Raw genomic sequence first — 72,089 nt, 5'->3', positions numbered from 1 at the left:
CTATAACAAGCCGCCCACTATTAGACCCAAAACCCTTCACACAAAGTCCTCGTCATCTCACTTTCCTGGCGTTTCACAATTCTCCTCTTTTTCTCCGGCGATCCCTCGCCGGCCCTCGTCGTCGAGAGCTAAATCCCTTCTCTTTTCCGTTAACCCCCTTTTTGAAAAACAACCCTTATTTCGACACAGTTCTTCCAAATAGCCATTCAATTTTTCCCTAATACCGTTGACCCAACTTTTCAATTCACCAATTTCTTCACCGATCCACTGATTTCTTCAATCCCGATGGCATTTCTTCGCTTCTGTTAGGTTTTTTACAACTCTCCCCGTTAATTACCGAACCTACAATTCTCTACATCTTTCTCGGTTTATTACAATTTATACTTATGGCGATTCGATTCACCGTCACTTACTCCGGCTACTTAGCCCAAAACCTAGCTTCCTCGGCTTCTTCAAAAGTTGTGGGTTGCCGGTTCTTTCACGAATGTAGTACTACTGTCCGATCTCGAATTTTTCATCCACCATCTAAAAAACCCGAATCAAATTACTCCGATTTTCGCCGGCCCAAAACGAAACCCCGGCCGTTGAGTAACACGTACTCGGCCCGGTCATTTTCGTCCGGTTCAGTTTGTTCATCGCTTGCTGCCGAATTCCTCAGTGAAAGTTGTTCAAAATCACCTTTGGTTGTTGGATTAATTTCGCTGATGAAGACTTCTTGTGGTTCCTCTGCTACGATGAGTGTTTTGGGGATTTCGCCTTTGAAAGCATCTTCGATACTACCATTTTTTCAGGGCTCGAAATGGCTTCCTTGTAATGTGCCCAGTACTATTGGGTCCTCGGCTGCTCGAGCCGAGGTGGATAAGGGTGGAACTGAAAAAACTGAATGTAGTAATAAAAAGTTTGTTTGTTCGGAGCCTTTGGTTTCGAATGAATTGAAGGCTGTTTCGAATTCGAAGAGCTGTTGGTTGTCAAAGGTGTTGAACGTTTGTTCTGATGATGCAAAAGCTGCATTTACAGCATTGAGTGTGAGCATAATGTTTAAGTCATCTTTGGCTGAGCCAAGATCAATTCCGTCTGCTTCCATGTCACCTACTCTCGATGCGGGTGACCGTATAATGGCTGAAAAGGTATATTTGTTGTTCTTTCATTTAGATCATCTTTTTGGATGTTTTTGAATTGTATTATCTGTGGTTAAAATCATTTTTTTGCACCTGGGTTACTATGATGAATTTGAAGTTTGTTACTGTTTGATTTCTTTTTCATTTGTAAATAGCTGGACTAAATATGTGATGGGTGGTTATCATGATCATTTGTGCCTGGAAAATGAAGTCATTTTTTGGGTGTTGTATTCTCGGGTTGTTTGGTTCGATCGTGGGATAGACCGATTGACAAGCCCATGTGCTGGCTTATCCCATGGGATTAGCTATCCCACCTTCTATATTGGATAGCTAATACAACCATTTTGGTATAAAATATATATTGGTATTAGCTAATACCCATAACCACACAACAACAACAACAACAACCCAGTAAAATCCCACAAGTGGGTTCTGGGGAGGGTAGAGCGTAGGCATACCTTACCTCTACCCGAGGGAGTAGAGAAGCTGTTTTCGGAAGACCCTTGACTCGAGAAGACGACAACAGAATATATAAATACTATCAACAAAAAACAATAAAAATAATGACAACATAAGAACCAAAGAATAGATACAAAGCACTAACATTCATCAGTAGATAAGGTCCGGCACAAAGAAAAGCTATAGAATAGTGTGAACACAACATGAACCACTAACAATCTAAGACAAAACCCAATCACTGTATCACACTAGCCTCACACCTCTACAAAGTAGATCAATGCTCAACCACCTCTTAACCCACAACTCTAATGCTCGACCTCCACACCATCTTATCAAGGGTCATGTCCTCGGAAATCTGAAGCCACGCCACGTCTTGTCTGATCACCTCTCCCCAATGCTTCTTAGGCCGTCCTCTACCTCTTCTTGTACCCGCCAAAACCAACTGCTCACACCTCCTTACCGGGGCATCTTGGCTTCTCCTCTGAACGCGCATGAACCATTTGAGCCTCGTTTCCCACATCTTGTCATCCATAGGAGTTGCGCCCACCTTCTCCCGAATATCTTCATTCCTAATCTTATCCATCCTAGTATGCCCGCACATCCACCTTAACATCCTCATTTCTGCTACTTTCATCTTCTGGGTATGTGAGTGTTTAACTGGCCAACATTCAGCCCAATACAACATGGCCGGTCTAACAACCGTTCTATGAGTGACATAGGCACCTTCTTGTCACACAGTACTCCAGATGTTAGCCTTCATTTCATCCACCCCACCCCTATACAGTTTGTTACATCCTCATCTATCTCCCCATCCCCTGAATAATCGACCCGGGGTACTTGAAACTGCCTTGCTTGGGGATGACCTGTGATTCAAGCCTCGCTTTCGTGCCCGCTTCCCTCGGCTCCGTGTCGAACTTGCACTCCAGGTATTCCGTCTTAGTCTTGTTCAACTTGAAACTCTCAGATTCAAGGGTCTGTCTCCAAACCTCCAATCTCTCGTTAACGCCGCCTCGCGTCTCATTGATCTGAACTATGTCATCAGCGAATAACATACACCATGACACCTCCCCTTGAATGTGGCGTGTCAGTGCGTCCATAACCAAGGCAAATAAAAACGGGCTGCGCGCAGATCCTTGATGTAACCCCATAACAAACGGAAAATGCTTTGAGTCGCCTCCCACTGTCCTAACACGAGTCTTAGCTCCATCATACATGTCCTTAATCGCCCTAAATGTATGCAATCGACACACCTTTAGCCTCCAAGCATCTCCAAAGAACCTCTCTAGGGACCTTGTACATATACTTTCTCCAGGTCAATAAACACCATGTGCAAATCCTTCTTCCTATCCCTGTACTGCTCCACCAACCTCCTAATAAGGAAATAGCCTCCGTAGTCGATCGACCCGGCATGAACCCGAACTAGTTGTCGGATATAGACACCGTCCACCCTCAATTCTACCACCCTCTTCCAGGCTTTCATGGTATGACTTAGTAACTTGATACCCCTATAGTAGTTACAACGCTAACGCTGGATATCACCTTTGTTCTTGTACAACGGAACCACCGTGCCCCACCTCCACTCATCTGGCATCCTCTTCATCCTGAAAATAACATACTAATACCCATAACCAAACATGGGATAAATACAATCCCAGTTTTATCCTAGGATTAGTATCATTATCCTGGTTACCAAACGACCCCTCAGAGTCTTACTAGTATTATTTTATCTTTACCGATAGAAAAAACTAGTATTATTTGTACTGATAGTACTTTCCAACTGGCATGCCAGGCGTTGTCTATTGATTGATTGATTGGATATATTGGCAGAAAAATGTTGAGCCTTACCACCTGCTAGGTTATGTTGGTCATTCAAGGTTTTGGAAAAGATCTGTTTTAGTTTCCTTACACCGTGGTAATTTTGTTAATCGAGTGATGATAACGTTTTCCTTTTTAGTTATCAATGATTTTGTTTAGACCTCAAAGATGGTGAGTGAATGCCATTATGTTCGAATTCAACACTTTTGTGAGCTGATTTCTTTAACAAAAAGTCTCTCGTGGATCTAACTTTTGTGTGAGGGTTGTCCTAGTAGTGCCAAATAACCAATCCTCATTCAGGAACATGCTCGTTACGTCCATGAAAGATCAAATGCTCATTATGTTTATGATTAGTTTGGTCTTTATAACTGGTGCCTTTCATGCAACAGACGTGTATCTCCTACTATCACTATCTATGTCTGAGCAAATCTGACATGCTGGGGTTCTGAACAAAACATGTATATTCTGTCCTGATTGTTTACCAACCTTGTAAACGCTTAGCATGTGTAATGCTAGCTCTTCACTAATCATTATGCTATATGCCGCATTTCGTTTCAGGTTTCATATATCTTCCGGAAGCCTGAGGTTTCAGATATAGTGATATTTAGAGCCCCTCCGATCCTTCAGGTATGTTAGAGTTGTCTGGACTGTTTGTAGTGTGAGATTTTTATTCTGCACATGCATTCAGCAAGTTGCAATTTTCTGTATCTTGCAGCATATTGGATATAGTGCTGGAGACGTCTTTATTAAAAGAATTGTTGCAACGGCTGGGGACTATGTTGAAGTATGTTCTTCTTCTCTACCACGTTTTATGGAGTAACTCTGTCAAGTCTGATGTCTTATTCAAGGATAATGTTTTATGCAGGTGCGCGAGGGTAAACTGTTTGTGAATGGTGTTGCTCAAGATGAAGAATTCATTTTAGAGCCCCTTGCATATGAAATGGAACCAGTGGTAATGCATTTATTCTGTTTATCTTTGATGATGTCTACAATTTAATTTCATCAAAGACCTAATTTTTTACTTGGTCATTTTATAGCTTGTTCCTGATGGCTATGTGTTCGTGATGGGGGACAATCGCAATAACAGCTTTGATTCTCATAACTGGTGAGCATAGAACGATTTAATTTATTCAAAAGAAAAGCAACAGTGCACTGCTAAAGAAGAGCTGCATTAGTATTCAACCTTGTCTTCTGGCTCTGCCTCCCTCCCGCCGCCCCCTTAAAACCAAACCTTCCATTTTTCTTTAATTAGGTATATAAAAAGAGCCACTTGTGCATTTTGGGTAGGGATGGCGGTGTGGTGCGGGTTTTGTCTTAACCGTCAAAATTTCAACCCGCCCCGCCCCACATAGCATTTCCACCCGCATCTACCCGCCCCGCCCCGCCTAGATTCCTTTTTTTGGCTGGAATTTTTTATGTCTAACCTAGGTGGTCTTACTTAATATTTGCAGCTGTTTATGGGCTGAAAAAGATTGCTTAATCCATAGTGAGCCACTGCCATCACACATTATAAACAAAATAATTTTTTTATTTCACGGGTAGTGTCGAAGTCAAAAGAAAATGTTTATTACAAATTTAATGCTTTGTATTATAATTAAAATAAAATACAAGAAGAATGATAGTTGTTGAATTTTCATGGTAGACATTTTTGTTTGTCTAATATACTTTAATTATTTTGAGAACGAGAAAAGCAATTCGAAAGGATAAAGAAGGAAAAAGCTTATAATATACGGGTAGTTGTTTACTTTTGCCATCTCATATTATGAAGAAGCAATTACTCCATATCTTTATGTCAATTGTAGTGATCATGTGTCCGAGAGAATACATTACAGCTATTATTAAATCAATGTTTGAGAGTGAAGACCCGCAACCGCCCCGCAACCCGCAAGAATATTTTTTTTAAAAAATAATCAAACCGCCCCGCCCAGCACCCGCATAAGCACAAACCCGCCCCGCCCTGCATAGGTTCAAACCTGCTCCGAACCCGCACCGCCACATTGCCATCCCTAATTTTGGGCTAGGAAAGCGAAACAATTAGAATCAAGCGGAAAGCACTGGTGTATTTTTTTCATTTTTCTGTATGCAAAATTTGGATCTCATTTATCTGTATGCAAAATTTGGATCTCATTTATCTGTATGCAATTTGGATCTCATCTCATTTATACTGTCTAATTTTTTCAGGGGTCCACTTCCCATTGAAAACATTGTTGGTAGGTCAGTATTCAGATATTGGCCACCATCGAAAGTGTCGGACACTCTGCATGGATCAGTATTGGAGAAGAAAGTAGTTACAGTTTCTTAACCCTTGGCCCCTTTGTTCTAAGTGGGGAGTTCAACTGACTTCTTTCGTCTCTTTATTCTTTTACTGGTCATTTTCTGCCTTTTGGCTCATTGGATCAGCTGTATAATCTTTTCCTATTCCATCTAGTGTCGTTCGATACACAACTTGAACCACTTTGAGGATGGATTATCTTAATCCCTCGTGTTGGCTATTTTTTCTCAAGGGCCCTATCTTGGGCGGTATCTGCAATTTTATGTAGTGGGAGGTCTCAGAGATAAAGCGGTCGGTTCACTGGAATTTTGCAACTCAGTTGTGATGATCTGAAGAACGGTTGATTGGTGGTGTTCTTGGAACTGAAACATTGTTCTTCTCTTAACTTTAGAGTGGAGAACCGGACCGGGGAGACGCCTTGGTGCCTACGTCGATCCAGCAAAGTTCCAGCAGCAAATTGTGACAATTTTTTTGAGGCTGAATGTGTTTAATATTTGCTTGTATTCGTGCTGAATGTAGTGAATTTTTGAAGTATGGTTTCCATGTAACAATTTTCTCTGCTGTGTTTTAGGGCGGCTCCACCCCTAGGCCAATAAACCTCTTGCTTTATAGCCTGTTTGGCAAAGTTATCCAATCTCAAAAGTACCTTTTTTTTTTTGTTGAAAAAAGTGCTTTTTCCCAAAGTTTAAGTGTTTGGTCAAATTTTAAAAAAGAAAAAAAAGTATTTTTGAGTAGAAGTAGTTTTGGAGAAACAGAAAAAAATAGCTTCTTTCCAGAAGCACTTTTTGAGAAGTAGTTTTGAGAAAAATATATTTACAAGCACTTTTTAAAAGTTTGGCCAAATACTTATTGCTACTTAGAAATGCTTTTTAAAATAATTAGTCAAAAATAAATTGCTTTTCATCAAAAGTACTTAAAAAAAAAAAGTATTTCTCAAAATAAGCTGATTTTTTTCAGCTCGGTCAAACGGGCTATTAGGCCCCAAAATTCCAAAGCCCCTAAAAAATTTTCTATTAGCTATAAAATATGTAATTCAAATAATACTATTACAGTTCTTATTAGTGATAAGTAAATCGTTTTAACCATTTGTTGTTAGCTAATAGCTTGTTATCAATAATTAATCGCATCAATTTTACTTTACACTATTTTTAGGGATTTGGTTGAGATCATTATAAATGGAAGTGGTAGATAATTTAAACTTTAGTCACTTTATGTTTCTTTCTTCGTATTCATTGAAGCTTAATGAATCAAATTTCTTTACAACTTTTGCTTTGTGAAGTTTCTTCTTTTAATGTCATAGCAGACTCGTTTCAAACTAATTGTATTTCGGCAAAGGGTCAAATATATCCATTTACTTTCAAAAATGGTATAAGAATACCCTTCGTTATGCTATTGGGTTATCTATACCCCTGCAGTCATACTTTGAGTTCAAATATACCACTCATTTAAATGGAGGGATACGTATCATCGTCCTGTTGGTCAATTCTAAATATCTCCTAATTAATTAAAAAGACCCATTACCCATACCCGAAAAGCAATTTTTTAAAGCAATTTTTTTTTTGTAAAACTGGAAAAAACTGAAATTATTTTTACTAAAAACTGAAAAAACCGAAAATATTTTTTTTTCCAGTTTTTACAAAAAAACTACTTTAAAAAACTGAAAAATATTATTTAAAATAATATTTTTGTAAAAACTGAAAAAGAAAAAGCTGAAAAGCAATTTTTTTTGTAAAAGCTGGAAAATACTAGAATTTGTTTTACTAAAAACTGAAAAAAAAAATGAAAATATTTTTTTTTTAAGTTTTTACAAAAAAACTGCTTTAAAAAAAGTTTAAAAATATTTTCTAAAACAATGTTTTTGTAAAAACTGAATGATATATAATGTGTGATCTAATGAAAAGTAAGAAAGATATATAAGTGATATCAATAAGTTGAGATAAAAAAATCTGGGATTAAATTTTTGTCACGTAGTAAGTTCACATTATGTCCAATATTTATTAACAGTCTTTTAGTTGAGTCAAAAATTTATATATCGATAAAAAATACAGACAACTTCTCACTCTCTTTTTAATCTTTAGTTAATATAATATTGGTTGAAAGGAGTTTAAATAGAGCAAAATAAATATTATTCATATAAACGATTCAAACTTATTTGAATGGATTGATAAGGAATTATGTTGTACAATGTACAATCCTATAATGCGGTGTCCCAAATAGTCAATTTTCATGTCCCTCTGCAGATCTGTGTTGTCTCTGCAGAAAGCATAGCAAAGCAAAGCCTTTTAATCCCATTGCCATTTCATAGCAAAATCTAAAGCCAACAATGATCTATACCCATTCTTCTACTTTTCTCATAATCTTTGTCCTTCTCTCTCCAATTTCAATTGCCACTTCATCATCCCCTATACCTTTCAACATCTCTCACTTCATTTATCCCAGAATCAACTACTTCGAACATCCCCAATCTTCACCTCACCCTTTTCTTCAGGTTTGTTCAATTGCCCAACTGGGTTTTTCTTAATTACTGTTTATTTTTCTAATTCTGGGTTTTATGGTTCTCTTTTGTATATGTTTTCAGGAGGTGTTAAAAGGGATTGCTGAGAAAGAGAAATGGGATTTCGAGGACTTGAGAGTTTCCAAATTGGATGTGAAGAAATTAAAGTTTGGAACTTTAAGGAAGTATGAGTTTCGGGTTCGAATTGGGAAGATGGAATTTGTATTCTTGATGTCAGATGAAGTGTCTCAGTGGAAAGACTTTAACTTTCTTAACAAGAATGAATCTGACTTTGAGTCATTGGTTAAAGAGATTGGTTCTAAGGCTACTCTTGATGTCTTGAAAATTCATGGGCCATTTGAATTGTATGCTACTGGAGATGATGATTACCTCTCTTTGAACTTACCCGTATGTCTATCTTTCTTTATTGTTTTAACTTTATTTTTTGGGTTAAAATTTTATATGTATGGTTGAAAATTTTAAATTTATGCACGCACTAAGGCTGCACCTATTGTCACAAAGGAGTAGTCGATAGCACCCTGTTTAGCTCGAGCTCTATATATATAGTTTAATTTTTTTAACTTGTACCTACTGTTACAGAGGAGTAGTGAGTGTAGCACTTGCTGACTTGAACTTGTAGATCCACCTCAGATTGATTGCAAATTTAGATTGTGTTATAATTGAAGTGGAAGTATCTTAAAGATGTAGTATTTGGGTTTTGATTCAAATGTTGGAGTGCATAGTGAAGTAGTTTTCCATAGTCCTTGTGTCTCAAGTTATCACAGTGCAAAACTTTTGAAGTCCTTACATTCAGCATATTTATAAGTGCTAACCTCCTTGAAGTTTCAGTGGACTTATCATACGGAAGGGAAGCTGTGATTATATCAGCAAAGTTGTTATAGGCTTATCTAGGTTTCATTTAAAATAGAACTGCTACATTTATACATGTAGCTTCTTCAGATGCAAAATATTTTAGAACTTTTAATCTGTCACAGGGGGAGTGAACATCAAAATTGTGAATGGATGATATACTTTTGTTCAATGTATTTGACTGACTTGATGCTGTAATGGTGAGAGAATGTCAAACTAGCCTATGTGCACCATGATTGATTTTCTAGCTGTTAAGTTCGATTACATAATGCGATGATTATTATCTTATTATATCACGGAGAATTGTGCTCAGACGTGATGCAACATTGCCTGTTTGGATATTGATGTCTGACATATTCCTTTAATCATTCAGATTATTCTCTTGAAGGGGATGGATATAGATTTGTGCTTTGATCTCTTCTTGCTAGCCTTGCAACTACTGTTGCTACGATGTGATTTGTGATCACTTGATGCCTTCATTATGTGTTCTATTCGAACAGTGAGAGTAAGATTTATTACAATCATTACGTTTTCATGTTGGGCTAATAACGTTTTGTTGTTTATCTTTTTAACAGCTGAACTCTTCCTATACGGGGTTGAAAAAGATCCTTGTTGGTGAGGGCATCACTGTAGAAGTTAAAGGTGCGGATAAAATATCAATTTTCAACATTTCTGCGTTGCTTAAATTGGTAAATGGAAGCATTTTGACCAAGTCGGGAGGTTGTGAATTTGGATGTGTTTGGCAATCATCCTGCATACCGTTACTTCCAGTACATGCTAGTGGATCTGCATCAGTACTTGCGTATTGGACCAGAAACCCTGGTTTAAGAATTGACACTGCCTTTGTATCGAGAAGAATCATCAAGTTGCTAGCTGAAAAATGTTACGCAAGGCATATTTACAGAAAGCGGAGCTTGTATAGTGATTTTCTGACTCAGAAGATAACATTACTAGGAAAGGTTCTAAGGAGTTTTCTAGGTGGCAGGACCAGTCAGATTGCAAGATTAGATCTTTTAAAAGTGAAAGTTGAAGACTTGACCCTTTTTCGCTTCCAGTTGGAGTTGGAAAGAGGTATTCCGAGCAACGACACATACTGGACTACTTTGGGGCAGTGGAGAACAAAGCCAGCTGTTGAACGTTCGTGGTTTGAAGTAACAGCAAGGTTTGAGGAAGAGGTCTTGAAGCCGCGCTTCATTAAGAAGATCAGACCTTTTATTGAAGTAGATTCATCGTCATGGAGTAATTTGATGTCGAATATGTCCTTTACCAAAATTTCATCTTTTCTTGTCCCGCCAGAGCCTTTAACATTGGATGTTAGATGGTAGGGGAATTACATGTTTTATTTACTTATTAACCAGTCTCAGCGTGCTGTAATGTAGATTCTCAATCTTCCTCACTGTGGTGATTGAAAATTGTTGCCGTATTTGTACATCATATCACTTGTAAATTCAAAGTGAATGGAAAGGAATGAGTAACTCTATTTTGTAAATCTGAAGTGACAATTAATCGAGATTGAAAAAGTCCTTGTATGACGTAAGTTTTTGATAATAACTGAACACTTGCTCTCGAGATTGCTCTAAATGAAAGCTTGTTTTAAGAGGTTTATGTGAATTGCTCTAATTACGTAAACTTGCTAAAGGAATCTCGAAGATGGTCCGTCTCGTATTAGCCTATGCCCAAGTTCACATCAAATGATGCTTGCTTTCCTAGCCCTTCTAGTTTGTTGCCTCTTAACCTATCTTTTGTGGAGTCATATTAGAGAGATATACAGTCTCTTAGGGTTGATCAGATGAGTTGTTAGGATTCTGCAATTGGCATGTGGGCCAGAAATAGGATCTGACATCATAGCCTCCTGTTTCCTCAGTTCATCCTGCGGTTACAAGAGGACGAATATGAGATGCTGCTCATGTAATATATGAGACCTTAAATTCTTTCAGTAGAAAACTGCAGATTTTAAACTACGTGGTTCCAGGATGTTAATTTTCTGGGTACCCTTGGGTTCTAACACGTTTGCTTTGTCTATGGGATTGTCGACTCAATCCATTTCGGCAGAATTCATGTATACTTTCAATCAGTTAGTTGTTTTTTTTCTACTTTATCCAAGCTCTGGTATTGAAAGAAGAAAAAAAGAAGAAGAAATGCAGTGTAAGGCCAAATGCTTTCATTGCCAATGGAAATGCATTTGCCTTTTTCCTAATAACTAGACATTCAACATTAAATTAAGCGAGGAATAGTTTAGCAATGAAGAACTTAGAGTGAAGGTGTAATGTATTGCATTATGTTGTCACGGTTTACTTGGATCTAACAACTCAAGTCTCAAATTTCATGCCCATGTTAATACCTTCTGTTATCACATTTTACTTCTCCTTCCTCCTCACCCTCTCCCTTACCAAAAAGTAAAGGGAAAGATTATTTTACAGTGTGATTTATTGTTAAGTTCTTCTGCTCCAATAAATTGTGTTAAGCGTACTTCATATTTGGAAAGTGCCAGACTGTAGCTAAGTCTAAAACCACACTGTCAGGATTTTTCTCCTGATATACTTTGGGTGTGGTATATACTATGATCATTTGCATCTCTGAACACGTGATCAACTAAAAATACTGAGTGCAGGATTACATGGAGACTAGGGAAATAAGTACATTGTTATTATATTATATAATTTAGGTCAAACACGATAAGGAAGAATATTTCTTAAACGATACATGTTTCCATTTTCCCCTTGGCCTTCTTGTCAGAGGTAGCATCTTCTGGATTCAGTTCTAGCTTCTTATACTTATACCAAGATGCACACAGTAAATAAAACCCAAAGTTCAGCACACTGACTCCTGCTAGCAACCAATAGAAGTAGTCGAGCTTGTCTCTGTTCAAGTTGTTATTAGCTAACCAGCCACCACTCACCTTGTTAATTACACTCACCACCAATGAGCTTGTGAAGTACCCAAATGCCAGAGAAGACCAAGAAATGGCCATACTCAGTGATTTCATGCCTGATGTGCTCTCTGCATAAAAGAAATCAAGCAACCCCACCAATGTAAATATTTCAGCTGTTGCAAATATTACATATTGGTATCCGAGCCAGAACACACTCATAGGTAATGGACTGGCTGAATCAACCATGTTTTGCTCAATGGCAACTGATTTCCTGTGACTTTCTACAACTGCAGCTACTACCATAGAAACCGCTGTAAGTACTAGTCCAACACCTATACGTTGGAGTTGTCGAATCCCAGAAGGGATCCCTGTAAATTTTCTTGCTATTGGAATGAAAATTCGATCATAGACTGGGATCAGGAAGAGTTGGAACAATTGTGGAATTATAGGTATTGAAGGCCCTGGGATTTCAAAGTTTCGGATTTTTCTGTTCATTGTTAGACTTTGTTGAATAGTGAAGGTCTGGAGTTGAGCCATACAAGTGTTCATGAAGACAGTGCTCAATATTATTGGGAGCATTCGGACTACAATCTTTGTTTCTTCAACTTGTGAGATGGTACAGAGGCTCCATTGTCCATGTGCACTTGATGTAGATGCTTCTTGTTTGGTCCTCAGTATGGCTGCCCTGTCCAAAAATCTGTACATATTGTGGGAATTTGGTTAGCTGAAGTAATATGTCAACCAAAAGATCAGAAAAAGAGATGTTAAGTACTTGAATTGATCAGTCCTTTGAAGAATCTCAGTTTCATTTTCAGGTTCTCTACTCTTGATCTGATATAAATCTTCTTTGTTTTGTGGTAGTGGGAGATTTCTGTTTGTAAAAGCTGCAACAAAAACCTGCGCGATACGCATAAGAGGGCTTCCTTTAGGAATGTTGTTTCTATAAAATGGTTTTCCCATGGTTAAGAGCAGGATTGCTAAACCAACTGCTACACAGCAGACACCAAAAGACCAATCCCATCCTTGGCTATCACTTATCCAGACAAAAAATGTAACACCAAGCATTGCTCCAACGGTGATGCAGAACAGTAGCCAATTGAAGTAACTTGATAATTTTGCAACCCCTTTGGGATCCTTTTCATCAAATTGATCAGCACCCAAAGATGGCAAAGCTGCTTTAACTCCACTGTTTCCGAGTGCTATTAGATAAATGCCTCCATACAAGATTGCCAATTGGCCTGTATCTGCAGATTCACATTGATTGCTTAGGCTTAAGGGTACATTCTTGCAGGGAAATGGTCTCAGTTGGCTGAAATGTGCTTGAACAGCTAGAAGTGCATATCCCTAACAAATGAAAGAATGATCAAAAGTCAAATCTTGTTTCTGCATAGACATTTGAATAATCTGTTTTTGTTTTCTTGCTTAGTCAAGATGTTAGAAATGAAAGTACCAAGACTTGAATGCTGCCAAAGAGAACACAAGTCTTGAATCTGGAGAAGTAAGTATCTGAGAGAAAGGCTCCAAATAGTGAGAGCAAGAATGCAGTTCCCATGAAGTTTGTGACAGTAGTGGCAGATTTTATCAAGCTGAAGTTCATATAACCATAGAAGTAAGTCACCAGGCTCACACCATTTGAAATAAAAGCCATGGTATCAATCCCTGCCACAGCTGCATGATATGAAGCCAAAATATCAAAACCCAGAAATTCGGATATAATTGTTTTGTAAAAGAAAGATGTGCGGCCATCCCCATGCACGCCCAAGACCGGACATCTGGAGCATGGACAATACTCTAATACCATATTAAGAAAATGGACTTTGGGTTTAATTCAACATAAGAAACTAGCTCATCAGGTGAGGTGAGAATTAGCCAAAACCATATTAGGAGACGGACACCTTATCTTAGATCCTGTGAAGGTATGACTTTGTTCTCCCTCCTACATGTATTTGCCTGCCACTATGAGGAGGGATTATACTTTTCCTTAAAAGAATACTGGTCATTGCTAAAGGTATCACAAATTTCCAAGACCTGTCACAATTAGATACTTGAAAGATATGCTTACCATACACAAAAAGAGTTGCTCTAGTTCCCCCCTTGCTTGGTAGTTGCTTTGGTTCAGTCTGGGTATCTCTGCAAATTCCCTGCAACATGCAACAAATAACAAATGAAACTATTTAGCCAAAGATGCAGTTCAAAAGGAGAAGCATTCTATTCGTAAGACACAATTGCAAAGGCAACTTGCCATTTCGATTGTTGCTTCTGTTTTGCAAGCCAAACGTAAGACTTGCAAGCTCAAATGATATTGCTCCTCTCTTATATAGGGAATGGACGTAAATTATCTTTTCTCACAAAGTAACAAATTATTTCCGTGAGAAGGAATCAGATAATCCTGAGAGTGTTTTTGTTATCTGTCTGTCATAAATAAAGTACTACTGATAATGTTAATATTACATCTTCTGACTTTGATAAGAGTGAGTTGCTCTAGTGGTGAGTACTCTTCACTTCCAACCAAGAGGTTGTGAGTTCAAGTCACCCCAAGAGCAAGGTGGGGAGTTCTTGGCGGGAGGGAGCCGAGGGTCTATCGGAAACAACCTCTCTAACCCAGGGTACTAGTAGTTGTGCGTACACACTATCCTCCCTAGATCCTAAGTTGTTGTTGTACATCTTGTGACTTTATAACTTGACAAGTTGGCCTAAACTCGTACGGAAAATCACATTAATTATTTGGTTGGTTTTATAATGCCATCACTCAAAGCGACGTTCGTAAGAAGTAGTACTAGATACTAATATTTTAAACAAACGTTGGAGTTTAGAGCTTGCCTAAGATAGTCAAGTTCTGAAAATTAGGTAACCTTAACTTTTATTCGTTTATGATCTCAAGATGTAACTTAATTTTTTCATACAAATCATTGTAATATAACTTATTTTTTTAATAACTATGGTATCAAAGATCTGTTTACGCGCATTTCGATTAATTTCATGCGGTATCGACTATGCCGGAAATAAAGGTTGTGTTCTGCAGACTGCAGTAGGAGTATTCATAAAATTTATTGAGTGTAAGAGCAATGATTTTATAACTTATAGTATTGTGGGCAATTAGTGGACAATAATGTGACTAATCTTTTCGGATCATCTTTTTCTTGGGGCCCAAAGCGTGCTTCCAATGTAATTTTTCTATGATAAGCGACATTGACAAAAAGAGAAATCAATAAGAAGGATTTTTATATTATTGTAAGGAGGATTTTGATATTATTGTCCTTAGTTATGGGGTAGGCAGATGATATCATAAGCTTTTGGAGTTTCCACTAATTCCTGGTACATCTGTAGTTCTGTGGTTTTCTAGCAATTTCATGTTCAGAAACTAATAAAATATTAGATTGCTTATTGTGGAGTATCCATAAGCCATTTATGACTTCTCAATTGATTCTGGTTAACAATACCTGTCATTTCTTTGTTTTCTTTTCCCATTTGAGTCTTTTGTATTCAAAGGAGAGTATGATCCAACGACCAGCCTTGCTCAGAAACGGATTCAGAATTTAAATATTTTTACTGTTGAACTGATTGCACTTTTGAAATTATAGATTCAAAATTTAATATTTATTAACAATTTAGTAATTTTCACATATGCTTTAATCTCTGTCGCAAATAACAGGTGGCGAAACTAGAAAATATTTCAAGGGTGTTCAAACTTGTACAAGAAAAATAAAAATTATGGAGAGTGAAGCTCTAACCCGCGCCCATGAGGCCCTCTTGACCACCCTTTGCCACTGAGCTATGAATCTTCATTGTTGCAAGGGTGTTCAATATGTATTACATGCATGTAAATAAATTTTTTTACCTATATACACAGTGTTAATTTTCCGACATTTTCCGACGACCCTTGCTATACTGTAGCTTCGCCCCTGCATATGGAACCTTTGATAAGTAACATAATATAGTACATTATTTTGTAGTAATTCCTAAACTATGCTCATCTCAATCTTCCCCGTGGCCTCCTTACTAAGGACAACATCTTCTGGATTCACATCTACCTTCTTGTATTTATACCAGGAAGCACAAAGTAAATAAAACCCGAAATTGAGCACACTCAATCCTGCTAACAACCAGTAAAAGTAATCAAGCTTGTCTTTGTTCAAGTTGTTATTATCCAACCAGCCACCACTTACTTTGTTCACTATACTTACCACCACTGAACTTGTGTAGTATCCAATTGCCAGTGAAGACCAAGAAATTGCAGTACTTAGCGCTTTCATGCTTGATGAGCTCTCTGAATAGAAGAAATCCATCAATCCCACAAATGTAAACATATCAGCCAAACCAAAGATTGCATATTGATAGCCTAGCCAAAAGACACTCATTGGCAATGGAGTGGCGGTTTCAACCATGCTGTGCTTAATAGCAACTGTTTTCCGGTGTTTTTCTACAATTGCAGCTACTACCATTGACACAGCTGAAAGTACTAGGCCAGCACCTATACGTTGCAGCTGTCGTATCCCTGTTGGAATCCCTGTGAATTTTCTTGCTATTGGAATGAAAACGCGTTCATATATAGGAATCAAGATAATCATAAATAGTAGTGGAATTGCTGGAATTGAAGCCCCTGGAACTTCAAATTTGTGGATTTTTCTGTTCATTGTTGTGCTTTGTTGGATAGTGAAAGTTTGGAGCTGAGCCAAACAAGTGTTCATGAAAACAGTACTCAATATAATTGGGAGCATTCTGACTACAATTTTGGTCTCTTCAACTTGTGTTACTGTACAAAGTTTCCATGGTCCATGTGCACTTGATGTGGATGTGTTCTGGTCAGTCCTCATTATCGTTGCTCGGTCCAAAAACCTGCAAATATTTCAGGGCTTATCATTTATGCTATATATCATATATCAACTATGAACATAATATGAAAGACTATTGTAAAATGTCTTAACATACTTGAATTGGTCAGTTTTTCGAAGAATCTCTGCATCGTTTCTAGCTTCTTTATCATGAATCTCATGTAACTCATGTTCATTCTCTGGCAAAGGGAGATTTCTGTTTCTAAGTGCTACAAAAAACACCTGCATAATACGCGTAAGGGGGCTTCCATTTGAGACATTGTTTCTGTACAATGATTTCCCCATGGTTAGGAACAGAATTGCCAATCCTACTACAATACTGCAGACAGCAAACGACCAATCCCATCCCTGATTCTCACCAATCCAAACTATAAATGTGACACCAAACAGCGCGCCAGTGGTGAGGAAGAACATAAGCCAATTGAAGTAGCTTGATAGTTTAGCAGCCTCTTTAGGGTCCTTCTCATCATATTGATCAGCTCCCAAAGGCGGTGCAGCTGCTTTAACTCCACCGGTCCCAATTGCAACTAGATAAAGTCCCACGTATAAGATTGCCAATTGGCCTTTATTTGCAGACTGACATTGATTCAGTTGGATCAAGAGTACATCTTTACAAGGAAAGGGTCTTAGTTGCCTGAAATGTGCTTGCACTGCTAGAAGTGCATACCCCTGAGAGTTGAAAGCGTGCACTTTAGCATTCGTTTGACTTAGCTCATTAAAAGTAGCTGATAAGCAGCAAGTGCGGAAAAACACTTTTAGGTGCTGAAGTTGCTTGTATATATAAGCAGTTACGTGATTGAATAGAAGTGTTGAAGCTGAAGAGGGGGAGGGGGGGGAGGGGGAACTAGTTATTCTTAAACCAAACATGGAGAAATTATCTTACAACAACTTCAAAACAGCCAAATAGAACACAAGTCTTGAATCTGGACAAGTAAGTGTCTGAAAGGAAGGCTCCAAATAATGCAAGCATGAATGCTGTTCCCATGAAGTTTGTAACAGCAGTGGCTGATTTTGTTATGCTGAAGTTCATAAATCCATAAAAGTAAGTCACCAAGCTCACACCAGTTGCGAAGAAAGCCATGACATCGATCCCCGCCATAGCTGCATGGTTAAAAGAACACAATATTATTAAGAAGAATTAACCAATAACCGCCCACCTAATCTCATAAACTAAAAATAGCCGCAAGATGTATAATATATATATAATTCACGTATAATATATGTATAACTGTGTATAATCTATGTATACTGGCTAAAAAAAGTAAACAATAAATTTGGCCAGCTATTTGTGTAACAATCCCAGAGTAACAAAATATTTACCATATACAAATAAAGTTGCTCTATTTCCCCCTAGCCTTGGTGGTTGTTTGGGTTCAATGTTGACATCTCTGCACATTCTCTGCATATAATTAACACAAAAAAAACTAATTAGCCATAAATGCCATACATGATTTTGAGTCATTGAAACATTTTTCTTTTAGACATATTCTTAGTGGACCTTACCATTTTGATGCTGGAGTTGTCCTTCAACAGCCAAAATGTGAAATGTATATTTTTAGCTTGAAAGGTTCTATGATGTGCTTGAGTATATTGGAATCATAACCCTGCCTTTATATAATGAGTGAATAGACATAACCTTTCACATAGGGACAAGAAAAGATAAAAGGAATCAAATTGCATCTGCACATTTGAATTACATAATCAGAGGATCTTTTTGTTCCATATGATTAAACCCTTCCTATTATGATAAATAAACTAAAAAAAGTAAGTGTTATACTCTGACTTTATTCGTTGACATAAGCATGTGCAGATGACTTGATGCCTAATATTTTGAAAAACTTCGACTGCTGAAAATGAGATTCAATTATTTGGTCTCCAGTTTCTGTATGTCAAGAACCACTCAAAACAAACACCTTAATCACAAAGAGTAATACTCATAATTAGTGAAAACAAGGCAGTACATTCCAATTACTTACAACAACAAAATTTCTTCTTCATCTGCAACATGGAGTTAATTAAGCAGATGGTTGTAATATTTTAGCTCCAAAACAGTGATGTTTTTTGGACATCTCCATTTTATTGTTCTCATTTGGTCAAATGGTATCTTAACCTGAGCAAAGAGACAATAAGTATCAGACTAGTATTTGGTCCAATTTGCTCCAAATTTGTTATTTCTGCCGCTTTCTTGAAGCTGATCAAAATAAACTTGTTAAAACCTTAAGTATGCTTTATCTCCACATTGTTAATCCCTTATAATAATTGATTTGAAATGGAATTCAAGTCAGTGTAAGCAAATTATTAGAATGTCAACTGGGCTCTGATGCTGAATTGCAACTTATATAGTACTAGAATAACTCTTGTACTAATCTCTCAAAAAACTTTCATGGGGGAATTCTGTTAACTTTATAAGAAATGAGCCAAAGAATGTCAAAAATGAAAAAATAAAAAAAGAAATTTGGTGATAGTTAGCAGTATATTTCCGGCTTTGGCTTCTTTTAAAGGCATAAACTCTTGAAGGTCCACTGGAATATCCAAGAAGTTCAACTTGATTACATTTTTATAGTAAACATCAAAAGTTGACCAGCAGCTTATATATACTACTTCCGTTCACTTTTACTTGACACGTTTTGACTTTTCACGCCCCTTAAAAAATAATAAATGAAGTGCATAATTTACCATGATACTCATATTAATTGATGCTTATTTTATTGGATTTGAGAAAATGATTTGAAATGAGTAATAAATTATGTGGGTATAGCATTTAAAAAAAAATTTATTTTTTTATATGCGTAAAGTGACAAGTAAAAGTGAAAATCTATTTTTAGTATACATATGCCAAGTAAAAGTGAACGGATGGAGTACATATTAAGCTAAAGTGTTAGACAGAAACGTCTAAACTAAAAACAGAAGTATCAAATAGTTTGGTAAAACAGATGAATCAAAGTCGTCAGTTATTTTCTGTTTTCCTGATAATGAATGCCGTTTTGGCTCATTATAGTTGTTCCCAATCGCTATTATATTGTTGTCAACTTCGATAAAGAATTATTTATAACTTAATTATGAAGTACTTTTAAGTTTTAACATCAAGTAAAAAACCAGAGGAACATCGATCGGGTCGACCACCTCTAAACAAGTTTGGATAGATGAAAACGAACATCAAAGACTCTCGATGAGTTGGCTCATAACATAATAATATCGAAATGAGAATTGATCAATATGAACTTCGTGGTAGGTCTACCTTGCACTTATTGAAAGCTGGATTAGATTTGAGTAATTGTAGACCGACTTACAAAGTGAGCACACTTCTTATTGGTCATGACGACCAACAAAAAAGCTCAATATGCACGGTTTTAATTTATATGAAGGAAAATAGTTTTGCTGCATGGGATACGTACATGCAACTATATATTATCTCAGACGGAGGTGCTCAATTTACCGCGAATTAACGACTTAACTAGCAAGAGGATTAAGCAAGTTCCCTAGGAACAATTATAATTGAAGCTGTATCTTCCCTCGTATGCAGCGGCGGACCCAGAATTTTGTGCAAGCGGGTTCAATATTAGAAGTATATAAATTTAGTCGTAAAATAGTAGTTGTCAAGTGGGTTCAAATAAAATATTTATGCAAAATTTAAACAGCTTTAATCCTAATTTATACATATACACAGTATTATTTTTTTGTGAAAGGTTCAGTTGAACCCGCTAGCCACCACTTGGGTCCGCCACTGCTTGTAAGGAGTAACATGAATTGCTGATCAGCAACAAAGGCTATCTCGTATATATGCTAGTTGCTACGGTCATTGTTACATTTTTTCCTTTGCTTCATTGTCCTCGAGTATATTTGAATTATCTAATTCAACAACATTCTACACTATCAATAGCAAAGACGACTAATTTTACTCAACACATCAGAGTCCATTTCTCATAAGGTTACTAAACTAATGAAAATTATTTGTGAAAGTCACTTTACTTTGTTTTGTAATTGGAAAGTCGTTATATTTTGTACGTTGTAACTCAAAAGTCACTAAGCGTTTTTAGAACATACTAGTTTTAGAGTACGCGCGTTGCGCGTGCATCTCATATTAATAAATATAAATTTTATAAAAATTATATATATATATTATTCACAAAAGTGTCTGAATTATTAAATAAAAATTACAAAAAAATCCAAACTGCTGAAGAAAAAGAAAAAAATGAATGTTAATCACATTTATATAACTCAATAGAAGAAGATTGATGGTAGGCTATAATCTCATGTTTTAGTCGATTATTACATTCCAATTTACTGCACTTTAGTTGAGTTTGAGCTTTAATCGCTAGTGTTTTGCACTAATTATGTCTTTTATGCCTTGTAGAAGTGATTCCGAGATATTTAGATGTTATGGAGTGAATTAAAGTGATTTGGAGCTTTGAAATCTGAGTAAAAGCCCAAGAAATTAAGCCGGGATCGTGTTCGGGGATCAACGGATGATAGTGGAAGGAAACAAAGAATCGAGCAGGTATATTACGTAGTGTCTAGTAAAATGCACATAACTTTCGCTCAGGACTCCATTTGGGCTCCACAATATATTATTGAAAAGTTAATTCAAAGGGCTACAATTTTTATGTTTTATGTTTTTTCAAATTCCCAACAAAAAAGGGTGAAAAATTGCGCGACAAGTGCACATCCGCATATTTACCGCACATATGGGGCAGAACAGTGTGAAAAGTGCGCGTTCAAGTGCGCGGGCACACTTCCAGGTGCGCGGCTGCGCACGTCCAACTCCGAAAAAGTATCTTTTTTTGCGTAGGAGAAGGTGTACTTGTTTGGACCTGACCCTACTTGGTATATATACATAGAAAAACGGTATTTTGAGGACTTTTGACATAATTTAGACCTAAGGAAGCTAAGGAGAAGAGGGAGAAGCAAGAGCACCAGGATTTCACCATTCATCCCCACTCAAGACAAGTGTTTGGATGTTTTATGTTTTTCTTTGACTTAAACTTAATTGTGATAAATTTCTCCATATCCATGGAGTAATTCTTCCTTAGGGATTGATGGATTTGGTATTTTGAGAATTGTTTGTGGATATTAACTCTAATTTTATGTATTAAATCGTTTTGGGTGTTTTTATTGTTGCATATATATTCACTTATTTATGTAATCGAAAGAGGCATAATTTATGATGTTCTGCATTATCTTACTGGTTGAATTCATTGATTCTTGTTAGTAATCGAAATAGGCTAGTTGAATTAATATTTAGACCTAGTTAGGAGGATAAGCGAAAGAGGTTCTCCTAAGGATCAATCCACTACGAATTCTTGCATATATTCACCAAGCTTAACTTAGTCCATATCGTAAGGTTGAGACTTAATCGAGAGAGGAGTTTCTACTGAATGCTTGAGCATAATAGAGTGAATTCGAGAGACTCACTTGAACCATAGAAGTGAAGTAACTAGAGTTAATTCCCAAACAAGTATCTTACACCTATCCAATCAACCCCTATTTTCTCCCCTTGATATCTTCTTGCTTACTCTTGTTGTAATTGTCATTAGCCAATAGTTAGACTTTTAGTTAATGTTAGTTTTAATTCACACAAATCTAAATTGTTGATCATCTTGAATAGCAATAAAGCTGTAAACTACGAAAATACTGTTTAACTCCAATCCCTGTGGATATGATATTTTCTATACTATATTCGACTAGCGAACATGATTTTGTGTTATGTTTTTAGCTCGTCAAAGATCTTTGGTTTACAAATATCTTATTATTTGGACTTTCTTTAGGGATAGATTTAGGTTCTCACGCCATCTTTTCTACGTAGATTCGATCATTATCATGATAAAGGGATTATATATGCTAATAAATGGTGTTACTTCCTTTAGCACAATAATGATGGATAATATCAGTAGCCACATATCGACACTATGAGAAACTACGAAACTCTATGACAATACTTTTTAAATTTTTTTAATTAATATTTTCTTAAAAAAGAATAGTTTGAAATAGCTAACATCTCTAACATTATCAACTTTAAATCTTTAAAATTTTAGTAATCTGAAAATAATCTTGAGCTCCTGAGTATGATTTTTGTACAATTTGCTCTAAGTTTTCGTCTCTTGGTATCTTAAAGTGGAACACTTCTAATGTCACCTCGAATATTATTTTTCGGGGTGAAATAACAATTCCTAAAATTATGAATTCTTGTGAAAAATTGACTTATTCGACTTATATAAGTAATCTTACTGGGATGACATTCCTAAATATTAGGAGTTCCTATATAGTTCAAATAAGTAAAAAATTTAATAGTCAAAACTTTTGTTAATTTCAACGTCCTAACTATTAAAAATATCAAGTAAACAATAATTTTATCCAACGTAAAATTTATTTTTAAATGATAAAAAAGTCGATCAATTTCGCGTTGAAGTTTCGAGTTTTTATAATAATCTAGATTGAATAAAGTAGACAAAATTAAAAGAAAAAAGTGAACATTATTTTCCCATATATTTAGTAGTTTTCAATTTTAGTCTCACACTATTTACCGCATAATTAAAATAAATTAATGTAATTTATTGCAAATACTAAATGAAGTAAATTCTTTTTCAAAAAACTACTTATTGATGTTAAAAAATTATTTTGTTGACCATGAATACAATTTGAGTACCATTAGGATGTTCACTTTTTAATTGCTGTATATAACCTACTTCAGACGAGCATCTATAAATTTTGTAATAATGTTCCAAATTGACCTTTTTAAATATTTATTTGAGGTAAAAATTTAATCGATTTTAAAGTCCTAAACTTTAGGTACCTAGTTTAAATAAAGAAAGATATAATAACCAAATTTCAATGAATTTCTAGGTCATAAATATTAGGAAAAGAATTAAATGACTATTTTATCTAGTATGAACTCTATTTTTTAAAGGGTAAAAAAGGCAAACGATATTTTACTAAGGGATTTCGTACTTTTAATATAGTACTAGCCTTAGCGTACGCGCGATGCGCGTATCTCTTATATTAATGAGAATAAATATTTAAAAATAACATAAATTATATTAAAAGACGTGCTTGTATTATAAAATAAAAATTAACAAAAATTACAGGTTCCAAAATGATAAATATTGATCATGTTTAGGGGTTTGATCCGGTCTAGTTAATTTTTCTTCAATTTGATTGATAGGTAAAAGCATCATGCAATTTTACATGAGCACTTGGATACATGCATTTTATGTATACCCTATTTTATATTAGTTATTTCAAAACTTGTATAAACCAACAATCGGTGGCGGATCTACAAGGAGCTTTATGGGGCTTAAGCACAATGACCTTTGACCAGACTTAATAGATTTACATATGTAATTATCAAAATATTAAGATAAATAATAAGTGAGCATCCGTTACTAAAATTTATTTTTTCTCTTCTTTCTAAATATTTATCGACGAGCATTCATTACTTTAAAATCTTGTATTCGCTCACTTTACGAGAGTACTAAAACGTGTACCATTATTCCATTCATAAGGCATCCGAACTCGACAATGGTTAACTGTCCTTATAAATTTTTAGCTCGATCATTATCTTATTCTACCTATGATTTATTTCTAAATAATTTTATTTAAACACAACCAAAACATAAATACGTTATTTTGTATTCTTTTTTTTGTACAAAATGTTGATCAACCTTTTCTCTTGTAAGTTGGATTTCACATTAAAAAATTATTTTAATTATTTCCAAATATTTAAGACTTGAATATTAATAATTCGATTAGACAATAACAGTAGAAAAAATATTTTCAGTGTACTTCTAATTCGAAGTCTTCTATTGTTCAACGAAAAAAGAACATCCTAATTGTTGTTTGAAGTTATTCATGCCCACCTCTTACCTCTGTGTTGTTTTTAATGCTTCCATATATAACTTTCATCAAAACATGATCTATTAGTTACTTTAATTTTGTTAAAACACACACACGTTACTTTATTATTATTTTTTCCATAGAATATATATCCACGAAAAACGAAAAAAATTATAATTATGTTACATATAGATTTCAAATAAGGAAAAGATTTATGTATGGTATAATATCAATTGATTTTAAATTCCTAAAATCTAGGATTTTCTACCTATCTCACATAAGGAAAGATTTAATAACTAAAATTTTGGTCAATTTTAAAGTTTAAAATACTAAAAAATTTAATGTCACGACCCAATTTCCCTTATAAGCCGTGATGGCGCCCAACGTCGCCGCTAGGCAAGCCAACGGTGAATTAGCCATGTATTTATACTTTTTAATAATTTCAAAGTAGTTGATTTTTATTTATTAAATGAGAGAGAAGTGAAAAATTTAATAAAGTAAAACAAAAACTAATGAAGGAGCAAATGCAGTGAAATAAATGCTCAAAAGCCAAAAAGTCTACTAGTATATTTTCAAGACCTGGTGTTACAAGTGTATGAGCAACTAGTAGAATATACAAAACACTAAGCTACTGTCTGAAATAGAGTAGACAGAAATAGAGCTGCGGGTGCTGCAGAACGGCCTCAGAGAGCAGCTCACCACTAAGCCTCGGGGTAACGTGGGTGCGCGCCTGGATGACTGCCAGATGTACCTGCCTCAAATCCTGCACGATTAGTGTAGAAGTGTTGCGTGAGTACGTAAACAACATGTACCAAGTAAGTATCCAGTCTAACCTCGAAGAAGTAGTAACGAGGGGCCGACATCGACACTTACTATGTGCCAATAATAAAATACAGGAATTTTAAATAGGCATGAGATATGCGAATAATAATAATAACACATTAGCAAGCAATGAATGAATGATTCTTTAACTGATAGTAAATCCCAAAAATCTTCAACTAACACATACTAATTCCAGATAAAATTCGGGCCAATAAATGAGTTATAACTCCTCAATTAATAAAAATAATATCAAGTGTATTCGGGCTCCAAGCATTTAACACGCACGATTTATGCCGAGGTCGTACAGCCCGATCCAAAATAATGTATACATTGCCAAGGGTCGAGCGACACGAACCATAGATGCATCTATTATACTGCTGAGGCGTTTGGGCCGCTCCACAAGAAGAGAGAATACTTTATGAACATCCGATTTAAAAGCTGTTACAAGCCTAATTCACAAGGAAACACAATTTTTATTAACGGTTAAGTAATCCGTCAAAACTTAAAGTAAGTGAAATTCGGTCTTTACGAATCCTGTACTAAGTTTCAATATAATTTAGGCACTTAAATTAACAAGTAGAGTGCAAACAATACAAGTATTTCATGATTTGAGTCCTAAAACTACCCGGACTTAAGCATGATTAGTAGCTACGCACGGACTCTCGTCACCTCGTGTGTGCGTATCCCCTCACAATTAGAAGCAAATAGTAATTTAAAACACCTATGGGGTAATTCCCTATTACAAGGTTAGGCATGAGACTTACCTCGTCTCAAAACTCACTTTCCGGCCCACAAATTCACTCTAAGGCCTCAACTTGGTACCGAACAATCTGAAGCTACCCAAATATTATATAAATTAATAAATATACATTCAAAAGTTAATAATTTAGCTATTAGAGTAATTACCCAACCCAAATTGGAAGATTCCTAAAATTTACCCCCAGGCTCACGTGCCCGAATTTCGGAAATTTTTGAAGATAATAGCTACCCATAACCTCACGAACTCAAATATATAATTTTTATTCAATTCCATAATCATTTTCGTGGTTAAATCTCATTTTTATCCAAAACCTAGATTTTTTTAACTAAACCCATAATTTTTACAATTTTACATGTTAAAATCTACAAACACCCTATGTATTTAACTTACATTGGGTAGAAATTACTTACCTTCAATAGCTAGGTAAAAACCCTTCTTAAAAGAGCTCAAACATCGCCCAAGAGATGAAAGAAATGAGCCAAAATAGCCTAAGCTCCGACTTAAATGCACCTCACTGCCTCCCAGCGATTTTCGCACCTGCGATGCCGCACCTGCGGAAAATCCATCGCAGGTGAGGTACTCTCCTAGCTTGGCCAAGTCCGTTTCTGCGGAGAAGCATGCACTCTTGTGCTTTTGCTCCTGTAGAGCTGGCCTGCATCTGCGCACGCGCGCCTGCGGAAGATCGTCGCTCATGCGAACCCAGGCCTTCTTGGCCTAGCCCGTACCTGCAACCATCTCTCACGCACCTGTGAGCTTGCCGATGCAGGAAGCCCTCTACTTCTGCGACCACTGGGCAACTTGCTCTAGGCTGCTTCTACGGTCGATGGTCCACTTCCGCGAGGTTGCACCTACAACCAATACCTCGCAGGTGCGAACGTACCAGAACTGGGGCACCAGCAGCTCCCCCAAGTCAAATTCCGAGTTCGATTCCAATCCGTTTCGTATCCGGGATGCCTTTGCCTCCGCCAAATTGCTACTGCCCCTTCACATGTTATATGATCAAATTGCCTTCAGAGTCTCTAATAATACCTCCAACCCCCATAACCCCTTCCCCATTCCGACTTTCATTAGTATTTATTTTCACCCAATTGGAGAGGTTTCGTCCACTTAACAATAAAGTATTCAATATTATGGGAGAGTGAAGGAACTTGATCACAAATGCCAAACAAGTGCCCACACCACTCCTTGCTACAATGATGTTGTAACAACCTAGCCGGTCGTTCTGAGTATTACAATCCCGTTCCCTCATTTACTACTCAATTTGTACTTTACAACTATTATGTGACTTGCCGGGGTAATTAGTTTGGGTCAGGTGAGGTCTTGGAATGAATGGGAACACTTAGTTCCAAAGTTTAAAACATAAGTTGAAAATATTGGCTGGATGTCGACCTATGTGTAAACGACCCCGGAATAAAGTTTTGATGATTACAATAGCCCCGTATGGTAATTTTGGACTTAGGAATGTATCCGAAAAATTATTTGGAAGTCCGTAGTTAAATTAGGCTTGAAATGGCTAAAATAAAAATTTAAGTTTGGAAGTTTGACCGGGGAGTTGACTTTTTGATATCGGAGTCGGAATCCAGTTTTGAAAATTTTCATAGCTCCGTTACGTCATTTATGACTTGTGTGAAAAGTTTGAGATCAATCGGAATTGAATTGATAAGTTTCGGCATCGAATGTAGAAGTTGGAATTCATTAGTTTTCGTTAAGCTTGAATTGGGGTGTGATTTGTGATTTTAGCATTGTCTGAGGTGATTTGAGGTTTTGACTAAGTTCGTATGATGTTTTAGGACTTGTTTGTGTATTTGGTTGAGGTCCCGGGGGCTTCGGGTGAGTTCAGATGGTTAACGGATCAAAATTTGGACTTAAACAGCTGTTGGAATTTTCTGATGCCTCTATGTAGTTTCCTTCATCGCGTTCGCGAAGAGGAACTGAGGGACTGGCAATATTTGCTCTTCGCGTACACGAAGAGGAAGACGCGTTCGCGAAGAAGGTTTGGTGGCAGTGGAACATTAAAGCTTCGTGTTCGCGAAGGGTAGCACGCATTCGCGATGGCCAAGCTTGGTAAAGCATCGCGTTCATGAGGCTGCCTTCGCGTTCGCGAAGAAGAAATTTGGGCAGCACAAAAATGTGCTTCGCGAACGCGAGGGAGCTGTCGCGTTCGCGAAGAAGAAACGCCTAGACAGAAACTTTAAGTTCTGAAAATTGGACTTCGTTCCATTTTCTATTTTTGACAAATTAGAGCTCGGAAAGAGGCAATTTTCAAGAAAAATAATAGGGTAAGTGTTCTTAACTCAATATTGGTTAAATTACCGAATCCATGATTGTTTTTAACATTTAATGGGTGAATTAAGTTGGAAAATTTAGAAAACCATCTTGGTTTAATTTGAAGATTTGAGGGTCGAGTTGATGTCGAAATTTGGTAAAATTTGTATGGTTGGACTCGTGGTTGAATGAGAGTTCATATTTTGTAACTTTTGTCGGGTTCCAAGACGTGGGTGGCCCACGGGCGATTTTTGAGTTAAAATTCGGATTTTGTTGGAAAATTAGTATTTTCATATGAAATTAATTCCAATAATTGGTATTGACTGAATCAAATTAATTGTGACCAGATTCGAGGCGTTCGGAGGCCGATTCGCGAGGTAAGGGTATAGCAGAGTAAAGATTTACACGGTTGAGGTAAGTAACACTTCTAAACTTGGTTCTGAGAGTATGAATCCCCGAATTTGGTATTATATAAAGTGTTTGGAGGTGATGCACATGATAGGCGACGAGCGTGTTGACGTGCACCATAGAAATTGTGACTTGAATAAATTCTGTGAAGTTGTAAAAATTAAAGAACCATGTTATTATCCAAATATTCTCCACGTGTTAGGAAATTATGCTGAGACTCATATTAAAGATCATGATTAGGCTACGTGCCAATGTTTTGGGACCCACAAGGTCGTATTGCTATTGAATATAATTGTTTTTAAAATGCATATTTCTTGCTAAGTCATATTCATCCATTGTAAGGATATTTATGGGACCGGGGCTGCCCGCCTGCAGCAGGCCATATTGACTTTATGTATATTATTATTATTATATGGAACGGGACTGCCCGCATGCAGTAGGCCTTATAGGCTTTATTATTATACGGATCGGAACTGCCCGCCTGTAGTAGGCCATATCAGCTTTATATTACGCTTGGGCTGAAGGAGCCCTTCCGGAGTCTGTACACACCCCCATTGAGCGTAGATGACTATATATTCGGGACGGACTTCCTAGGACATGGACTTGCCTTGTCTCTCTTTCTTTCAATTATTGTACCGTTCTATAATTTCAGACAGTATTTTATCAGTCAGACTTTGTATTCATATTAGATGCTCATGTACTCAGTGACACCGGATTTTGGGAGTGTTTATATCTGTATTTGTCAGATTTCTTCCGCTGAATTTAAATATTATGTTTTCAAATTTAGAAGATATGATGGTTTATTAAGATTGTCGTCTTGCCTAGTATTGAGATAGGCGCCATCACGACAGGTGAGATTTTGGGTCGTGACAAGTTGGTATCAGAGCCTAGGTTACATAGGTCTCACGAGTCGTGAGCAAGTGTCTAGTACAGTCTTGCGGATCGGTATGATGACGTCCATACTTATCTTCGAGAGTCTACAGGGCATTTTAGGATAAACTTCCCATCTTTCTATCCTTATCATGCGGAATTGATTCACCTTGAAATATAACTCTTTGAATTCCTTCCACGCATTTGTGTGCGCATGTGAGCGCTCGGTATCAGCTGTGCACTGCTGACTTATGAATCATGAACGAGGTTCGAGATGAGTATTCTATGTTTTGGTGATGGGCCAGTTTGGAGGCCTTGAGGCCAGGGTTAGACCGCAGCTTAAGCTCAATAGCTTTAGTTGTAACTTGTACATTTGGACTCATATGTCCGGTAATATCCCTACGAGTAGAATTTGTGGCTCGATGATCGGTGGAATGGCTTTGTGATGAGTATGATATTGACTGCGGGATGTGTTAAGATGATTTAAATGTGACGAGAAGTGTTTTCTTGAAATGTAAAAAGGGCCATTGGGTGCTTGATTTTCATTTTGATGTGACGTACAGTCTCGAGTATGAATATTTTGAAGGACCTTTCATGTTGTTAAATTTTGGGACAAATTAAATTCTCATGTCTTGTTAATGATTTTGGACTCAGAAAGATTAAGTGATTGCATAGTAATTGTGACTACGAAAGGGTATAACAAGATGCCAATTTGAGGCTAAGCAGGTGGGTTATCCCCTGCGGAGTAATCTACGTAGGTGTGTTCCTTATAATGTTGACTGGAGAGTTTCTTTTCTTCCAGCGGGGAGTATGTGTTTAGATTTGAATTTGAATCTGGTTGAGAAAGTTGACTTGAGTGTCAAGAGAATGAATGCGAGCTTAGTGGATGATTGATGTATTTTTATGGTTGGCGTTGCATGAGCTTGAGAAGAATTTTTGTTAAACTGATTGCGGTATTATGGCAGTAATAAAGTATGGGTATTGTGAGTTATCGAGTGTTTTAATCTATGGCTTTGAGCCAAGTGGGGGAGTCTGCTATTGACAATTTAATTTATTGTTATATGTTAAATTTTAGTTTTGGTCTGAGGCATACTTGTGGATTAGTTATGACTTGCAGAGGTTGAGATCGAGGATGACTCGAGTAATGAAATTCCTAAATACGGGTTATATTGCGCTTTATGAGTATATAAAAATCATGGGATGAGTGAGTTGTTATTTGTGAATGATGTAGTGCGCACGGAGTATGAATTTGATCTGTGGGGTTAAGGCAGGGTTACCTCTTTGAGTGTTGTTGTGCTAATGGGGGCACGTGTCTTTCAACCCATTTGGGTGGTGCAATTTAGATTTGAGCAAAGTGGGTGACTCCCGAGAAGGTTCTAATGGGTTCGAGATTTATATATAGTAATCGAGAATTTTTCCGGATTTGTGTATGGATAGAATCTGAGATTTACATTTAATGGTGTCGGACTTGAGGTAATTCTGTATGACTATGGATTATATATTTTAGTATAAGAAAGGTAAGAAGAACAATTTTAAATTCACATAAGGTATTTTGAGAGTGAGTGTTACGGTTGTGGTATTTATGGAGGTTCTTAAGAAGAATACAATGGCTTATGGGCCTTAAGGCGGTGTGGTTTTATGTTAGGATATCTTGTAGTGAGCTTTGGGTAAGGATCGTGGAATTATGACCGGGAGAAGTGTCAACTTGAGGGTAATTCAGAAGAAAATCGGAGAAAATAGGACGACTAGGTAGTAGGGTGGACCAGTATGGTATGATCAGTTCTCTGGGTACCTATGAAGTGGTGAGGCTCTACGGATATTTTAGTGGAAATATTCTTAGGTTGGTGACCTGCGGGCTTGGTCGAGTTAGAGGAATTCAGTTCTGATAGCTTAGTTATGTGCAAATGGATTTCAAAGTGTCCTTGATGGTTTCTACCATGGTTCGAACCAGATATTTTCTACCAGTGTGGGGGGCATGTTGTGTATTGTGATTTCCTCTTGGATGAGAGCAAATAGAAGGTTTCTAACTAACCAGGTATGTAATTTGCTGGTGACTCAGAGTTTATAATGAGATTCTCGTGCTTTTCACATGATTACATGATAGATGCGGTGCGTTGTGCAGGATTAAAATTTACATGTACAAGGTGGCAATTCGATATTGAAGAGAAGGTCCCGAATTTTGGACAACATGGTCAGTTTCAGATATTTAGCTGAATGTTATATATGCTCGGTAATTCCTGAGAAGGGTGCGCATTTCAGAAGGCGCATTGTGTTTTGACTTACGGATGTTCATTGGTATTGCAGTATTCACCTAGTCGATAGACTGCTGATATTCAAATTATTATTATGTGGCACGGAAGAATTATGAAAGTATTCCTAGTGGGATGATCGTACATGAAAGATGTGATAGTCATTCGAGTGCTGGAGCTATGATCAGTTACGGTGGTTCATGTGTTCTATGAATTTGGGGGACTGGGAGTTCTCAGAAGCAAATTATTTCAGAGTTGCGGCATGTTTGAGGTGAGTATTTTATTTAAACTCAGTGGAGGCACTAATTGCGTTAATTATTTGTGATAGCTGCGCGCTACGAGTGCGTACATATGTGAGGTTTGAGCCATGTGCAGGTATCAGGGCAAGTATTCATACTTGGAAGAATGCTTAGGCAAAGATATGCCTAGAGTTGACTGTTAAGCGTAAAGTTATAACGTTTCTCGTATTCGTACCTTTGTCGAGAACTATCTGGGCTACACTTGAGGTTACAAAGAGGCTAATTCCTCAAATAAATTGGGTAGTTACTATTTCTGCGTTAACTTGCTGATTTGAGTTGTGATAGCACACTTTGAACATGCCTATTCTATGGCGTGTTATTTATACCAGTCCAGGAGCATGTGAATTTTATTTCATTTATCATATACATGTGTACTTATTTAATTGCTCCTGCATTATATGCTTGGACTGTATTCCTGTGACTATGCCGGGCGATTGATATTATAAGCACGTGAGTTATCCGTGCGGGTTCAGACATTTATGTTATTGGCACGTGAGTTGTCTGTGCGGGTCCAGATATTGATACTATAGCACGTGAGTTATCCGTACGGTTGATGTTAATGTGAGCTCTAGAAGAGCTAGTTACCGTTGTTAGAGTCGTGTATCTTGGTTTTACTATATATGATGAGCTTACAGCATTGCAGTTATGGTGGTACTTGTTGAACTTGCAATACGGTTCTCTTCTTTGAGACATTTTCCATTTTTGGGTACACGAATTGCGCAGTTGTGGCTTGAGTTATATTGGTGTGGCATGTCTGTGTGATAGTTGTGTTTAATAATATATGGTCATTGGACCTATAATGGGTACTATCAGATTTGATTACGGTATATTTGGGAGGATGACACTGAAAGTCGGCTTAGAAAGTGATTATGGTTCTGGTTGGGGCGAGAGAGCTCCATGACTTGTTGATCTGATAAGGGGTTATGAGATTCCATGTGTTTCTTTTATTATCAGCAATGTACGAAGGTTTGGAACAAGGTTTGGCTTGATATGGGGTTTAATACTAGTACCGAGTTAGTTTGGAGTAGTTACTGTGATCGGGAATGGTGTTGCGAGCATGCGAGTTGTGTAGTATATTATGTGATTATATCTGGGGTTATGGTTATGGCTTGATAAAGCTTGTTCAAACTCATATAGTAAATAGATGTGAGATTCATGTCTTGAAAAGAAATTCTGAATGTTGGAAATTGAATTCCAAGGTTTATAGGCTAAGGTTAAATTATTGACTTTCAATTATGTTGTGTTGTCAGGCCTATACAAAATAGGGTAACGTGGGATCACCCCCGGATATGTGAATGGTAGGGTGGAACAGTGATTAAAGGCTTAGGAACAACTCTTGGCACGTTCGAGAATGAACGTATGTTTAAGTGGGGGAGAATGTAACAACCTGGTCGGTCGTTTTGAGTATTACAACCCCATTCCCCCATTTATTGCTCAATTTGTGCTTTACAACTGTTATATGACTTGCAGGGGTAATTGGTTCGGGTCCGGTGAGGTCTTGGAATGAATGGGAACACTTAGTTCCAAAGTTTAAAACTTAAGTTAAATAGGTTGGCTGGATGCTGACCTATGTATAAACAACCCCGGAATAAAGTTTTGATGATTCTAATAGCTCCGTATGGTGATTTTGGACTTAGGAGCGTGTCCGGAAAATTATTTGGAAGTCCGTAGTTAAATTAGGCTTGAAATGACTAAAATAGAAATTTAAGTTTGAAAATTTGACTGGGGAGTTGACTTTTTGATATCGGAGTCGGAATGCAGTTCTGAAATTTTTTATAGCTCCGTTATGTCATTTATGACTTGTGTGCAAAATTTGAGGTCAATCGGAATTGTATTGATAGGTTTCGGCATCGAATGTAGAAGTTGGAATTCGTTATTTTTCGTTAAGCTTGAATTGGGGTGTGATTTGTGATTTTAGTGTTGTTTGATGTGATTTGAGGTTTCGACTAAGTTCGTATGATGTTTTAGGACTTATTGTGTATTTGGTTGAGGTCCCGGGGGCCTCGGGTGAGTTTCGGATGGTTAATGGATCAAAATTTGGACTTAAACAGCTGTTGGAATTTTCTGATGCCTGTATCTGGTTTCCTTCATCGCGTTCGCGAGAGGCGTCTCGCGTTTGCGAAGAGGAACTGACGGGCTGGCAATATTTGCTCTTCGCGTTCGCGAAGAGGAAGACGCGTTCGGGAAGGGCTGTCAGGATGTGCATCGCGAACGCGAGAAGCAGTGGAACATTAAAGCTTCGCATTCGCGAAGAGTATCTCGCATTCGCGATAGCCAAGCTTGGTAAAGCATCGCGTTCACGAGGCTGCCTTTGTATTCGCGAAGAAGAAATTCGGGCAGCACAAAAATGTGCTTCGCGAACGCGAGGGAGCTGTCGCGTTCGCGAAGAAGAAACGCCTGGACAAAAACTTTAAGTTCTGAAAATGAGACTTTGTTTCATTTTCCATTTTTGACAAATTGGAGCTCGGGAAGAGGCGGTTTTCAAGGAAAACAACGGGGTAAGTGTTCCTAAATCAATATTGGTTAAATTACTCGAATCCATGGTTATTTGTAACATTTAATTAGTGAATTAAGTTGGAAAGTTTTGAAAACCCTCTTAGTTTAATTTGAAGATTTGAGGGTCGAGTTGATGTCGGAATTTGATAAAATTTGTATGGTTGGACTCGTGGTTGAATAGGCATTCATATTTTGTAAATTTTGTCGGGTTCCGAGACATGGGCTCCACGGAAGATTTTGAGTTAAAATTCAGATTTTGTTGGAAAATTAGTATTTTCATATGGAATTAATTTCAATAATTGGTATTGACGGAATCAAATTAATTGTGACTAGATTCGAGGCGTTCGGAGGCCGATTCGTAAGGCAAGGGTATAGTAGAGTAAAGAATAACATGGTTGAGGTAAGTAACACTTCTAAACTTGGTTCTGAGGGTATGAATCCCCGAATTTGGTGTTATATAAATTGTTTGGAGGTGACGCACACGATAAGCGACGAGCGTGTGGACGTGCACCATAGAAATTGTGACTTGAATAAATTCTGTGAAGTTGTAAAAATTAAAGAACCATGTTATTATCCTAATATTCTCCACGTGTTAGGAAATTGAGTTGAGAATCGTATTAAAGATCATGATTAGGCTACTTGCCCATATTTTGGGACCCACAAGGTCGTTTTGATGTTGAATATAATTGTTTTTAAAATGCATATTTCTTGCTAAGTCATGTTCATCCATTGTAAGGATATTTTTGGGATCGCGGCTGCCCGTCTGCAGCAGGCCATATTGGCTTTATGTATATTATTATTATATGGAACGGGACTGCCCGCCTGCAGTAGGCCTTATAGGCTTTATTATTAGACGGGTCGGTACTGCCCGCCTACAGTAGGCCATATCGGCTTTATATCACGCTTGGGCTGAAGGAGCCCCTCCGGAGTATGTACACACCCCTAGTGAGTGTAGATGACTATATATTCGGGACGGACTTTCCAGGGCATGGACTTGCCTTACTTATTTATATTGTGATGAATTTCTCTGGACATGGATCTTATCCGTATCATTTGTATTTGGGGATAAATTACCCTAGGATTGGATTGGCCTTATACGGTACTGAGTGACTGACTGTCAATCGATGTGTGTGTATATATATATACGGGGGATGGAATATCCTTGGGCTGTATTGGCTATAAACAGTACCGAGTGACCGAATGATTAGTGACCAGTAGTACATGAGGTCTTTCCACTGAGATGTCATATTCTTCATATCATGCAGTATTGATCTATTTTGCTTGTACTGAGTTTAATTTTGCTTGTACTGAGTTTAACTGTTGAACTTGAAAGCAAGTGTACATTTCTGTACCGTTATTTATATATACTGGACTGTACCTACAGAGCTCATCACTACTTTCAGTCCAGATGTTAGTCTTGTTACTTATTGAGTTGGTTGTACTTATACTACACTCTGCACCTCGTGTGCAGATATAGGTGCTTTCGAATACGACGACTGTTAGATCTCAGAGTGCTATCAGTTGGAGACTATTAAGGTAGCTGCCTGGCGTCCGCTGACCTTGACTCTTTTTCCTTCAGTTATTATACTGTTCTATACTTTCAGACAGTGTTTTATCAGTCAGACTTTGTATTAATATTAGATGCTCATGTACTCAGTGACACCGAGTTTTGACACTGTTTATATCTGTATTTGTGAGATTTCTTCAGCTGAATTTAAATATTATATTTTTAAATTTAGAAGATATGATGGTTTGTTGAGATTGTTGGCTTGCTTAGTATTGAGATAGGTGCCATCACGACAGGTGAGATTTTGGGTTGTGACAGATGTTCAGATATGGACCATCTTAAATGGTTCAAAATTTGATACTTTACTCTAGCCCTTGAAATTCTAGTATCTCCATACCTTGATGCACATATTGCCTTCAATATTTTCCAACAAATTACAATAGGAGTTATTCTCAGCAATTCTTGATGTAAAATATTTTTGGGCTTAATTGACTACCGTAAACATACCTTTGATAGAGATAGCTTTCCACATGATATTCAAAGGAGTTCCAAATGTATTCCACAAGTCCCTTGTAAGTCCACCAGCCATAAATGTATGTTGAATTGTTTCACCTTATGAAACTCTACAACAACAACAATTAGAAACATAGTTCAGTCTAAATTTGATCAAAACATCATCAAAAGACAATGTCTTCTTCAACGATTCCCAGGAAAAAAAGAACATCTTAAAGGGAAGATATTTGTGCCATACTCTGTGCAATAAAGCTATTGCATCTTGTATCTGTTTGACTAGGCCCCAGGTTAAAGCTGTAAAGAAAGTTCCATTGGGAGATGGCATCCAGATAGGTGAATCAGAAAAATTTGAATCACCAATACGAATACTCAAAATATGCTTTGTTAGAATGCAATTGGTCAAACTGTTATTTGCCATCAACAATAATATCTCTTACAGGTTGTCCTCTTGGTGTGTTCTCATAGGAGATAATCTGAACTATCACCCTCATACCTGTTCAATTATCCTACCAAAAGCTTGAGTTGCCAGCATTAATCTTCCAAAATAAGTTCTCCTCAACTTTTTCCTTTATTTGAAGCATTTTTTGCCAACAATGTGATTTTCCAGTCTTCCAAACCTTCTCGACTTCATGTGCTAACCTACAATATTTAGTGTAGAGGAAATTGGACCATAGGTTGTCGCAAGTCCTAAATCTCCACCATTTTTTCATAGCTAGAGCATCACCGAAATCCTTCAAATATATGAACCCAATGCCTCCTTCTTCAGTTGGAAAATACATCTTAGACCAAGAGCTCTAATGAAAATTCTGCTTGCCCTCTGAAGTACCCCAAAAGAGTTAAATTTAAAAGTGAAAAAGAATATTAGCAGCGTTGAAGTGGAAGAAAATGAAAAGGAGGGAGTAGAGCAGCTGATCCTGAGTTGGTCCCTTAGAGCCAACATCAATCAAGCCAAGAACAATTTAAATTGAATGAGGAGAAAACACCAGGTCATATCCTTTTGGAGAAAACATGCTTAGCGTGCATGAAACAAACGTCCGTTTGGGTGGTGATCGATTCCCCCATAGGCCATATCCATATTTTGATCTTGGAAGACTCAGATGAGTGAGTCCCATGTTGGGTTTATGACATCACACATGATCTCAAAATCGAAATCTTTGAAAAAATTTATATAGAAATTACTGATACTTAACATGTGGGGGTTTTGAATTTGAATTGATTCCGATAAAACCCGTACGGAGAAAATGATGAATAAAAGGCGTAATATATTGACATCCCCTTAAAGTTGTCCACACTTTTCACTTACACACTTTATCTTACGTCTGTTCTATTTAAACACTTTATAGGCCTTTACTGTGTCATTTAGACACAATGTGCTTACATGGCAAGGCAAGTGTTTCTCACATTTTTCAAGCGTGTGAAACCATCCCAAAAAACAAACTCTACATATTTCTTGCCAGCAAACAAATAACTTCTGCCGGAAAATTTTCAGATGAACTTCTCTTTTAATTTTTCAGTATCGTTCACGCGATTATTACCGTATACTTCTTCAGATCTGGGTATACTACTACCACCACTTTTAAATCTGGCCACCACCATAAGCTTCTCATTTTTCTTCTCATTTTTAGATCTGATTGCTGCAATTCTGGCCAGAAGTTTCAACACCGGCAGGTGCTTCTCAGCGGCTACCTTTTTTAGGTTGAGAAAAACAGAAAAACAATTTTTTATTGGTAAAGAAAGAGAGAGCGGTTATAATTTATTAGTCAGGAAGCTTAGAAGCTTCTAAATCTGCAACTTGTTTGATCAAATTCCAGTTATTGTCATCAAGAGCCATTTGAATCGGCGACGACCAAGTCATCAACGATTGCCAGCATAATTTTCTCATTCCCAAACTCCTGTCGGTCAACGGGGTCATTGTGGTCACAATCGAATTTCTCGAAGATGGAATCATAGAGGCGGATGAGTTCCTCCGGCGAGGCTGCGTCGACGCCAAAGTGAGCCTCTATGAGGCGGAGAGACTCAAACGCTTCGCGAAGTTCGGATCGGGATAAAACGCTGTCCTTGTTGAGGTCCAAATCGGTGAATCCTTTATCGATTGCCTTTGCAAAAGCTGCTTCATCGTTCAGGAAGTCTCAAACTGTTGATCCGTCTATGATCACCACTCCCATTTTGCGTGTGTTCAGCTTCACATTTTTCTTTTCCTTTTTTCAAAAGTTTTTCTTAATTCCACTTGTTCCTATTTTATTCGTCGATCTGGCGTGTGAATTACACGCAACTGCTGGGTTTGGCTGCTTTTGGCTGCCTGTTAATTTTGTGTCTAAATGACATAGTAAAGACCTACTTAAAGTGTTTAAATGAAATACACTTAAAATAGATTGTGTAAGCGTGTGAACAAATTTGAAGGCCTCTATGTATTACGCCTAAAGAAAATGCATGATCTTTAAGCTTTATTCTAGAAGATTGCGTTCATATAGGATAAGGAACCGAGGAAGTGAACACGTAACACACACTTTCAACAAGTAGAATCAAGATATTATTGTTTATTTATCGGATAATTGATTGAAACCAGAGCACTAGGATGGAAGCACGTAGCTTGTAAAATTAAGTCATCTTCTTTGTATGCAAATATGGAGAAAGGATAGCATGTCCCAGCTGAGGTGTGCATCAGAGTCCTCAACTTTTAGCCTATAATAAGTGAATCAATGCATTCTTTCGCAAACAGATACTCCTTGGTTTCGAGAAGCAGATATTTATAGCAAAACCAGCAGCGACTAACAGTTTGTGTTATAGCTTTCAAGTATCTACATACCAAGCACAAAGAAATGGCGAAACAAAAAGAAAACAGGATGGATTTTTGCGCGCAGGTAGCTGGTCGTATTCTTCTTAAAGAGGTTCAAGAAAGTGTCAATTCTTCTAATAACATATTGTTGTCTCCGCTATCTTTTCACGTCGTACTGAGCATGACAGCTGCCGGAGCAACGGGAGATACATTAAATCAGATGCTTCAATTTCTTGGTGTTAGCGATATTGATGATTTAAATTCCAATTTCTTAGATATGGCTTCTGTCTTTGAGAGCAGAGGGAATAATGGTGGCCCAGATTTGAGCTTCCTTAGCGGAATATGGGTGGCTGATACACATGAATTGAGAGACTCTTTCAAAGAATTAGTCAACTCTGTCTATAGAACTGAGGCAAAAATTGTTGATTTTACATGCAAGGTGGATACCCTGTTTAGTCTTTTGAAGACTTTTATTTTCTTTAATATCTTGTCTTTCCTTCATCTTTTGAAGATCAGTTCACTTTCTTACTTCTGCTGGAGTTTGAACCACTTACTTTCCCATAGTTTTCAGACCAATTTTATGGATCCTAGACCATACTCTTAGGTTCCCATCTCAACCTTTTTACCTTATCTATAAGCTATTCCGTGTACAACACTGAAAACCATAAACTATAGAAAAAATACAGTTCGATGCGCTAAGCTCCCGCTAGATCATGTGCGGAGTCTAAGGAAGGGCCAGACTTTAAGTGTTTATTATACGCAGTCTTACCCTGCATTTCTGCAAGTGACTATTTTCACGGCTCGAACCCGTGACCTCCTGGTGATCACATGGCAACAACTTTACCAGTTATTGATGAGTTTAGTATAATTTATGCATGAGTTTGTGCATAGGAAATGAACACGATGACTTCAAAAGAGCTCTTCCTGCAACATAATGAAAAAAGCGTTGAGGTGTTTGGCCAAGCTATGCAAAAGTTAAGGTGTTTGGCCAAGCTTTTAGAAGGAAAAAAATGCTTTTGAGGAGAAGCAGAAGTAGATTTTGAGAAGCAGAAAAATGTAACTTCTCTCCAAAAGCACTTTTCTGAGAAGCACTTTTGAGAAAAATACACTTAGAAGTAGTTTCAAAAGCTTGGCCAAACACTAATTACTGCTCAAAAGTGCTTTTCAAATTAATTAGCCAAATACAAACCGATTCTCCCCAAAAGTACTTTTTGAAAAGCACTTTTGAAAAAAATACTTCTCAAAATAAGCAGATTTTAGAAGCTTGGCCAAACAGGCTATAAGTACGAAAGAGGCATGAGATTTTTTTTTTCTTTTTGTGTGTGTGATTGGCTATTTGTATAATAACTTTGAGGGTCTCCTATCGGTAAAGCCTTGTTATCGAGGGACGTCCTTCGATAATCCGCGTCGGTAAAAGTGGGATTTTAGTAGTGATATTAGTATTAATTATCTCTAAAACACAATCTTTCTATCATATTTATCCTCCAACTTGTATTGTTAATATGTTGTTGGCATGAGTAAATTTGTTTTGATGATTGACAAAGAAACAAACGCATGAACCAGATTTATATACAGTGTATACAGACACGTACAGATTCGAGCAAAAGACATGTACGCGAGGGAGATAAACATAAATGGTTATACTGAATGTCTCCTAAACGAAAATATTGTATATTTGATAAGGAGCAGGACTCCTTACTCGAAGAGAACTCTATCCTAGATAAGGGAGGAGTTAGAAGTTGAAGATAACTAGAACTCTTCTACCAAGGAAGAGTATATTATTAGAACTCTAGTTAATTCTATTCTACTAACTCAATAAATATTAGTTTGTTCTCTTCTACAGGTAACACACAAATGCAGAAGTTAAGCAAGAGTTGAGAGCAAAATAGTAAGGTATTTTGCAAGCAATTCCCGTGGGATTCAAGTGTGCGAACCTGAAGCTACATGAACTAGATAGAAGAACCAGTTCCATATGTCTGCCTTTTATTCTAGTTTTATTGTAGTAGGGCTTTTGAGTTGTACCTTTCAGCTTTATCTAGAAGCATTTGCACTAGGTACTCTGAGTGTTGTATTCAAGTTAGAGTTAACTTGAAGTTGTTGCAACAGCTTGAGGCTGGTTGCCACAAAGGGTTAGAGTTAGGTTTACAAGTGTTTTGTAAACGCTGTTTTGGCTCAGTGATTTAGTGAAGTGTTAGAAAAAATTCTACTTGGGTAGTAGGTCGTGATTTTTTACCTTTTGAACCGGGTATTTTTACGTAAAAATACTTATGTTCTTTACTTTCTGTATTTATTATTCCACAATAGTAGTATAAGGAACACATAGAAGAACCAGGTCTTTCTATAATTTGTGCACGTGAAAAATTGGACACCACACAAATCACCCCCCTCTTGTGTGGTATTAAAGTATATAACAACAATTGGTATTAGATCAGGTTATCCTTGAAGAGTCTAACATCTTAGGAATATATCAAAATAAGTGCACTACCTGAAAACTATAAAGAGCAATCTACCACTAGGCCACCACTATCCAATGGCCACTATCACTTGGAGATGATTGATGGATGTTTCAAATGTGGTAAATCGAACCACATGATCAAGAACTGTCCTATGTGGGAAGTCGAGTGGAAAGAGAAGAGATCTAAAAGAAGGAACCGGGAGAAGGAACAGGTTCATGATAAGAAGAATTACAACAAAAGGCCATCTAAAGCAATAGTTGCTACTTGGAAAGAGAGTTCAGATGAGGACAACGATGATGATAATGCTGAACGAGCTCTTATGGCAATTGAAGAATCTATAGATAAACCTGATGAAGAATCTTAGATAAGTTTTCTAGACCTTAAAAAAAAAATTCCTTTCTAAAGATAGACTATCATAATTGTTAACTTTAATTGATGAATCTAAGAATATAAGTTTTGAAAAAGAACAATTATCAAAAGAGTGTAACATTTTAAAAGCAAAATGCATAAACCTGGAAATTAGGGCTTGTGAAACTGAAAAAGAAAATACTGTTTTGAAGAACCAGGTTCATGCACTTGACACAGTTGTCTTAGAACTTAGATCTAATAATCTGAAATTGAAGTTAGGAACAGGTAAATAAATATCTAGTGTCACACAACTCATACTAGAAAAAGATTTAGGAAAGGAAAAAGATGCGCAACACAAAAGGGATGAACTGATAGGATTTTTGAACGAGGACTCGACAAAGATTAAACATGAGCTTGATAGAACATGTAGATGGAACAGGTCATTCGATACACTTTCATGGCTACAAAAATACCATAGTAGCAATAGAAAGGGACTTGGCTTTGAAAACTCTGCACCTAAGTGGGATCCTAAAAGTAAGTACCTCATACTCCCTAAGAACAAGATCTGCACACACTGCAGTAACACTGGTCACTATAAGAGTGAATGCACTGCAAAAGAGAAGGCAAGTCAAAAGAACAAAAATTTCGTTCAAGGAAAAAATAGGCTGCCAAGTTGGGCTAAAAAGAATTTAATTCATCCTTTTTCCTATAGAAAGGGACCCTAACTAGTTTGGGTTCCTAAGACTAACCCATGATTTCTTTTTGCAGGTCCAAGTGAGGGGGAGCAGCCAAATATGGTACATGGATAGTGGTTGCTCAAAGCATATGACATGAAGCAAGAACCGATTCATTTCACTTGAGAAGTTTAAAGGAAGTAATGTGATGTGATTCTTCGAGTTAACAATGAACCAACCGACCAGGATCAAGATCTTGAAACGAAAACGTGGTTTGTGGGTCAATTTCAAGAAATAACTTATCTCAAGTTTTAGGACTCGAAATCTGATGATTCAAAAACGCGGTGAAACATGACGATCTGAACTATAAGAAAGATTATTTACTCATTCAAAACAAGTAAATATTGATGCTGCACCAGTTCAATAAAAGTTATGATTCTATGATATCAAAAGAATGAATTTAGATCAAGAAACATGTTCTTGAAAGATTAAGAACTAAAAAAGTTCCTAAAGTCACCACTTGGAATCAATTAACGTGATAAAGAAACACCACACGCAATTGAAAACAAGATAAAAACTATCACCACCTTGCTTGGAACCAAAAACAAGGATAAAGAAGACAAAATAGAGAAAAACACTCTATTGTAAAACTAGGGCAAGCCTAGAAAACGTGAATTCTACTCTATAAAGGCATGAGAACCTTTTATATAGGCCTATGATCTCTTCTTTGATAACTACAATTTCTATTCTAATTAAGAAATAAAATATCTAAAGACAAAAATAATAAAATCCTTATTCTACAAGGAAAAGAAACTAGAATCCTACTAAAAGGAAAATTCTTATTCTAAGAGGAATAGAATAAATCCTATTTTAAGAAGGAAAGAATCTTGGATTCTTGTAATCAATCTTGAGCTTCTTGGACTTCTTGAAAATAAGTCCATGTTTGGACTTGAGCTCTAAAATATGATCTTGGCCAAAATTAATAAAATTTAACATAGATTCTTCTTTTACATCATAATGTCTCCTTCGAAAATGGAAAGAAAGGTGAGATCATTGTGGTTGGAAAGGTAGGTAAGAATAATGAGAATGTCTACCTGATAGATAGACTGAAGTACAGTATAATAAGTGTATCACAATTGTGTGATATAGGTAACATGGTAGCATTCACCTCTACAAAATACTTTGTGATTAATCTTACCACTAACAAGATAGTTTTGCAGGGAAAAAAGTGAACAACATATATGTGGTGGACATGTCCACACTTTCAGATAATAGACTCATTTGCTTAAGTGTGTTGGACAATGATCCTCTCCTTTGGCACAAGAGACTTGGACATGCCAGTTTGAGCCAACTCAACAAACTAGTCTCCAAGGACTTAGTGGTAGGGTTGCCTAACATTAAGTTAAAGGAAGATAAAGTTTGCGAAGCTTGTGCAAGGGGAAAGCAGGTAAGATCCTCTTTTAAAAGCAAGAAAATGGTAAGCACTGCCAGAATGATGGAACTGGTCCATATGGATCTCTGGGGACCAATGAGAACATTGAGCGGAGGTGGTAAGAGATATATTATGGTGATTGCTGATGATCACTCTAGGTTTACTTGGACACTATTTTTAAAATCTAAAGATGAAGCATTTGACATGTTCACTTCATTTGTTAGAAAAACTTAGAAACAACTAGGTAATCAACTTACATCAATTAGGTCTAATCATGGTACTGAATTTGAGAATGCTAAATTTGCTGAATTTTGTGATGAGCATGGCATAGATCATAACTTTTTTGCTCCTAGGACTCCACAACAAAATGGAGTAGTTGAAAGAAAGAATAGGACATCAGAGGAAATGGCTAGGACTATGTTACTTGCTAGTAAATTACCTCATAGCTTCTGTGCAGAAGATGTGAACACTGCATGCTACATCATAAATAGGTGCATGACTAGACCTCTTATTGAGAAGACTCCCTATGAGTTACTTAAAGGGAGAAAGCCAAATATATCTCACCTTAGGGCATTTGGATGCAAGTGCTTTGTGCACAATAATAGAAAAGACTCACTAGGTAAGTTTGATCCCATAAGTGATGAGGGAGTATTCTTGGAATATTCTTTACATAGTAAAGCTTTTAAGATTTATAACAAAGAACTATGTGTGTAGAAAAAAGTGTACATGTAGTTTTTGATAAAATTAACATTCTTTCTGAGAGGGAGGAACATGATTATAAAGCAATTGGGCTGGTAAGAATCTCAAATAAAACCACAAGCACAGACTAAAGCTGCACCAGAAGAAGAAACTGGTGATGGAACATCTCCTTCCACCCAGGGCAACCTCACAGGGGGAACTGAACTAAGAGGAACCGATTCTCAAACCTCAAGGGAACCTGTCCATGATCCTGTTCCTCAGCAACAAAACATTAAAGGAACATTTAGGGAAAACCAGTTGGTTGTGAAACCTTACAAGTATCAAAGTTCTCATACCATTGAGAACATAATCACTGATCCAACCTCTGGAATCAAAACCAGATCTTTTTTGAAGAATCTTTGTGCTTTTGATGCTTTTTTATCTCTTATTGAACCTAAAAATATTGTTGAGGCTTTGCAGGATGCATATTGGGTGAATGAAATGCAAGATGAACTCAACCAATTTGAGAGAAGTCAAGTTTGACATTTGGTATAAAGACCCAAGAACAGATCGGTAATTGGCACAAAATGGGTCTTCAGAAATAAATTTGATGAAGATGGAACAATTACAAGGAACAAGGCAAGATTGGTGGTTCAAGGTTATAGTCAAGAGGAGGGCATAGATTATGATGAGACTTTTGCTCCAATTGCAAGATTGGAAGCAATTAGACTCCTTATAGCCTTTGCTGCTTACAGGGAATTCACTCTCTATCAGATGGAAGTGAAGAGTGCCTTACTCAATGACTATCTAAAAGAAGAAGTGTTCGTCAAGCAACCTCCTGGATTTGAGAGCAAGGAATTTTTTGATCATGTATACATGCTCGATAAGGCACTTTGTGGGATCAAGCAGGCTCCAAGAGCATGGTATGCAATATTATATAAATTCTTGCTTGAGCATGGCTACAAGAGAGGTAAAATTGACAATACTTTATTCTTGAAAGAAAAAGATAAAGATCTCTTGGTAGTTCAGATATATGCTGATGATATAATCTTTGGAGCAACTACAAATAAGCTAAGTAAAGAATTTGCTAAGCTAATGGGGAGTAAATTTGAAATGAGTATGATGGGTGAGCTTAATTTCTTCTTATGCTTACAAATTAAAAAAAAATCAAATGGAACTATGATTCATCAACAAAAGTATGTGAAAGAGCTGCTTAAAAGGTTTAAAATGGAAGACTCCAAAAAAATTGACACTCCTATAGCAACAGCCACAAAGTTAGATATAAATGAACCTGGTTCATCTGTTGATCAGAAGATGTATAGGGGAATGATTGACTCTTTGTTATATCTCACTGCTAGTAGACCTGACATTGTTTTCAGTGTAGACCTTTGTGCTAAATTTCAGGCAAATCCAAAGGAGTCTCACTTGACTGCTCTCAAGAGGATCTTGAGATACCTAAAAGGCACCACTGACCTCTGTCTATGTTATCCAAAAGGTAGTAATTTTAACTTAGTGGGATATGGTGATGCTGATTTAACAAGTTTTCTTGTAGATAGAAAGAGCACTTCAGGTATAGCATATTTTCTTGGCTCGTGTCTCGTGTCTTGGGCCACCAAAAAGCAAAATTCTGTGGCTTTGTCTAATGCTGAAGCTGAGAATATGGCTGCTACCTCATGTTGTGCTCAGTTGTTGTGGATCAAACAATAATTAATGGACTTTTGAATTCATGTAGGTTGTATCCCCATATTTTGTGATAACACCAGTGCAATTAGTATGACCAAGAACCCGGTACATCACAAAAGAACTAAGCACATAGATGTTAGGCATCACTTTTTGAGGGACAACTATGAAAAGGGTTTGATCACTGGGGAATGTTTTGCTACTGACAAGCAAATAGCTGACATCTTCACAAAAGCTCTAAGTAGAGATCACTTTGAAATAAACAAGTTAGAATTAGGGATGATTAAGATCACCTAAAAGGAAGCCATTCTAACTCAATAATTGGTTAGATAATTTTTGAATTTTTTAAATAATTAGATTAGATTTTGCTCAGTCTCATACTTTCACTAGTATAATATTCTGCCATGTGCTAAAATGTCTCATTAATCTCTAATGATATTATCTTTATTTTCTTAGAAAATTCACACTTACATAAGATAATTCTCAGTGAAGAACCTGGTTCATCAAGATTACATGGTATGTACTCTCCACTCTGCATATTTTGAAATAATTGTATTTAGATCATGATAAAAAAGAGAGTCCCATTTAATCCTAACCTCCCTCAAGATTATCCATTACAAACGAACCGGTTTCAAACAAAGAGAGTCCCCAGCGCCATAATTGCCTAGATTTAGGGAAGTCTCCAACATCTTTTCGAACTGACTTTCCCAGTTTGATTAGCCTTTTGAGCTTCTAAAAAGCTTCCGTTACCCAATTAAACTCCCCCTCTTTAAATTGATTTGGCCTTACCCATATTATCACTTCTAAACACTCCTGCCGTCAAACAATTGTCACGACCCAAAACTGGAATGACTAGTACCCGGGCCATACTTGTCGAGCACCGACGTATATTTTATATAACCTTTCTTATTATCTATAAGTGCCAACGAGGTCAACATAAATGGTAGACATGAATCATAAACAACCAACAATAATGGGTAACGACATGAACATATATAAGATAGGCCAACAAAGCTGTCGTAAAGCTATATATAATAAAAACCAGCCGACAAGGCTATCTAAAACTATAAATTATACAACACCTGTATTTGAGCCTCTAAAGAAACATAAGTGCTGGAATATTGTCGAAATAGGGTCCCAACATACCCATAATGTCTATAACAAAAATGCATACCAAGACCACAGCAAGTCCGGAGAAGGGGTCTCGCCAATAATGCTGAGCTGAGCAGCCTACTGTGGTGGGGGAGCTTTGTCTACTTGTCTATCAGGACCTGCAGCACGACATGCAGCGTCCACAAATAAAAGAGACATCAGTACGAATAAAGTACTGAGTATGTTAGGTAGGATAGCATAATTAAGAACAATAATGTAAAGAGAGGTAGATAAGATACCACCTGTAACATTTGAGTGCCTCTAAGGGCGACTGACATGAAACACATGATATGTGGGTATCATCGTCATCATATCGTACACGACCGTAATAGGCTCGGTAAAAACGTACCCGGCCATCATAAGGCTCGGTAAAACCTAACTAATCAGTGGTTTCACAATAGGTGCCATACCCGACCGACTATTACGCGGTTCGGTAGATTAAAATAGATACATATATATATATAATACATGTTGGACTCGTGGGATCATGTTCTAAATCTTTCGGAGTGACGTAAGGTCGGTAACCTCTGTATACATTATTAGAGCTAAGTCATCATGAATCTTATAGGAATTAGGAAATACCAACAACATTTGACACTTAAGAATAAGAGGAGCAACATCAACATCAATCTTTCCATATGAAGGGAAACAATGTGAGTACTGCTAACTTCTAAGAGTGGAGTATCTTTGGAAGCTCATTTGTTATTATGTATAATCAGAGTCGTGCAAAAGAAAGAAAGAGATAGCCTCACATACCTTGCATATACTACCCAACCTCAAGCTGTGCAAAGGTCACGACTCCTAAGTTTACAATAAGAGAAACGATACTATCGTTATTGATTAAGCGTCGTAACTATTATATGTCGACCACAACCTATTTTATAATAAAATAGGCAGCACCTCCCTTACTTATATGACTTCCCACAAGTTATAACAGTCAACAAGACTCAATATACGCTCTTATATGGTAGCTTTATACACTTTCTTCTTTCAAATTTACGAAGTATAATAATAACAACACAACAACAACATGAACTAAATACTATAGCTATACCGACAATATCGTCAAGCAATGGTGTACTCCACACCGACCTTCTTTTAATAACAACCAAGCTCTACACGAGCTACCACACCACCACCAATCTCCATACCATAAGAAAAGAGCCCATAACCTATTTATACAATTACTATGACTTGAACTCACGGCTTCCGACCACCGTCCCGTGAGTTCTCAATAATTACATACCTTAAAATAAAACTTACCTTAACTAGATGTATGAAAATATGGAGAAGTTGTATATAGAAGGAAACTTTGTGCACTTCACAAAAAAAGAACGAGCAAGATGGAGTTTCTCCCCACGTAGTTGCTGGAGTGTAAATATATGTATCTAATGATTCCCTCCTTTCCCAAATGATAAGGTGTCTTAAACACTATGCATACAGAGGATATGTTCGGCTGAAATAAATCCCATTACCAAACTATTACAAAAGTCTATTTCTTAGTATAGAAGAAGTCAAAGTATTTAGAATATATTAAAAATGATTTGTCCTTTACCAAGACTCCACTAACTTTCTAATTGAGTAAAATATCATCACATGCAGCGTAGTACTAGGAAATCTCTTAAAGCAGATTATCATATCTATTCAAACTTATCCCATAAAAGTTACTCCCTCCATTTTAATTTATATGAACCTATTTTCTTTTTAATCCGTGCCAAAAAGAATGACTTCTTTCCTTATTTGGAAATAATTTACCGTTATATATGTACCTCATTTTACACCACAAGTTCAAAAGTCTTCTCTTTTTTCTTAAATCATGTGCCCAGTTAAATGGGTTCACATAAATTAAAACGGATGGAGTAATACTTATCTAATAAAAATATGTGGCTAATGTTATTTACAAAGTTATCTATTAATTGGTAATTATTATACATGGTAACAAAATAAATATGTTAATATTTTATAAAGGTTAGGACATTGATTAAAAAAATAATTATATCCTATCAAATTCTATTTTTTCCCAACATAATATCAAAATACAAATTTTTCTACTATAAGTTCTTAAGACGGTAAAAAGATAAATTTCTCGCTTTATGAGAAAATAATTTCTATTTTTCTTTAATAACAAAAATTTCATTTATAAACTTTCTCATATCATGTACTTAATTCAAAGCACTTCCGAGAAGTAGAAATAACAATAACTACATGAAAGCAAATTTATCAAATCTTTACTAAAAGATTGTCAAATTTACGGGGTCTTTATTAACATTGTCATAAATCCCCTATAACCACATGATTAACCTTAATCCCTTCAAGCTTATATGGATTTACTACAACGTATCCTAATGACCAAGTGCGGAATGTTACATCCTTCCTCCCTCAGGAACATTCGTCCTCGAATGTAAGGGTTTATGGGGAGTCTAGCTCATCATGGATCCCGACAAAAATATTCGGCGGAGTCTCCCCTATAAAATGGACACTAGTCAAACCTGTAAGCATTTAAACCCGACCTACGGCCTCACAAGGATATACAAATTATTATAGATATGTTCATTAACTGTGTATCATCAATTTGTATTAAGGAAGAGTATTCTCAGGCTATTGTTTACCTCTTACATCTGTTTCAGTTTCCGTTGCATCCTGCGTTCCCCCGGCATCCTCGTTATCTTCAATCTGAAACATGTAAGGGTATCTAGACTTCATCTCCTCTTCTGCTTCCCATGTCATTTCTTCCTTATTCTTGTTCCTCCATAATACTTTGACGGAGGCTACGTCCTTTGTTCTTAGCTTGCGGACTTGTCGATCTAATATAACCACTGGCACTTCTTCATATGCTAAATCCTCCGTAACTTGTATGTCTTCAATAGGTACAACCCTAGAAGGGTCCCCTGTGCATTTCCTCAACATAGATACGTGGAATACCTAATGGACGAATTCCAATTCAGATGGCAATTCTAACTCATAAGCAACCTGTCCAATTTGTTGAAGAATTTTGTACGGCCCGATATACCGTGGACTCAGCTTACCCTTCTTCCCGAAACACATAACACCCTTCATTGGTGAGATCCTCAGAAAAAACCAATCACCAACCTCAAACTCCAGATCACGATGTCGGACATCAGAATAAGACTTTTTCCTGCTTTGTGCTGTACTCAGTCGTTCTTGTATCATTTTCACCTTCTCAATGGCTTGGTGAATCAAATTTGGCCCATATAATTCTGTTTCACCAACTTCGAACCATTCAACTGGTGATCTACATCTCCTCCCGTACAACGCCTCGTACAGGACCATTTTAATACTGGAATGCAGGGGCAGACCCACATTGGTTCAAGTGGGTTCAACTGAATTCGCTTCGTCAAAAATTATACTATTTTTATGTATAAATTATTTTTCTAAGCAAGAGAAAAGCATAAGAAAATAAGCGTTGAACCCACTTGACACAATGTGAGGCATGGTGCAGTGGTTGAAGTGGGTTCATTCAAAGTGGAAGGCGTTGGAATCGAATCTGACCTAGTTCATCCGTTTCATTTCTTATTAGTTTTTCCAAAAATCGGTAGATTTAAAAGACCCATGTAGGCTACTTTAACGTTTCAATCTTTGGAAGATTTATTTAGACCCAATCCCTAAGATACTATACCATTTATTTAAATGTATATATATATTGATTTGTTTTTTTATTTTATTTTTGTTAGAGTATTCTTCTATCTCAATTTTACACCTTTTTACCTGAAATCTTTTTATATATTTTAAAGTATTCCGCTTGCCTCTTTCTCGTGGTTGACCAAACATTGATTTTTTCATTTATCATTATCTGTGTTAATTTAGAATATTTTTATAGTTCTAAAACTCTTTTATTTTAAAATTATTAATGTAGTTTAGCGTATAGTTCTCTTCTATTTGTTATTGTCTGCAATAATTAGCTAGTTAAAATAAAAAATTTAGAGTTTGTTTACTTGTAAAATTAAACAAATAAGTCGAATTTAGTATTTTGGTATCGATTAAATTGATCTTTGTTAAATAAAATTATTAAAAAATTGTAAAGTTTAATAAATTGTTAAAGTTAAGAAAGTAAACAAAAAGCTGTTAAAACTTATCTTTATAGTATGTTTTTAAAGGGCAGCCTTAGAATAGGAAAAAGGAAAAAAAAAGTTAGGGAGCAAATCTTTTTTTGGAAGTTTTGTTATGAACCCAAACAAAAACGGAAGGTAAACTCCATTTGTTAAGCGTGATATTGCATATACTATCGAATGAAGTTGAGGATTTAATCTTTCTGAACCCACTTGCATAAATTCCTGGGTCCGCCACTGCTGGAATGGTAGCTATTATTGTAGGCGAATTCTATGAGTGGAAGATGGTTATCCCAATTACCGTTGAAATCTAGAACACAGACTCGTAGCATATCTTCGAGTGTCTGAATGGTACGTTCAGCCTGTCCGTCAGTCTGTGGATGGAATGTAGTGCTGAGATTCACTTGTGTGCCTAAACCCTTCTGAACTGACCTCCAAAAGTTATCCGTAAATTGAACTCCTCGGTCTGATATAATAGATACCGGCACACCATGAAGCCTAACAATCTCCTTGATATACAGCCTCGCATAATCTTCAGCCGTGTAAGTTGTCTTAACTAACAGAAAATAGGCAGATTTTGTAAGTCGATCAACTATCACCCAGATGGAGTCAAACTTATGATAAGAGCGAGGTAATCCAATAATGAAGTCCATATTTATTGCCTCTCATTCCAGGTTGGAATCTCTATATGGCTTATGATGCTCGATCTTTACTTGTTGACAATTAGGGCATTGGGCTACAAATTCTGCAATAGCCTTCTTCATGTTGTCCCACCAATATAGCTCCTTAATGTCATGATACATCTTTGTCGAGTCGGGATGGATGGCATATCGGGACTGATGAATATCTATCATAATATTCTCTCGTAGCCCTGCCACATTAGGCACACATAATCGGCCTTAGTATCTCAGTGTCCCATCTTCTCCGATATCGAAAGCCGTAATCTTATGCTGCTGAATTCCCTCTCTCAATCGCACTAAGGTAGGGTCTTCATATTGTCGTGCTTTTACGTCGGCTACTAAAGATGATTCTGCCGTATTCTGTACAATAATACCTCCATCATCAGAGTTTAACAATCTGATTCTCATATTGGCCAGCTGATGAAGCTCTTTAGTCAACCCTTGTCTACCTGCCTCAATGTGTACTAAGCTTCCCATTGACTTACGGCCGAGAGCGTCTGCCACGACATTGGCTTTTCCAGGATGGTATAATATCTAGACATCATAATCTTTCAGTAATTCAAGCCACCTCCGCTGCCTCAAATTCAACTCCTTCTGCTTAAAGATGTATTGTAAGCTTTTGTGATCTGTGTAGATGTCAACATGAACGCCATATAAGTAGTGCCGCCATATCTTCAAAGCATGTATTACTGTAGCCGATTCCAAATCATGAGTCAGGTAATTCTTTTCATGTTTCTTCATTTGTTTTGATGCATAAGCAATCACCTTCCCACGTTGCATCAATACGCACCCCAAACCTATACCCGAGGCATCACAATATACCACATAACCTTCTGTTCCTTCTGGGAGAGTGAGCACTGGCACATATGTCAATCGATTCTTTAGCTCCTGAAAACTTTGTTCACAAGCATCAGACCACTAGAACTTGGTAGCTTTCTGTGTTAACTTAGTCAATGGTGCTTATATAGAGGAAACCCCTTCTACAACCCGCCTATAATATCCTACTAGCCCCAGGAAGCTGCGGATTTCTGATGACATTGTAGGTCTCGGCCAATTCTTCACTATATCGATCTTCTGAGAGTCGACACTAATAACCTCGTCAGATATCACATGGCTAAGGATCGCTACTGAGTTAAGCCAAAATTCATATTTGGAGAGCCTAGCATATAACTTACTATCCTGAAGGGTCTGTAATACTATCCACAAGTGGCCCGCATGTTCCGCTTCCGAACGAGAATACATCAGAATGTCATCAATGAATACGATCACAAACACGTCAAGATAGGGTCTGAATACACTATTCATGAGATCCATAAAAGCTGCTGGGGTATTTGTTAGCCCGAACGATATCACCAAGAACTCAAAGTGCCCATATCTTGTTCGGAAGGCCGTCTTCGGAATATCCTTCTCCTTAAACCTCACCTGATGATATCCTGAACGTAAGTCAATCTTGGAGAAATACTTGGCACCCTGGAGTTGGTCAAACACGTCATCAATTCTCGGAAGTGGATACTTGTTCTTTATAGTAACCTTATTCAATTGTCGATAATCGATACACATCCTTAACGACCCGTCTTTCTTCCACACGAACAAGACTGACACACCCCAAGGTGAAGTGCTAGGCCTAATGAAGCCCTTATCTAGCATGTCCTTCAACTACACCTTCAACTCTCGCAACTCTTCTGGGGCCATCCTGTATGGAGGGATAGAGCTTGGCTGGGTGTCAGGAAACTCATCAATGCTAAACTCAATCTCTCTTTCAGGAGGAAGGCCTGGGAGTTCATCTAGGAAAACGTCTAGAAATTTGTTGACCACGACGATTGATCGTAGAGTAGGCGGCTTCTCATCCGCATCTCTAACGCGAATGAGATGATAAATGTAACCTTTTGAGATCATCTTCCTTGCCTTAAGATAGGAAATAAATCTACGACGTAGTAATGTTCCCCTTCTATTCAATGACGGGTTCACCAGGAAACTGAAACCTAACCATCTTCGTACGAAAATCAACGTTTGCATAACATGATGCCAACCAGTCCATTCCCATTATCACATCGAAATCAACCATTTCTAACTCAAATAGATTTGGCGAGGTTTGACGACTACAAATCATCTCTGTGCAACCTCTATATACCCTTCCAGCAATAACAGAATCTCCTATCGAAGTGGATACCGCAAATGGTTTACTTATCAATTCAGGTTCAACGCCAAACTTATTAGCTACAAAGGGTGTAACATATGATAATGTAGATCCCGGATCAATCAGCGCATATACGTCATAAGAAAACACAGACAATATACATGTAACAATATCCAGAGAAGAATCGAGATCATGTCGACCTGCTAGAGCATAGGTTCGATTTTGAGTACCGCTCGAACTCGGCACCGCACCTCTACCTCTACCATGACATGTCGACTGATAAGGAAGAAATAGACACAGATCCAGTCGGCTGAGCCACACCACCACCTCCTCTATTAGGACAATCCCGAATCTTATGGCGAGGCTGTCCACAAGAATAACACGCATCAGAAACTTGACGACACAGTCCAAATTGGGCCTTGCTGCACTGATCACAAGGGGTGCTGGGGGTCTCGTCCGACTAGTATCCTTATGATATTGTGAGCCTGATGCCCACGAACTCTGACCTTGACCATAATAGATATATCGATCATACCAAGGCCTTTGAAACTGTGGAGGATCACTAGCTATAGATGGCGCCAAATTCCTTGAAGACTGGGCCTGATATTACCTCTGAAGTCACCAAAATACCCAGTGAATATCGCCCTCTTCTGCTGGCCCCTAGGCTCCCTATCTGCCCTTTGCTGGCGCTTACGATCCTCTAGTGTCTGGGCATAAGTCTGAATACGGGAAATATCTATGCCCTCCACCAAGGAGGCTATCGTGCACTCATTTATCAGATGTGGTCCCAACCCGTTCACGAACAGGTGCACCCTATCGCTCATCTCGGCCACCATATAGGGAGCATACCTTGCTAAGGAATCAAACTGCATACTATACTCTTGCACACTCATATTACCTTGTCGAAGGTTCAAGAACTTATCAGCTTTAGCTCTCAAAAAATTCCTTCCACACAGCTGGAGGAGCGTTCAGACCCCTGGATCTCTCCCAACTGTCATACCAAAAAACCACTAAATTCTGTAACCGATAAGAGGCCAACTCTACTGCCTCAGTATCACTAGTGTGCATAACCTGTAGTGTACGATGAACCTGATCAATAAAAGTCTGTGGGTCCTCCTTGGGGTCTGATCCAGTAAACACTGGAGGGTCTAGATTAATAAAATCACGAACTCTCGCACAAACCGATCTGTTAGCAGCACCGATATTCTGCCTCTCAAACTGAGCAGCTACTAATCTAGTCAACAACTGCACCGCACTCTACATATCCTAGTCTGTAGTGCTATACAGAGGAACTGGAGGTACAGGGTCCCTGCTCATATCCACTGGAGGGGACGGAGTAGATGAGGTATGAGACGACATATCGCTTTGAGCCTCACTTTGGCCTGCTCTGGCTGGAGGCACCTGACTGGTACCCTCTCCCGCAGCTGTATCAATCCATCTACTAATCGCTTGCTTCCTAGTCGAAGGCATCGCTGAAAGAAAATAATGTGACTATTAGAGATGAACACTTACGACTCAACTTTACACACGATCTAGATTCAGAAAGAAGGTAACAACCCTAGATGCAATGTAGCCTCCTGATTATAAATATGGCATGCTACACATTCATAATAAAGACTCTACTAGACATGGATCATAGACAACCCCCTAGGAAAGACTTGCTATGATACCAAGTTTGCCACGACCCCAAACTGGAGGGCCATGACTGGTACCCGGGCCATACTTGTTGAGCAGCGACGTACATGTTATCTAACCTTTCTTATTATCTATAAGAGCCAACGAGGTCAATATAAATGGTAGACAAGAATCATAAACAGCCAACAATGACAGATAACGACATGAACACATATAAGATGGGCTGACAAGGCTGTCGTAAAGCTATATTACAACAAAAACCAGCCGACTAGGCTATCCAAAACTATACATGATACAAAACTTGTGTATGAGCCTCTAAAGAAACATAAGTGCTGGAACATTGTCGGAACATGGTCCTGACATACCCATAATATCTATAAAAAAATTCATACTAAGACCACGGCAAGTCCGGAGAAGGGTCTCGCCAATAACGCTGAACTGAGCAGCCTACTGTGGTGGGGGAGCTTTGTGTACTTGTTTATCAGGACCTGCAGCATGACATGCAACGTCCGCAAATAAAAGAGACGTCAGTACAAATAAAGTACTGAGTATGTAAGGTAGGATAACATAATTAAGAACAATAATGTAAAGAGAGGTAGAGAAGATACCACCCGTAACATCTGAGTGCCTCTGAGGACAACCGACATGAAATGTATGATATAATATATATAAATATATATTATATCCATAGACCTTTAAAACATACGCCTCTGTGAGCATCATCATCATCATATCGTACATGGCCATAATAGGCTTGGTAAAAATGTACCCGGCCATCCTAAGGCTCGGTAAAACTCAACTGATCTGTTGTTACAGAATAGGTGCCGCACCCGGCCGACTATAGCCGGCTCGGTAGAGTAAAATAGATACATATATATAATGCATGTTGGACTCATGAGATCGCGTTCTAAACCTTTTGGAGCTATGTATGGTCGGTAACCTCTGTATACGTTATTAGAGCTAATTCGTCATCGTGAATCTTATAGGAATCAGTAAATACTAACAACATTTGATACATAAGAATAAGAGGAGCAACATCAACATCAATCTTTTCATAAGAAGGGAAACAATGTGAGTACTGCTAACTTCTAAGAGTGGAGTATCTTGGAAGCTCATTTGTTATTATGTATAATCGGAGTCGTGCAAAATAAAGAAAGAGATAGCCTCACATACCTTGTATATACTGCCCAAGCTCAACTATATACTACAGCTATACCGACACTATCGTCAAGCAATCAAAGAGCGACAAGCTCTAGAGGCTTTATACAATGGTATACTCCACACCTGACCTCCTTTTAAAAACAACCAAGCTCTACACGAGCTACCACACCACCACCAATCTCCATTCCATAAGAAAAGAGTCCATAACCTATTTATACAATTACTATGATTTGAACTCATGGCTTCTGATCACCGTCACGTGAGTTCTCAATAATTACATACCTTAAAATAAAACATACCTTAACTGGATGTATCAAAATATGGAAAAGTTGTACGTAGAAGGAAACTTTGTGCACTTCACTGTTTTAGGGAAAAAGAACGAGCAAGATGGAGTTTCTCCCAACATAGTTGTTGGAGTGTATATATATGTATCTAACGATTCCCTCCTTTCCCAAATGATAAAGTATCTTAAACACTATCTATATAGAGGATATGTTCCGCTGAAATACATCCCATCATCAAACAATTGTAAAAGTCTATTTCTTAGTGTAGAAAAAGTCAAAGTAATTAGAATATATTAAAATGATTTGTCATTTACCAAGAATCCACTAACTTTCAAATTGAGTAAAATATCATCACATGCCACGTAGTACTAGGAAATCTCTTAAAGCGGATTATCATATCTACTCAAACTTATCCCATAAAAGTTAATACTTATCTAATAAAAATATGTGGCTAATGTTATTTACAAACTTATCTATTAGTTGATAATTATTATACATGGTAACAAAATAAAGATGTTAATATTTTATAAAGGTTAGGACATTGATTAAAAATAATAATTATATCCTATCAAATTCTAGTTTTTTTCCCAACATAATATCAAAATATAAATATTTCTACTATAAGTTCTTAAAATGGTAAAAAGATAACTTTCTTGCTTTATGAGAAAATAATTTCTATTTTTATTAATAGCGAAAATCTCATTTATAAACTTTCTCATATTATGTACTTAATTCAAAGCACATCCGAGAAGTAGAAATAACAATAACTACATGAAAGCAAACTTGTCAAATATTTACTAAAATGTTATCAAATTTATGGGGTCTTTGTTAATACTGTCATAAATCCCCTATAACCACATGAGTAGCCTTAATTCCTTCAAGCTTATACGAATTTACTACGACGTATCCTAATGCCCAGGTGTGGAATGTTACACAATTCTCTCTATCTTCTCTCATCTCTTCTACACATACATCCAAACACATCAATGGCAAACCTTTCTGAAAATCCCTCATCACCACCCAAGGCATCCACACACACCTTCAACCACATCCTTAACCACACCTATCTCTAAGAAAGGAAGGATCAAGAGACTTGCTCGCAAGAACGTAGCTGACAATGAACAAATTAAGAAAATAAATGAACAATTAAAATTAAGCCAGGTAGAGGAACCCCAAATATCTGAAGAATCCTTTAAGTTTGCAACTGAGGGGGAAGAAACTGTTTTATCTGAAACAGAGCAAGTAACATCTCGTCCTAAGATTACATCTGAAGTAATTTCTGGAGTTGCTGAGAATCTAGAGAATATATTTGTTCTGGTTGGAACTCTTATTGGGGTTGACACCACTGAATATGAAAAAATTGGTGGTAAAAATAAAAGAAAAAAGGAAAAAAAGAGTGAGGATGCTCAAGGTGATGTGAAAGGAAAGGGAAAAGAAGGAGTGGTTGAACATTCACCTACTCCTGTTGGTTTGACTGAAGAAACATGGGCTATGGTGTTGTGGAGTGAGAAATCTGCTGGAGAGGAAGAAAGTTGGAGAGAAGAAGGGGGTAGTAGGTTTGGTGATGCAAGTGCAGCTGAGAGGCTGGTTAGGTTAAGAAAGAGGTTCCAAAAACCTGTTCCATCTGTGTAGGAACCCCTCAAAAACCTATTGAAATGAGTGTTTGACAACAACAATCCGAAAAAGAAGAAAGGTTTAGGATTTAAAATCCCTAGAACTGCTAGGGCAAACAAGAAGAGAAAGACTGCCTCTTCTATCCCTGTAGAGACTCCTCCTACAAGAGGTAGAGCTATAAGGAGTTAGAAGAAACAAAGTGAGGCTGAACTTGAAAGAGCTTTAGAAAAGAGTAAAAGAAAAGCTGTTGCAAAGGGAAAGAGGAAATTGAGTGAGCTTGTTGAGACAGTTGAAATTGAGGAGATGTACCTGGTTCTTCGCGATGAAGAAAAGGCAGAGGATGAAGAGGTTGCGACTCCAAAGACAAAGAAAAGAAAGGCTTCCAAAAAGAAGTCTCCTTCAAAGACAAAGTCTGCAGAGCCTCTGCCATGAAATCTAGGAAAGTGAAAGTCATGGAAGAAGAAGAGAGTGAAGAAAAAGAAGAAACCGTTGAAGAGCAGGACAAGAAGGAGAAGTTTGGTAAGAGAACAATCTTGAGGGTAGACTCCTCAGGGACTTAGAGGAGGTAGGAGTGATGATGCTGCTGGAAAAGTTGAAACTTCAGGGTTGGAAGGACATGGTCCTTCAGATGGAAGGTAAACTGGCCAGAAATGAGATTGTGGAGTTCATGGCAAATAGTAAAATCAAGAATGGCAGGGTCACCAATGCAGTGAAAGGGGTGACTGTGAGCTTTGACGACAAGGAATTGGGAGAGATTCTGGGAGTACCTGCTGAAGGGTACAATGATTACAAAAAGCTGAAATGGCCAAGCCTAGAGAACATCCCCACCTCCCTTGCCATTACAAGAAAGTTTACTGACGATGAGTTAGAGCTAGAGCCCAAGGCTGTGTACAAATGTGAGATGAAGCATGTTCATAAGCTGCTCTTTGAATTTGTTAACAAGATTGTGTTGCCCAGGAAGGAAATAAGGCACATTGCCACTTTCATGGACTTGGTCTTTATGGGATGCCTGGATATTGGGAGGCTGATTAATTGGCAAGGGTTTATGATCCAGCTCCTTGATAGGGTATTAAATGGTACCAAAACTCATGCCATACCCTATGGTTTTATTCTCACTACCTTACTGGCTCACTTTAAGGTTCCCTTAATGAAATGGGACGTTAGCACAAACAAAGATCACTTTGGGGCAAACATATTAACTGCTTGTGACTATGAAGTCCATGTTGCTGCTAAAGAACCTGGTTCTTCCAAGCGGGTGCCTGTGAACAGTAAAGTGAGAGCCCTGGTGCAGGAGAGTGGGGCTAAGAAAGATGAGATAGAAAGGCTGAAGAAGAGATTGGCAGAGGTGGAGACTGAGAGGGATGGCCTCAGAACTGAGCTTGGAAAGGAAAAGGAAAAGAATGAAGGGATCCTTCATGACATGTTGAAGCTCCTTCAGGCCAAAAACCAAGAAACTGGTCCTTCCCAGCCTTGAAACCTTCCTAGCCTAGTTAGAAAAACCAGTGACCCGGATGGGATTTTTTTTTTTCATTTTGCTCATAATGCAGTACCTTTATTTTCTTCTATGCTTTGTGGATGACTAATATTAATGATAATCAACTGTTTTTGTATTATAACTGTTTGTTGATGCTTCTTAGATAGCTAATATCATTAGATTGATAAATGATGCTTGAATCCATGACTGTATTTGAAGTAGCCCCAGTGGCCATGAGTGATATCTATTAAAATCTAGTTATCTAATAAAATTATGCAACTTTTCGATGATGCCAAAAAGGGGAAGATAGGTTGTGCTTTTGGATTGTGATGTTTATAACCTAATGAACCTGGTCCTTGATGATTTGTGTCTTTAAAATAGGAAGTGTTCTAATAGTGTGTTGATGTTGAGCTGAGTTGAAACAGGTTTTATGCTTATGAAAGTACGAAGTTTGTCATCATCAAAAAGGGAGAATTTGTTGGCCTAAGTAAGTTTGTTTTGATGATTGACAAAAAAACACACGCATGAACCAGGTCCATACACAGTGTATATAGACACGAGCAGATTCGAGCACAATGCAAGCACATGAAGGAGATAAGCATAAATGGTTATACTGAATGTCTCCTAACGAAAATGTTGCATATTTAATAAGGAGCAGGAATCCTTACGTGAAGAGAACTCTATCCAAGATAAGGGAGGAGTTAGAAGTTGAAGATAACTAGAACTCTTCCATCAAGGAAGAGTATATCATTAGAACTCTAGTTAATCTTATTCTACTAACTCAATAAATATCAGTTTGTTCTCTTCTACAGGTAACGCACAAACGCAGAAGTTAAGCAAGAGTTGAGAGCAAAATAGCAAGGCATTTTGCAAGCAATTCCTGTGGGATTCAAGTGTGCAAACCTGAAGCTACATAAACCAGATAGAAGAACCAGTTCCAAGTGTCTGTCTTTTATTCTAGTTTCATTGTAGTAGGGCTTTTGAGTTGTACCTTTTAGCTTTCTCTAGAAGCATTTGTACTAGGTACTCTAAGGCGTTGTATTCAAGTTAGAGTTAACTTGAAGTTGTCGCAACAGCTTGAGGTTGGTTGTCACAAAGGGTTAGAGTTAATCCTTAGGTTTACAAGAGTTTTGTATATACTGTTTTGGCTCAGTAATTTAGTGAAGTGTTGGAAAATATCCTACAACGTAGTAGGTCGTATTTTTTAACCTTTTGAGCCAGGTGTTTTCCACGTAAAAATACTTTTATTTTTTACTTTGTACATTTATTATTCCGCAACAGTAGTATAAGGAACACATAGAAGAACCAGGTCCTTCTATAATCTGTGCACGCGAAAAATTAGACGCCACATAAATCACCCCTCTTGTGTAGTATTAAAGTATAAAACAACATATGTCATTACCTTTATACTACCATACACAACATTTAAACACGGTCTAGAAAATGTTTTCCAATGTAAAATATTCTCTACATGAAATATTTATTAAGTAAAATATTTTACATTATAAATATTAAACATACCTAATAGAAGGTATAAAAGAAAGTCCACCGAAAAAAAAGAAGAAGAAACAGGAGTACAATCTTTTCATTAGTTTCGATGCAAAATGTCAATTTATCCCGTTTGGTGCGTTGATCCATTCTTGTTGGGCTACGTAGTATAGTCAATACCAATGAGTTTTAAGTATTATCTATTAACATAGTAAAAAAATTTATACAAGGTCATTTGAAAAGTAATTATACATAATTTATTTAACAGTATTTATTTGTTAACTTATAATAAATGGTAAGTAGCATACTATAAGATGATGCAAAAAAGTTATATTACTCTAACAATATATATAACTTAAATCCTCTCCACATTTGCATAGGAAGAAGATCACTTATTAGTGTTCTACGAGATGCCATTTTAGCAGAGGCGGGGTCAGGATTTAAACTTTATGGGTTGAGGATTATTATCCTTTTAAGTTTCTGGGTTCTAAACTAATAACTTATACATATTCAATGAATTTCTTAAGACAAATATATGGTTTGAATAAAAGGTACTTGATTCCGCCCCTGCAGATCTCAGTTTGGTTCTTTTCAATTATCCAAATTAATAAACAACGATATCTTGATTTTGCTTGTTAAAAGTGAGTACTACGTGCAGAGACGTACCCAGGATCTGAACACAACGGGAGCACCACTGTATGCTAATCACTAGCGATAAATTAAATTCGGCGTGCTACTCTTTGAAAACTTAATATTATGATGACTTATCGTTCAAGTATAAATAAAAAGAAGTTCTAAAGAAACAGAAAGTACTGAACAGAGAGATTCCTTCGCAAAATGGATGCTATGGAAAGAGAAGGTATTTGATTAAGCATGTTTCACACTTTAAATTTCTAGTATTTAATAAAAAAAAGTGTATGCTTAAATTATCAAAATTTACTAAAGAAATCAAGATTATGGGTATGTTAATAGTCAAAGAACTGAAGAAGAGTTTCAAACTCTTAGTTGCCATTGCCGAGTCGGAATCAAAGTGATTGTTGAAGAAGGATTTGTATGTTTTTATTTGTGGAGCGATAACTTCCAATTTGAGGCTTTTAATTTTAAGGCAGGGATTTAAAAGAGAATAAACCTAATTAAGTTGACTATTAAAATTAAAGCAATTTGCTATTAAGTCTAAAAGTTAAAATTAAAGTAATTTGCTATTAAGTCTAAAAACTGTTGTATTCCAAGAACTAAAACAAAAAGGAGAAAAGGTTGAAGAGGGGTTTCAAACCCACATCATCTAGACAAGAAACGAACTTAAATGCCCAACCACTTCTCCATCCGCCTTTTTGTGTGAACAGACATATATATGTCACGACCCAAAACTAACCCCTGTCGTGATGACGCCTATCGTGAAACTAGGCAAGCCGACTCATTTCCAAAACAAACTGATATTTTCATTTCAAAGATAATTTTAAGGTTATTGAACATAAAACCTCCATTTTAAGAGTTCAAATCAAAGAAAAACAGAAGTGCGGAAAAAAAAGCCCGACATCGGGGTGTTACTAGTCATGAGCATATACTATAATCTGTCTAACAATATCAAGGCTAACGCAAACTGGAAAATAGCTAAATACAACTAGAAGAAGATAAGAGGGAGAAGAGCAGAGGCTGCGATCGCCAAACAACTACCTTGCTATCTCCAAGAAAATTTGCAACCAGAACGCTCAATAATCGCTACCATGTCCAGCTACACCTGGATCTGCACACAAGGTGCAGGGAGTAACGTGAATACGCCAACTCAATAATTAACAACAATAAATAAAGACTGAGCAGTAGTGACGAGCAATAAAGCATATAACGTTCATATCAGGAAATCTCAGTAAAATACCACATGCTCTTAAAAAAAATCAGGATTTGAATCAAACATCTCGTTTAAACCCAGTTCCAGTAAAAATCATTTAAAGATATTTTTCCAACAGTTTTTCAAACAAAAGCTCAATGCAAAGGTGAGCAAAAATGATGAAATCATAAACAGCCCCTCGGGCAAAACATCACTCATATACAGCCCCTCGGGCAAACCTCACAGTCACTCGTGCCACTCGGGCATACCTCACAATCACTCTTGTCACTCGGGCATACCTCACAATCACTCTTGCCACTCGGGCATACCTCACAATCGATCTTGCCTCCCAGTCAATCAGCACTCGACACTCGCACTCAGTAGGTACCTGCGCTCACTGGGTGTGTGTACAGACTCCGGAGGGGCTCCTTCAGCCCAAGCGCTATAATATGCACGGACAACTCACGTGCGATAATAATAAAGTATGCTGCAGGAGGGCAACCCCGATCCGCACTCATCCTCACCAATCAGGCCCTCGGCCTCACTCGGTCATAAGTATGCTGCAGGCAGGCAGCCCCGATCCATACTCATCCTCAACAAATCAGGCCCTCGGCCTCACTCAGTCATAAGTAACTCAAGCTTCTCGGGCATTTCGGTAAAACATGGCATTCGACCCAAAACATTTATATGCATCAAAATAGAGTCATAAAACTGAGTTATGCGGTAAACAAGTATAAACATGATTGAGTATAGATTTTCAATCAAAAACAATAAGAGGATGGTAAGAAACAGTCCCTAAGGGTCCAAACAGCATTGGCGCAAGGCCCAAACATGGCATTCAGCCCAATTTACAGAAATTCTTTCTAAAACATATAAGTATCAAATGGTTTCAACAAAGTATGCAACTTTACAGTTGCTACGGGACGGACCAAGTCACAAATCCCCAACAGTGCACGCCCACACGCCCGTCACCTAGCATGTGCGTCACAAAAAATAGTAGAATGATACAAAATCCAGGGTTTCATACCCTCAGAACTAGATTTACAATCGTTACTTACCTTAGAACGTGAAACTTTTTACTCTGCTATGCCTTTGCCTCGCAAATCGGCATCTGAATGCCTCGAAACTTGTCACAAATAATTCGTTTGAGTCAATAAAATTCATTGGAATTAATTCCACAAGATAATAATGATTTTTCCATAAAAATCCGAAAATTAGCTCAAAAATCGCCCGAGGGGCCCACATCTTGGAACTCGACAAAAGTTACAAAAATCTGAAAGCCCATTCAACCACGAGTCTACCCATACCAATTTTACCAAAATTCGACCTCAACTCGACCCTCAAATCTACAATTTGTTTTTCCAAATTTCTAAGTTTCAATCTCCGATTTACACCTCAAAATCATGTAATCTAATCGAATTATTCGATGATAATTCAATATTATGGAGTAGAAATGATCACAAGGGACTTACCTCAAGTTTTCCTTGAAAATATATCAAATATCGCCTCTCCTCAAGCTCCAATTTGTCAAAAATGGCAAATGGGACGAAGTCCCTGTTTTTATAATTCTGCTCAGACATCCTCGGTTCTGCCTTGATCTTGGCCTTCGATCGAGGTCCTCGATCCTGGTCCTCGATCATGGCTTCGATTGTGGCCCTCGACTCTGGGCTCGATCATGGCTTCGATCATGGCCCTCGACCCTGAGCTCGATCATGCCTTCGATCGTGACGCTCGACCCTTAGCTCGATCATGCCTTCGATCGTGGCTCTCGACTCTGCGCTCGATCATGGCTCACATCTGGGCTCGATTTCTGGGTAGAAGCAATTTCCAATAGAAGGAAATTGCAGCAGCTGTTCTAGTTCAATTTTTGATCCGTTAACCATCCGAAACTCACCCGAGGCCCTCGGGACCTCAACCAAATATACCAACAAGTCCTAAAACATCATACGAACTTAGTCGAATCCTCAAATCACCTCAAACAATGCTAAAACCATGAATTACACCCCAATTCAAGCCTAATGAACTTTGAAATTTCTAATTTTTACAAACAACTCCGGAACCTATCAAATCACGTCCGATTGACCTCAAATTTTGCACACAAGTCCTAAATGACATAACTGAGGTATTCCAATTTTCAGAATCGGATTCCGACCCCGATATCAAAAAGTCAACCCCCCGGCCAAACTTCTCAAAAATAAAACTTTCGGCATTTCAAGCCTAATTCCTCTACAGACTTCCAAATAATATTTCGGACACGCTCCTAAGCCCAAAATCACCATACGAAGCTATTGAAAACATCAAAATTCAAATCTGAGGTCGTTTACACATAGGTCCATATCCGGTCCACTTTTTTATCTCAATTTGTTTTTCAATTATGAGACTAAGTGTCTCATTTCACTCTGAGTTCCTTCCGGACTCGAACCCACTAACCCGATATAACATAATATAGCTGAATAACACCAAAAAGAAGTAGGAATGGGGAAAATGGGGTTATAACTCTCGAAACGACCGGCCGGGTCGTTACATTCCCCCCCTCTTAAACATCCGTTCTTCCTCGAATGGGTCTAGAAACATACCTGGAGTCTCAAATAGGCGTAGATATCTGCTCCACATCTCCTGCTCGGTCTCCTAGGTGGCCTCCTCCATAGGCTGACCTCTCAATTGCACCTTCACTGAAGATATATCCTTTGACCTCAACCTTCGAACCTGCCGATCCAAAATAGCCACCGGCTCCACATCATAAAGTCATATCACCCTCCAACTGAACCGTGCTGAAATCCAAAACATGGGACGGATCTCCAATATACTTCCGGAGCATGGAAACATGAAATACTGGATGCACACTCGACAAGCTGGGTGGCAAGGCAAACTTATAAGCCACCTCTCCTATCCTCTGAAGCACCTCAAAAGGCCCAATGAACCGGGGGCTCAACTTGCCCCTCTTCCCAAACCTCATAACACCTTTCACGGGTGATACCTTCAGCAAAACGTTCTCCCCAACCATAAAAGACACATCACGGACCTTCTTATTCGCGTAGCTCTTCTGCCTAGACTGCGCCGTGCGAAGCCACTCCTGAATCAATTTCACCTTATCTAATGTATCCTGGACCAAGTTTGTACCTAAGAGCCTAGCCTCACCCGGCTCAAACCATCCAACCGGAGATCTACACTTCCTCCCACACAAAGCCTCGTACGGAGCCATCTGAATACTCGACTGATAACTGTTATTATATGCAAACTCCGAGAGTGGCAGAAACTAGTCCCATGAACCCTCAAAGTCAATGACATAAGCACGCAACATGTCCTCCAATATCTGAATAGTGCGCTCGGACTGCCCGTCCGTCTGAGGGTGAAAAGTTGTGCTTAACTCAACCTGAGTACACAACTCTCGCTGCACGGCCCTCCAAAACTGCGATGTGAACTGAGTACCCCTATCTGAAATGATGGAAACTGGGACACCATGCAGGCGAACGATCTCTCGGATGTAAATTTCAGCCAACCGCTATGAAGAGTAAGTAGTACCAAATGGAATAAAGTGCGCGGACTTGGTCAGCCGATCCACAATAACCCAAATAGCATCGAATTTCCTCGAAGTCCGTGGGAGCCCAACTACAAAGTCCATAGTGATCCTCTCGCACTTCCATTCTGGGATCTCTAACCTCTGAAGCAAGCCACCCGGTCTCTGATGCTCATACTTAACGCGCTGACAGTTTAGACACCGAGCCACAAACCCAACTATATCCTTCTTCATCCGCCTCCACCAATAGTGCTGCCTTAAATCCTGGTACATCTTCGCGGTACCCGGATGGATGGAATACCGCGAGCTGTGGGCCTCCTCAAGAATCAGCTCTCGAAGCCTATCTACATTAGACACATATATCCGGCCCTGCATTCTCAGCACGCCGTCATCACCAATAGTCACATCCCTAGCATCACCTCTCTGAACCCTGTCCTGAAGAATGAGCAAGTGAGGGTCATCATACTGACGCTCCCTGATACGGTCATAAAGAGAAGACCTGGAGACCACACAAGCCAATACTCGACTAGGCTCCGAAATATCCTATCTGACAAGCTGGCCTGCCAAGGTCTGAATATCTAATGCCAAAGGTCTCTCTGCTGCTGGAAGATATGCTAAACTCCCTAAACTCTCTGCCCGACGACTCAAAGCATCGGCCACCACATTGGCCTTCCCCGGATAGTACAAAATAGTGATATCATAGTCCTTAAGAAGCTCCAACCATCTCCGCTGATGCAAATTAAGATCCTTCTGCTTTAACAGATACTGCAGACTCCGGTGATCAGTATAGATCTCACAATGAACCCCATACAAATAATGACGCCAAATCTTCAAGGCGTGAACAATGGCTGCTAACTCAAGATCATGGATAGGATAGTTCTTCTCATGGGTCTTCAACTGGAGCAAGGCATAGGCAATCACCCTACCCTCCTGCATCAAAACATAACCAATGCCTATCCTTGAGGCATCACAATACACGGTGTAAGAACCTGAAGCTGATGGCAAAACTAATACTAGAGCTGTGGTCAAAGCAGTCTTGAGCTTCTGAAAGCTCTCCTCACATTCATCCGACCACCTGAATGGAGCACCCTTTTGGGTCAATTTGGTCAAGGGCGATGCAATAGATGAAAATTCCTCCACAAAGCGACGGTAGTAACCCGCCAAACCAAGAAAGCTCCTAATCTCCATTGCTGAGGACGGTCTGGGCCAACTCTGCACCGCCTCTATCTTCTTTGGATCCACCTGAATACCCTCACTAGACACCAGGTGCCCCAAGAATGCTACTGAACTGAGCCAAAACTCACATTTAGAGAACTATGCATAAAGCTTCTCCTCCCTCAATCTCTGCAATACAACCCTCAAATGCTGAGCGTGCTCTTCCTGGCTACGAGAGTACACCAAGATGTCGTCAATGAATACAACGACGAATGAGTCCAAATAGGGATGGAATACACTGTTCATCAGATGCATAAACGCTGCTGGGGCATTGGTCAGCCTAAACGACATCACCAAGAACTCATAATGGCGGCCATATCGGGTTCTGAAAGCTGTCTTGAGAATATCTGAATCCCGAATCTTCAGCTGGTGATAATCGGACCTCAAATCAATCTTGGAGAACACCCTCGCTCCCTGAAGCTGGTCGAATAAATCATCAATACGAGGCAAAGGATACTTGTTCTTGCCTGTGACCTTGTTCAACTGCCTGTAATCAATACACATTCTCATGGAACCATCCTTCTTTTTCACAAATAGAACCCGTGCACCCCAAGGTGACACACTAGGCCGAATAAACCCCTTATCAAGGAGTTCCTGAAGTTGTTCTTTCAATTCCTTCAACTCCGCCGGTGCCATACGATACGGTGGAATAGAAATGGGCTAAGTACCCGGCACCAAATCAATACCAAAGTCAATATCCCTGTCAGGCGGTATGCCCGGCAGTTTTGCAGGAAACACATCCGAAAAATCACGTACCACCGGAACAGAATAAATGACAGGAGTCTCTGCACTAACATCCCTCACAAAAGCCAAATAAGATAGGCAACCCTTCTCAACCATGCGTTGAGCCTTCAAATATGAAATCACCCTACTTGGTACATAATCTACAGAACCACTCCACTCAACCCTCGGAATTCCCGGCATAGCCAACGTCACCGTCTTAGCGTGACAATCTAGAATAGCATAACATGGAGATTGGTATACCCAATATCACATCAAAGTCAACCATACTGAGCAACAATAGATCCACTCGGGTCTCCAAACCCCCAATAGTCACCACACATGACCGATATATGCGGTCCACAATAATAGTATCGCCCACAAGAGTAGATACATGTACGAATGAAACTAAGGACTCATGGGGCATATCCAGAAAATGGGCAAAAATACGAGGAAACATATGAATACGTGGAACCAGGGTCAAATAATACTGAGGCATCTCTGTGGCAAACTGAAACAATACCTGTAATCACAGCATCTAAAGCAATAGCATCTGGTCTGGCAGGGAGAGCATAGAAATGGGCCTGACTACCCCCTGATCTGCCTCCCCCTCTAGGGCGACCCCTAGCTGACTGACCTCCACCCCGAGCTGACTGGGCGGATGGTGAGATAGCTAGTGCTGTAGTTGGAGGCTGACTCCTCTTCTGAGATAGACCTCCATGACGACGAGGACACTGCCTCCACATATTCCCAAGCTCCCCACACTCAAAACAACTCCCTGGTGCTGGCGGCGGAAACTGAAGGGAACCCCTAGCATCGGGATGACTAGTAGAAGAACCTGGCATGGAAGAGCCCTGAACAGGTGGAGCACGGGACGAACTCTGAACTGGAAGGGCACTAAGTGATGAGTGGTCCTGATGAGAACTGTGAGAACCATGGCTAGATGATGCACCCCGATGAAATGGCCGAGTTGACTGAGCCTGTCTGAAATGACGACCTCTACCATGCTGGAACTGACCCCCAAAAGGAGCACCGCTAAATCCACCCTGACCACGAGGCCTCTTGGCCTCCCGCTCAACCATCTCCTGACCGCGAACCATCTCAATTTGCCGAGCAATGTCGACAACCTCATCAAAGGTAGCACCCGAAACCCGCTCCCTGGTCATGAGCAACTGTAGCTGATAAGTGAGGCTATCAATAAACCTCATGATCCTCTCTCTGTCCATGGGAACCAACCAAATAGCATGACGGGCCAACTCGGAGAACCGCATCTCATACTGCATCACAGACATATCACCCTGGTGGAGCTGCTCAAACTATCTACGCAGCTCTTCTCTACAGGATCGAGGCACGAACTTCTCCAAAAAGACCACGGAGAACTGCTTCTAAGTAAGGGGTGTTACGCCAACAGGCTTACGCCTCTCGTAAGTCTCCCACCATCTAAGTGCAACCCCAGAAAACTGAAAGGTAGTGAATGAGACCCCACAAATCTCCAAAATACCAGCAGTATGGAGTATCCTCTGACACCTGTCCAAAAAGTCCTGAGCATCCTCTCTCTCTGTGCCACTGAAAGATGGTGGTTGAAGTCTCCCAAACCTCTCCAACCTACGCTGATCATCCTCAGGCATAGCAGGAACCACAAAATCCTGAGCAACAATAACCGGCTGGGCTGGTGGTGCCTCTGGTGTCTGAAGTCCCTGAATAACCTGCTCGGGTGTGTGAGCGACGGGGGTCTGAGTGCCTCCCCTGGCCTGAGAAGTGGTTGCGGCCGTCGAAATAGAGACCGCCTGAGCAAGGCCAGTACATGCTGTCAGAATCTGAGCTAGGGCCTCTTGAAGTCCTGGAACCACAATAGGCACAGGTGGTGCCTGAGCTGGTGCATCAACAATTGGAACTTTGTCCTGATCTGAGACAACCGGTGGATCTGTAGGTACTGCCCCAACTGCTGTACGGGCTGCACCTCTGCCCCTACCACGGCCTCTACCTCGGCCTCGGCCTCTCGCGGCCCTGGCTGGTGGTACTGGTAGCTGGCCCTCCTGACCGGTAGCACGAGTCCTCACCATCTGTGAGAGAATGAAACAACAGATGTTTAGTTACTAGAATCAACAGATTCGCATGACAAGAATTCAAGAATATGGAGTTTCCTAAAGGTTCTGTAGCCTCCTGAAAATAAGTACATACGTCTCCGTACCGATCCGCAAGACTCTACTAAACCCGCTCATGACTCGTGCGACCTATGTAACCTAGGCTTTGATACCAATCTATCACGACCCAAAACTAACCCCTGTCGTGATGGTGCCTATCGTGGAACTAGGCAAGCCGACT

The 72,089-nt window shown here is 38.2% G+C and overlaps 5 protein-coding genes and 1 pseudogene across 5 annotated transcripts; 2 read left to right on the top strand and 4 right to left on the bottom strand.

Annotated features, from left to right (window-relative positions):
- The first annotated feature begins 51 nt into the window (after window positions 1–51).
- On the top strand, window positions 52–6,289 carry LOC104100103 (thylakoidal processing peptidase 1, chloroplastic-like). Its single transcript, XM_018772079.3, has 6 exons — window positions 52–1,127; window positions 3,951–4,019; window positions 4,108–4,176; window positions 4,258–4,344; window positions 4,430–4,497; window positions 5,574–6,289. The coding sequence occupies exons 1-6, from the start codon at window positions 387–389 to the stop codon at window positions 5,692–5,694; spliced, it is 1,155 nt and encodes a 384-aa protein (XP_018627595.1). The 5' UTR covers window positions 52–386; the 3' UTR covers window positions 5,695–6,289.
- A 1,538-nt stretch (window positions 6,290–7,827) lies between these two features.
- On the top strand, window positions 7,828–10,626 carry LOC108945813 (protein TUNICAMYCIN INDUCED 1). The gene is made up of 3 exons (XM_018772078.3): window positions 7,828–8,152; window positions 8,243–8,566; window positions 9,604–10,626. Exons 1-3 carry the CDS (start codon window positions 7,988–7,990, stop codon window positions 10,351–10,353), a joined length of 1,239 nt encoding a protein of 412 aa, XP_018627594.1. The 5' UTR covers window positions 7,828–7,987; the 3' UTR covers window positions 10,354–10,626.
- A 1,027-nt stretch (window positions 10,627–11,653) lies between these two features.
- On the bottom strand, window positions 11,654–14,287 carry LOC104100097 (protein NRT1/ PTR FAMILY 4.5-like). The gene is made up of 5 exons (XM_009607266.4): window positions 14,143–14,287; window positions 13,963–14,041; window positions 13,351–13,568; window positions 12,673–13,244; window positions 11,654–12,597 (listed from the first exon to the last, which is right to left on the bottom strand). The coding sequence occupies exons 1-5, from the start codon at window positions 14,143–14,145 to the stop codon at window positions 11,721–11,723; spliced, it is 1,749 nt and encodes a 582-aa protein (XP_009605561.1). The 5' UTR covers window positions 14,146–14,287; the 3' UTR covers window positions 11,654–11,720.
- A 1,266-nt stretch (window positions 14,288–15,553) lies between these two features.
- On the bottom strand, window positions 15,554–18,932 carry LOC104100096 (protein NRT1/ PTR FAMILY 4.5-like). Its single transcript, XM_009607265.4, has 5 exons — window positions 18,236–18,932; window positions 18,053–18,131; window positions 17,616–17,833; window positions 16,830–17,401; window positions 15,554–16,736 (listed from the first exon to the last, which is right to left on the bottom strand). The coding sequence occupies exons 1-5, from the start codon at window positions 18,236–18,238 to the stop codon at window positions 15,860–15,862; spliced, it is 1,749 nt and encodes a 582-aa protein (XP_009605560.1). The 5' UTR covers window positions 18,239–18,932; the 3' UTR covers window positions 15,554–15,859.
- A 19,061-nt stretch (window positions 18,933–37,993) lies between these two features.
- On the bottom strand, window positions 37,994–39,145 carry LOC104100095 (uncharacterized; annotated as a pseudogene).
- An 11,400-nt stretch (window positions 39,146–50,545) lies between these two features.
- LOC138910486 (uncharacterized) lies at window positions 50,546–51,238 on the bottom strand. Its single transcript, XM_070201729.1, has 2 exons — window positions 50,974–51,238; window positions 50,546–50,835 (listed from the first exon to the last, which is right to left on the bottom strand). The coding sequence occupies exons 1-2, from the start codon at window positions 51,236–51,238 to the stop codon at window positions 50,546–50,548; spliced, it is 555 nt and encodes a 184-aa protein (XP_070057830.1).
- Between the last annotated feature and the right edge of the window lie 20,851 nt (window positions 51,239–72,089).

Source organism: Nicotiana tomentosiformis, chromosome 4, assembly GCF_000390325.3.
Source record: "Nicotiana tomentosiformis chromosome 4, ASM39032v3, whole genome shotgun sequence".
NCBI lineage: Eukaryota > Viridiplantae > Streptophyta > Magnoliopsida > Solanales > Solanaceae > Nicotiana > Nicotiana tomentosiformis.
Note: the sequence above shows the minus strand (reverse complement) of the source record. Positions and strands in the feature narration are given on the sequence as shown.

Coding starts and splice junctions, on each gene's coding strand:
- LOC104100103 (XM_018772079.3), top strand. CDS start 387: ATGGCGATTCGATTCACCGTCACTTACTCCGGCTACTTAGCCCAAAAC. Junction 1,128..3,950: donor ACCGTATAATGGCTGAAAAG/GTATATTTGTTG, acceptor ATTTCGTTTCAG/GTTTCATATATCTTCCGGAA. Junction 4,020..4,107: donor GAGCCCCTCCGATCCTTCAG/GTATGTTAGAGT, acceptor TGTATCTTGCAG/CATATTGGATATAGTGCTGG.
- LOC108945813 (XM_018772078.3), top strand. CDS start 7,988: ATGATCTATACCCATTCTTCTACTTTTCTCATAATCTTTGTCCTTCTC. Junction 8,153..8,242: donor CACCTCACCCTTTTCTTCAG/GTTTGTTCAATT, acceptor ATATGTTTTCAG/GAGGTGTTAAAAGGGATTGC. Junction 8,567..9,603: donor ACCTCTCTTTGAACTTACCC/GTATGTCTATCT, acceptor TCTTTTTAACAG/CTGAACTCTTCCTATACGGG.
- LOC104100097 (XM_009607266.4), bottom strand. Junction 13,569..13,962: donor AGCAACTCTTTTTGTGTATG/GTAAGCATATCT, acceptor CATATCATGCAG/CTGTGGCAGGGATTGATACC. Junction 12,598..12,672: donor CAAAGGACTGATCAATTCAA/GTACTTAACATC, acceptor CAATATGTACAG/ATTTTTGGACAGGGCAGCCA.
- LOC104100096 (XM_009607265.4), bottom strand. Junction 17,834..18,052: donor AGCAACTTTATTTGTATATG/GTAAATATTTTG, acceptor TTAACCATGCAG/CTATGGCGGGGATCGATGTC. Junction 16,737..16,829: donor CGAAAAACTGACCAATTCAA/GTATGTTAAGAC, acceptor AAATATTTGCAG/GTTTTTGGACCGAGCAACGA.
- LOC138910486 (XM_070201729.1), bottom strand. CDS start 51,238: ATGGTCCTGTACGAGGCGTTGTACGGGAGGAGATGTAGATCACCAGTT. Junction 50,836..50,973: donor TATGTGTTTCGGGAAGAAGG/GTAAGCTGAGTC, acceptor GGAAATGCACAG/GGGACCCTTCTAGGGTTGTA.